Raw genomic sequence first — 72,089 nt, forward strand, 5'->3', positions numbered from 1 at the left:
AGACACTGCTGATGAATGGAAGCTTTCTATTTCTGCTCTTCCACAAGATATTTCTTCTGCAGCTGTTGCAAAAATTGTCATTAAATTTTAGAGCAGCTTCCATGTAGTTGTGGTGATGAGCATACATTTACTCTTCATTATCCAATACATCTTAAATTACTTCCTGCTCTTGGTAGCTCTGATGGGCCATTGTTCACTGCCACATTGTCATGTATAAGCTGTCAGCTTGAATGTGAGGAACTCACAACGGGATACTGAAGTTGCTCTCTTTATAACATAACTGGAAAACAAATAATCTAAAACCAAAACACGCCATGCAATATAAAGTAGGAGTAAGAATCTGAGCTGACTAATCATTTCAGATGCTAAACATCTTGCCAAACATCTGTTTATCTCAGAATGAAAACAAGGGGAGGTTTGCGCAAGGAGTGGCTATATCACCAAGTGCTGAAAGCCAACACAACAATGCAAAGCAAATGCAAACCTGCTTCTGCTTGCCAAACAGAATCAAGTCTATATAATCTTATTTCTCAGCTTCTCTAAAGATAAGTTTGTCAGATGGACTGAAGTTAGTGGTGACATGAAGATAGAGGGACAGTATCTAGTGAGCATAAGGATGTATCCAAAATGGGAGTTCAGCAGAGGTAAAGTTACATCCCAATTTAATACTCTCTGTGAGAAGAATGCCCTTTTCAAGTAATGCCAAATCTAAAAGCATAAAAAGTGGGAAAAATCCCTGCACAGCTAGCTGCTGTCAGCACAGCATTTACTGAATCCAATGTTGGTGTCTTTTATTGAGTAAGTAATGTAAATAAAAAATACAAATCACAGAAGGGGTTTATTTTGATTGCAGGTTCACACACAAAACCCAAAGGTATTTCTGTAACTCAGCATTTACCCAAATCAACTGAACAAGATTAAAAAAAATAATGTTTTTAATTTATTAATTTAGGGTTGGTTTGTTTTTGTTTTTTTGTTTGTTTTTTTTGCTAAGGAGTAAGGAGCTGAATGTAGCTAAAGGGAAAAATAATAACCCCTTAAAATGGCAGCGTTCAAAAAACAGCAAAAAAGAAACAAAAGCACGATGCGATTTCCAAGATACGGGCAGTGGGGATATTCAAGACTATAAAAGAAAATGGAAATTCATGATGAAGAGGCTCACGGAGCTATCTCCAGCTCTATTATCAGTGGTGAATGATCAGGCAGATGCACTCGATGGCATCTGTCATTGCAAATGGATTCCAGTGAGTCTTATAAAATATCCAGCCTGCCTGCATAACCAGACAGTGCCTCAGCTGACCTCAGCAGGGCTGTATTTGGCTATAAAGCCAAATTAAACTCCCAAGGTTTAAGCTGAGGTTAACCAGCACAGCCATTCCTGACCCTAGAGATGGATGAGTTATTTTGCTATTTATGTTTGGGAGATGTTCAAATGCCAAAATAGACTGTTTATAACTGCCACAGCCTCACCTCACTGCCTTTCATATACAGGTTCCAAATATACCTGCGGTGCTCAGGCAATCCTGTTTGCAGTGCATACAGATAGCAGCAGGTCAGAAAATGTGCTGTGTTCCCAGAGAGCATTTGAACCTTTACTTAGGATGCACAAAATCACACATGCAATTACCCTAACCTAAAATTTCTTTGGGTACTGCCTCTGCAGAACTCGCTTTCTGATTATCACAGTAAAACTCCAAATTTTCATGAGAGGCAATCTGCTTCTAGGTGAAATGTCATTTACTGGCTCTAAAAACCTATGAAGTGGGGCACTGTCTCTGGGCAGTGAGGCAAGGTGTGGAGAGGGGAAGGCAGACTGCAGGCTTTACCCTCTGGGGATCAGTCCTGCTTGGGCTGGAGTTCTGGGTCTCCAGCATCCCAAATACTGGTCCCAGTAGTGTCCTGCTGGTCCCAGACCAGGAGTGGAAAACCCCAGTTGAGGATGGAGGAAAAGCTGAGGCCATGCTGCCTTGTTGGATGTTCAAAGCTGGGTGACGGCAGGAGAGGTGGCACTTGGTGCAGCTCTGTTTTTGCAGCAATGTCCAGGGTAGCTGTGGGTCCTGCCAAGTTGCGGCTGCCCTGAGAGCTTCTCTGGGGTGCAGAGTGTAACCCTTCCAGCACCACACAGCCTGAATGAAATTTGCTGGTGTGCAGAATGTGCCTGTGTTCCTGCTTTGCCATGCCACAGGGATCCCTCAGCCAGCATTAGCATTTTTGAAGTGTCCTGGAGACTGCGGGGTTCCCCCACAAGTGAGGAAAAGCTAAGAGATGAAAGGCATAAATTGAAGCAAGAGTTGTTCATACAGAACAGAAAGAAAACCCCCATTTTCAGGAAGGGGAAAATGGAAGACCCGGGGAATTACAGACCAGTCAGTCTCACCTCTGTGCCTGGCAAAACCTGGGAGCAGATTCTCTTGGAAGGCATGCTAGGGCACATGAAAAACAACAAGGTGCTTGGTGACAGCCAGCATGGCTTCACTAGGGTAAAATCCTGCCTGACCAATTTGGTGGCCTTCTATGATGGGGCTACAAAAGCGATGGACAGGGGTGGAGCAGTTGACGTCATCTACCTGGACTTGTGCAAAGTGTTCGACACTGTCCCACATGACATCCTTGTCTCTAAATTGGAGTGTCATCAATTTGAGAGGTGGACCACTCGGTGGATAAAGAACTGGCTGGATGGTCGCACTCAAAGAGTTGTGGTCAACGGTTCAATGTCCGGCTGGAGACCAGTAACGAGTGGTGTTCCTCAGGGATCGGTGTTGGGACCGGTCTTGTTTAATATCTTTGTCGCTGACATGGACACTGGAATTGAGTGCGCCCTCAACAAGTTTGCCGATGACACCAAGCTGTGTGGTTCAGTTGATACTCTGGAGGGAAGGAATGCCATCCAGAGGGACCTTGACACACTTGTGAGGTGGGCTGATGCCAACCTCATGAAGTTTAACCATGCCAAGTGCAAGGTCCTACACCTGGGTCGGAGCAATCCCAGGCACAGCTACAGGTTGGGCAAAAAGGAAATTCATGGTAGTCCTGCGGAGAAGGACTTGGGGGTGTTAGTCAATGAGAAAATGAACATGAGCCAGCTTCAGTGTGCGCTTACAGCCCAGAAAGCCAACCGTATCCTGGGCTGCATCAAAAGGAGCGTGACCAGCAGGTCAAAGGAGGCGATCCTGCCCCTCTACTCTGCTCTTGTGAGACCTCACTTGGAGTATTGTGTTCAGTTCTGGTGTCCTCAACATAAAAAGGACATGGTGCTGTTAGAACAAGTCCAGAGGAGGCCACGAGGATGATCAGGGGACTGGAGCACCTCCCATATGAAGACAGGCTGAGAAAGTTGGGGCTGTTCAGCCTGGAGAAGAGAAGGCTGCGTGGAGACCTCATAGCAGCCTTCCAGTATCTGAAGGGGGCCTACAGGGATGCTGGGGAGGGACTATTCATTAGGGACTGTAGTGATAGGACAAGGGGTAACGGGTTGAAACTTAAACAGCAGAGGTTTAGACTGGATATAAGGAAGAAATTCTTTGCCCAGGGAGGTTGTGAATGCTCCATCCCTGGCAGTGTTCAAGACCAGGTTGGATGAAGCCTTGACTGATATGGTTTAGTGTGAGGTGTCCCTGCCCATGGCAGGGGGGTTGGAACTAGATGATCTTCAGGTCCTTTCCAATCCTAACTATTCTATGATTCTAACTATTCTATGAAAAGCTCCTTCACCTGAGAATGGTCAAGCCATGGACCAGGTTTCCAAGCATATTTGTGTAGCCCTCATCTTTGAGGATATAAAGACCCAGCTGGGTAAAGCCCTGAGCAACCTCATCCATCCCCATGGCTGATTCTGCTTGGAGAAGGAGGTTGGACCAGAGACCTTTCAAGGTCCTTTTCATTTATGAGTTTGTTTGGGATTTTTTGTAGGCTTTTTTTTGTTGTTAGGTTTTTTTTTTGGGTTTTGGTTTGGTTTTTAAAGTTCTTCCTCAGCCCTACTTATGGAGAGATTGTCATGGAAATGCTGTAACAGTGAAGCCACAGCAATGTTAAAAATGCACAGCAGAACCGCAAATATTTTAGATCAGTATTATCTCAATGCAATAACTGAACAAAAAACTGTGCTGACATCTTTGTCATCTCAACAGGCATCAAACACTCAAGAAATTAAGAAAATTTAGATGAAATTTTCTAGTTTTTAAACTTGGGAATTTAAAGGACTTGGAGATGCAGGCAATCATTGGGAAGATCAGGTGGTCACCTGGAAAAAACCCAAACAGGTTCACAAGATCCCACATTTCTTATATGACTTGGTTTTTCAAAAGTATTCTAAATACCTCTCCTATAGTATTAGAGACTGTGTTTTTACCTATACCCTGGGCGACTCTGAAATCCCTGCTCTAATTCTGAGTGTATGCAAGCAGTAAGTCAGCAGGAACATATTTGTTGTCCATCAGGTCTCAAATTGTAATAGAGCAGTATTCAGAATCTTTCAGAAATCTGTTAAGTTAAACCAGCAAAAATTTAAGATCGCCAACTTAAAAAAATCTGACAAATTTGAGATATAAGCTCCTTGAGCATAATTTACCTTAGAAAAGGTAAAAATCCATGTTCCATATTCAGACAAGTTATCAAAACACTCAGAACTGGCAGAGCCAGTCCTGCTTGGCTAATGGTATGCAGTCATATCAGCTCCAGGCTTTTTCTCCAGCTACACTCCTACAATTGATCCTGGCTTTTAAACTCTATTCAAACAATACAAATAATCTTAATTCATAAATCTTAATTCACATTTCTCCAACAGAACTGCTCAGCTAGCAGAATGAAGAAACGGAAAAAAAACTGCACTTAATAAGTGGTGTTCGATTTTCTATGAGGTTTCAATATACAGCAGAGAACGTGACTTTTCATTTCCTGGAAACATTTCTAAATGCCTTAAAGTGACTTTATAACTTTCTCCACAGTTAACTGAGGTGAGGCATGTAGAGTTTACCATAACTTAGAGTTAAGCTAACCTTCAAGTAGGCGTTAATTGTAGACAGGCAGCTCTATTTCTCCATCAACTTTACATAATATGATTTGCATTGTGTTAACACAGGGCAAAGTGCTGGGCAGACAGGATTTTATGTTCTGCCCACATGCAATGTCTTAACAGCTAAAAGAATGGAAAGGACAACTTGCCTGTATTATTATTTATCTCACTGTAAAGCAATGTTGTAGTTTGCCATCCCGTCTTTGCTACTGACTGTGCTCTTACTACAAATGGAACAGTAACCAATGGCTCGTCACACCCTGAGCTTGCCTTTCCCCACCTAGTTGCCCATATAATATTTCCTTTATCCACCAATTCCTGCAACAAAGCCTTAACTGGAAGCACCATAAGCTGTAGGGATGAGCAAAGCCTCAGAGAGGCAGAAAAGAAGAAACGAGATCCAATTTGCTGTGTTCTCCATAAATGCCCAACTCTCAGGAAAAATAACCACCAGCCCCTGACAAATCACTGCTGTGGTAGGACAGCTGGGTGCTGGCAGAGAAGTAATGGTGTAGAAAGGAGCAACCTGGGCAGCACCGGTAGAAATCTCCCAGCACAGTAGAGAAACCAGCATCATTAAACAGCCTAAGCAATACCTGGGTAATGTTGCTCAATTTGTGCAGCATGTGGCTGGACTCCCAGTGCCAAGAAATTAAAAACCAATCAGGTTTATTGGCCTGTCAATGCCAGGATAATTGACATTCATTTCTGACAGCATATGCCCCTGCCAGTATGTGAGCCAGTAGCAGAGGTGGCTGCCATGTCTTGAAGTCACTCTCTAATACCTCAACAGCATCCTCCATCCTTGCAGAGGAAGATTAAAACACCCTGGCCATTAACTCCCATTGGACCTGTAAAACCAACAACACTGAAATGCTTGATTTGTTATGTGGAGAAATAAGCTTCAAAGACAGGGAAGGGTATTTATGGGGATGTGGAAATGCAGAGGGTCCTGCAAGAGCCTTGATGCTTTAATTAAGTTTGACCATTTGGAAGTGCTTAATAGTTAAATTAAAGCCTAGATAATAGTTCTTTAGGAGGAGCTCTATTTTATATTAGAGTTCTGCTTTTATAATTGAGTAGATCACATCAAAACAACGTGCATTTAAATCAGACTGTACTTCTAAATATACCTAACCTCTACACATAAAAACTCCCAGCAGGTGCCTTGTTAAACAATAAGGAACACAGGGGGTAGATTACTGTTATGGAGCCTTTGGTGGAAACTAACTTTAATTGTGTGCACTTGCATTTTATCAGTTGTAATGGTAAATCTCCCTATGGTACAGAAAGAGACTTTGCACATCAAACTCAGAAGCCAAGTAGTGTGATTTCAAGATATTATCTACATTAGAATTTAGGGCCTAAAATCTTAGAGTATTAATATTTGATTCTGTGAGCACCAAAGTATCTTTGAGAACATAAACCTAATCCCAGGAACTTTAAACACCTTTTTTTTTAATCCCATACTCAAATTCAAAAATCCAAATGCAGAAAAACTAGCCATTTTCTGGAAAGAAATCCCCATGCTTCAGAAAAAAAAAGGTTACAATAGATACAGTAGACACAATCTAAACATTACTGAAACATTAAAACCAAAAGAGTTTCCTTATGGAAAAGACAAAAGATACACTGATATTGATACAGGGGTAACCATATTAACTAATATAGCCTTTCTGTTTAGCTTCAGTTTTCTTCCTCCTATCATTAGAGCATTTAAAGTATCTCCTTGGGCTTTTCAAATACAGATGCCAATTATATTTACAAGTAGTCTCTGACAAATACATAAACCTCTGAATCCTTACCAGACCATAATTTGATTAGCAGCCTGAAGCAAGAGAGACACACAGACTGGTTTGTAAATAGCATAATGACTTCTCTTCTTGAAAGACAAGTTTTACTGTTTGACTCCTTCATACCAAAGCATAACTATGAGATTCAGTACAATTTAAGCCCTATACTACTAAAGACAACAGAAAGCTTTAATCAGGCTGACATAAACATCTATTTTAAAATTGCTTTCTTACAAATTCAAACAAAAATATTTTAAAATAAAAGTTTAAACTAACAACTAAAAAAAAAATCCCAAACTATAAATAATATTAAAAATTCCTTGGAAAAAAAAGAAAAAATTAGCTTTTCAGAAACTACTACCTAAATTCACCTAAGCAACAATGGCAACCTACAAAATAGCACCAACCCCCTTCTAAATTATGTAGGACAAGTTTCAGCTGGCCATTGGAATTTGAATTCCTAGGGAGGTAATTATGGGTACTCTGCTGCTTTAAAAAGGAATGAGGGAGCCCTTTTATTGTTTAGTTTAACAGGGATTGCATGGGGTGTTCTCAGAAGAAGGAAATGTTGCTGCTGGTATTTAAGCTAGAAAGGTGAACATGCACTTTTATGAAACAGGAGTTTATAGGTGGAGTTTTGTTAAGGCACTTCTTTGAGTTTTGCTGTTTGTAGAAACAAGGAAGCTTACTGTGAACAGCTTTTAGGTCCAAATAGAGGGGGTAGCATAAAGGGTAGCAAGAATGAAATGTTTAGATGAGCTAGTGAGTTTTGTGAGGTTTATTTATTTATCAAGCTCTTCAGAAATATCCTCTGGCCTCCTGAACAGCAGCAAAGTATTAGACTTACAAATGTTTTTTCTGGAGTTATGCAAGTCTCTTGCAGAAAAGGTAAGTTAGACTGTAGTGGATCTTCATCACATATACTGTTGTCCTGGCTTTGACCTTGATTCTTTTATTGCAAAAGCTCCTTCAATAACGATTACTGCTGAAGCTTGAGGGTCTCCACATTCCTGTCTCACCTTTAAATGTTTTGACTATTTCTGGCATTAATAATGTCTCATTAGTTTCTCAGGGTTATCTGTAGAGGCAGAAGATTATAACCTTTGGAAATGCTGTGTGGGGGTGTTTTCTTGTGAATCTGACTGTATTGACTATGCGGAAGAACAGTTAAGTATGAGAAATCTTGCTTCATCAACTTCTTTTTTAGGAGGTCTAAAGAGGTTTGAACTTTGATTGTATTAAGTGACAGGCAGCTTAATTGCTTCCCCTTTATCTGCTTTTCAATGTAATGATGGGCTGTGTACAACCTTGAGTGGGTGTAATGTAAGAACAATGCTTCTCTTAGGTGCTTCTCTGCTCTGTGACACTGCAGGATTGGGGGTGAAAATCAGTATCCTCAAGGCACGTGTGTGCCTGGGGCAGAGGGGTGCTGGGGACCTCATGCTGCTCACCAGTGTCTCTATAGTTCAGTCCGGTTTCTGAGCAGGAATGTCCCAGAGCTCTAAGCTTTTCAATTATTTCTCCTTAGTCTTTCTCAACTTTTAATTGTTGCTGAATGGGGGGAAAAAAACACAGGTATGGGGTATGTTTTAATAGTCTCAATTTCACCCTCCTCCTCTGCAGCACCTTCTGGGAGGTGAAATTAAGAGCTCCACCTAGTCTTGTCATCTATTAGAAGACACTAATGAGCACATTCCATCTAAAATGAAGACCCTGTTGTGCACAGGTCAGCTTCATTTGAAATCTAAGGAGACCCAGGGACCTGGCTTACTGCAAGATGTTAATTAGTTTCACTGAAAGTAACATTAGCTTAAAAACACAACAAAAAATACCTTTCCTATGAGTGCTTGGTGAGAAGATAAAACTCACAACTAGTGATTGGGAGGGAGGAGAGCAGAAAAGAACCACTTGACTGAAAAGGATAGAAAAGTATTACCAGGGACTTTAACAACTTATAATAGCCAATGATATCATCTTGATTTCACAGTGAAACTCAATTTTATGTGTCAGCAAAGCAATCTTTAACTGCTGAGCAGATGTCAGCTGCATATCTGCCATATCAGTGATCAGGAAAGATGTTTTTCATGAGCAGCAGCGGAGTCATTGCAAGGAGTGTTATTTTTTTTTCCTTCCATACTTTGTAATGAATGTGGAGAGTTGCAAGACTTTAAAAAAAGTAATTCCCAATCGCTGCAAGGCATGGATTCTGTCCATTTATTAAGTTTTTATACAGATTTTTTTCTGCAGCTATTTGGAGACATGTATGAAGCCTGGAGGAAGTTATGGGATAAGGGGTTTTGGAGAACACTTTAGGCAGAGCTGGTGTTTTGGTTCATTATTTGCAGACTGAATTCTACTGCAAATCTTCACAGTCCTTGTAGAGCCTGGGTAAATTCATAAAACCTTTCCCTAAAATACTTGCTCAGCCTTTTAAAAATTAATTTAGTTCTGCACCTGAGCATCCAGCTTTAGCTTCCTCTTGGCTGGAGCTCCTGTGATTTTTGTACCAACACACAGGTGCTGAACTGGACAGTGAGGTCCCAGTAAACATGAACAGACTAGATTTTTCAGTGGAGCTCAGAACTCCACATACACCCTGTGCTCAGAAAATCTGTTCCAGTATCTAAAGTATCAGCAGTTGTTTGTTTTCTTATTGCCATTTTACCCTTTTTCAGTAATGTTTACAATGTTGTTCTTTGGGCACAATTTGTTTGCTTGCTTTGGGGGGTTTATTTATTTGGGTTTTTTTTTTTAACTTCAGGAGCAAGCTCTTAGCCAGGAGCTTGCAAACCACACAGCAGAGCTTGCAGCCTCAAAACACTGAAGCAGACAGCATTTTCAGCTGTGCTTTTGTCTGATGTCTCATCAGGATCAGTAATTTCACTCCCAGCATTGCAAAAGGTTTCTCGGTATTTTTATTACAGATTAAATTAATCCTGTCTTAAGGTTATGACTAGTGATTCTTTCATTTTCCATATTCAAGTCTTCACCCTAGAGAATGCAGACTAAAAGGAGAAATGTTGATCTTCCAGTGCAATAAAAGAGCACTCGCTGGAGCAGCACCAAGTTTGACAGGACAGTATGCACAGTGAGGAGGGAGAAGTCTCTGATATCTCATCATCTATAAATAATACAAATGAATATTTGAATGGGGAGAAATGAAGCTGTATGATTTACTCCTCATTTTCCCAGTGGAATGGATTTATTATGACTGCTGTGAAAGGATTTATAGTGGCTGGCCATGTCAAATGGAGGTCAAGAGGGATAGTGAAGGAGTGCAGTGACCTGTGGTATTATTTTCTGGTCATGAGCAAGTTGAAGTCGAATGTATATTTGAGGCTATTGAAACTTATCTTTATGTCTGATTTGCCATTTTACACTTCACAGAAGTCATGAGCATCCTTATAGTCTCTTCTCTTTGTACAGAAGATACAAGTTTTGCATACAAACTGTATCAGCCCTTTCAACACAGCAGAGTGCACTTTGAGCAGGGCTTGTCAAAAGTGGGAGTAGGCACTTCCCATTCATCTGCCTGATTTTGGTTCACAGAAGCTGTAAGCTCAGGTTTAGTGCTTAAAATTTAGCTTTCTAGAGGTGCTCCCCCAGGCCCAACAGCAGAGGAAATCCAAGGGCACTGACTCTACAGTCTTGTCTTGCAATATCTGGGAAAGCACTCTTCCCATTTTTTAATCTCTTGTTATTTATTAAGTACTGCTGGCTGTAGAGTTCAAAGGGGATAGCACTGATCTTATTCCAATTACCCAAATTTAGTGGATTTTGTGGTGAGCAGGCATGCTGCTCTGAGCTTCTGCATACTGCTTCCCATTACCATTACTGGGAGCCCTACAGCTTTCTCTACTGATTTCCTAATAGAAAGGAGATTTGGAAGGGATGCTAGGAAGATAACACAAGGCCACCTTCCTACCCTAAGGCAGAAACAGCTCCTCCTGAGTAATTGCTGCTGGATGTTGGTCCAATCAGTCCTTATTAATCTCTACAAAATCCCTAGCCATCTTATGCCAACATTTTCCCTTGTAGTCATTAAATAATTAGTACCTTACTGTAATTTGAGTCAGGCTTTATCTTTCATCCAGTGGTTGTTACTGTGCCTTTATGATACATTGAATAGTCATTTACCACTTGATATCTTTTCCCTCTGAATATATTTATGCATTTTAGTCAAGTTGCTTCTGGGTAGCCTAAATAGATTTTGATAAGTTGAAGAAGTCTTTTTGCTGATGCTGATCACCACAGATTGGATTTGAAGTATAATGGTATCACTCTAATCAGCCCACGAGGAAGAAAAAGCAACATTTTTTTTTTTTCACAGACAAATGTAGGATTACACATCCAGTCCTTGCTGTATCATCAGACATTCCAGAGAGACTATGTTTGTCTAGGCTTTTTATAGCTGCCCTGAAAAAAAACAACCAAAAAGCCACAACCAAAAAAGGCACAATAAACTCAAACAAAAACCCAAACCACAATAAAACAAACCCCCAAACAGCCTTGCTTCCTGTGTTTTAACCTGAGACTGGTAAAAAACCTGCTTTTAAGCTACCCTGACAGCATGACCCACGCAACTCAGGTGACAGGTCATTTCATGGCACGTGAATTGTCTTTATTCTCAACAAAAATGTAAAGCAGTGTGTGACTCAAGACACTTTTCCAGTCAGGTTTGTGTGTGTGTGTGTGTGTATATGACATAGGCCTCTGCCTTCTCCATCTGCTATGTAAGTTGTGCAGTCTCTCAAGGTTTTCCACTTAAATGCCTGAAATTTGATTTAGCAAATCTGTTGCATTGCAGCTCTGGCTGCAAATGTAATCTCCTGTAAAGCATGTGTAATCTCTCGTGAAATTTGTGTTTCACTGAAAAATTCCTTGTGCTTTTCCTAGAAGGAAAACATGACTTTTTATTATTTTGTTTTAAATAATTCAGATATTCTTTCCTGCTCACGTTTATTTGAGTGTGGGGAAAAGTAGGGGAGAATAATAGTGATTATTCTAACTTTAAATTGGCCAGTTTTCTATTTTGGATAGCTTTGACTGCATTATGAGGAACAGCTCATCTGTGATGTTTGCGTAAAGACCCACCCTGAATGATTTACAAATAAATGAAGTCCTAAAAGAAAAAAGAAATTACTTCTATGTCATGATGCATTTTAATAGTTTTATATAATGGCAGTTAGTAAGGACGCTGCTGTTGATTGATGCAATGGGTCAACATTCACATTGCAGTAACACTGAGAACCAAAGCTTCAATTATAATTCCAGTGTACAACCCACTTCAAATAATTGAACTATTTCCCTTGACTCGAGTGGACTTTACTGTGCAAACAAGCTCCATTCCACTCACTCAGGGTCTATCACTGCTGAACTCTGCAGAGGGAAGCAAAGCAATCTGATTTCCTTACACCGTTCTTTTGCATTGCTTTGCAGGTCACAGAATGGGGTACAGACCCAAAGTGCAGGTTGCAATAGGGTCTGCTGTCCAGAAGGCTCTGGAGATATGCAAGCATGCTGTAGCCAGAGTGCTCATTGCTTCTAATCATGTAACATCTTGTTCATTCTTCAGCTGGCTATTTGTGTAGTGGCACTTCATTCTAGTGGTAGTGACAACACATTACCGAGAGAGAGAGGAGTTAGAAGAAACAGCTCTAGAGCTCATTAATATTTCCATGCAAGAGAAAAGAATGAAGACTTATATTTGGCAATGTTAGAATTGCTGAACACTTTGTGGGAATTGCATAGGCTGAGTAAAAAGAAATATGCCAGGGTGAATTCTTAAGTAGATTACTGATAAACTCTATGGCTCAAAGCATAAGGTCTGCAATAAACTGCCTTGTTTCTGTTTTTTCCTTGCTCCTTCTTATACTTGGGCTTATCCAAGGCTTAAACATCATGCATCAATCTTTAGACTTCCAGCTGATGGAAAAATCCGTTTCATATTCTTGATGGGATGCAAGTAACTTCAGCTGAAGAGAGGGAAAGTTCAGGAAATCAATAGGGTTCTGTTTTGCATAAAATTAACAGTGTGGAATTTAAGTCACTGCCTTCTGTACACAATTTAATTATTGGAAGTGCAACCCCCTTTGAAACTGAGCCCAGAAAAAGCATTTCTCTGTAAATGAATGAGCATTCTATTACAGTATAATGCACTGGAAAAGACTCCAATAAAATCAACTTGCTTGCCCTAAATTCTTTTTTTGTTAGAGCAGTTCCTGTAAGTGAGGAGCACTGGGAACTATCTTCCAGTAAATTCTGGATTGAATATTGAATACAGTACTGTGAGGATATTCTTCTTCTCCCCACTGTATAAGTCCCTTCCCAGTCAGTCAAAGGAGCTGGCAGTTTTGATTTACTTTAGAGAAAGCTTATGCTCCTTATAGGAACAAAAAAAGAAGAGAATAAGGAAATGTACCTCTATGGTCAAGAGAAAATGTCATTAGCTGTAATGTTTTTTCCTTCCATTATTTCATTAGAGAAATTAATGTTCCATTTCAAGTAAGTTTTCTGATTCAAACAGGGAATCATGATTCAGATAACATAATCTAAAAAAATGGGACTATTCTTTGTCTATATCTTTTATGTACATTTTCACAGACTCCACTAGGTCTTCGAGGGCTTCTTGGGGTTTTCTTGCTTTACCTGCTTTTAGGAGTTACTAACTTTGAATTTTCATTTCCTCTCACTCTCTCTTTTTGTATATTGAACCTGCTATTATATTTTATCTGTATATGCTTGAGTTGTCCATGAAATTGAAATCTCATAAGGAAATTATTCAGGCATTTGAGTAATTAAAGAAAAAGGGAGGGAAATTGCAGCATGGAAGATTGTTAATCTTGATCATCTTTAGCACACTGAAGAAACAAACTTGATGCTTTGCTTTTAAAATTCCATTAATGGTGCTGGGGGCTCTGCCTTCCCCCAGCCTTTAACTTGATTAATACAGTTCCAGATGTTGCTAATGCCCATCTATTATACTTCACTGACATAATGTAGGAAGCAAAATAACATGTGTGGTGATTAACTGATATCCTGACCTGAAACTGTGTTGACTATTCTAGTGTGTTGTGCTCCTCTTGTGTAAGAGCACATGCATGTTTTAGGTGATGATAGTGGTTAGATATATTTCTGCCATGAAGAACCTTTCTGCAAGTGTAGGTGATGTCCTTGTGATCCAGTGAATCACAATGCAGAAAATGTCATCTTTTAGTGATATGATTAAAGCTCAAAACATCCTAGAGATTTGCAAATGAAGAACACCAAAACCAAATGCTATTCATTTTCAGCTGAATTGTTGAATTCCCTTGGGTTTGCAGAAGTGGAATACAAATTTCTGAGATAATCAGCTCCTCTTCCATTAGCTTTTTTGTTTTTTCCATTTCCTCCAAATAGAAGAGGAGGCATGTGACAACTTTTAGAATATATGTTTACTGTACATCTGTTGGAGCATGTTATGGTTTAACCCCAGCTGGCAACTGAGCACCACCCAGCTGCTTGCCCATTGCCTATACCCATTGCTGTGAGATGAGGAGTGGATTGGAAGAATAAAAGTAAGAAAACTCTTGAGATGAGATGAAGACAGTTTAATGGGATAGAAAAGGAAAAAAATAATATAGATAGAATATACAAGTGATGCACAATACCACTTGACAAACAATACCCAGGCAGTTCCCAAGCAGTGGCCCCTGGCCACCTTTCCCTCCAGTTTATATACAGAGCACAATGTCATATGGTATGGAATATCCCTTTGGCCAGTTGGGGTCAGCTGTGCTCCCTCCCAGTTTTTTGCTGGCAGGGAGTGAGGAGCTGAAAAGTCTTTGACTTAATGTAAGCACTATGTAGCTACAACAAAATTGGTACTTTATCAACATTATTCTCATACTAAATCCAAAACACAGCACTGTACCAGCTGCTAGGAAGGAAATTAACTCTATCCCAGCTGAAACCAAGACTGAGCATTTTCTCTGAAGGAGTGAAATTGAATTAAGTGGAAGACTTTAAATCAATATAAGCTGAATGTTCGGTTTGTGCTTTCTTTTACTGTGTTTTGTTTTTCTAATAGGAATCAGAGCACAAAAATGACTGCCTGGCACAGGAGAAAAAATAAGGTTAGGATTCAAATGACTGCCTTCAGTTCCCTGCTGTGATTTTACTCTTTTGAGAAAATCTAACTCTCAGCATAGGTAGGCTTGGGTTCTCATTAGTCAAGTATCGATAGGAATTTCCAGGGTGTGGTGAGGATATGCACATTGTGGATTCTGGCATGTTTAGCTGTTATGAAATCTGGAAATAAGGAAGGTTATTCCATCATTTCAGCAATATGTTTGTTCATGCTCTCTCCTTAGGACATCCTTCATTAACTGGCTTGCACTCTCTAGTGGCATAGTGTTCCTCTATTTTATTTCCTCTCTGTGCAAGAAGCAGATATGCTCATGAAAAAACATGTTTGTTTTTTTGCACGAGGCTATAGCTGCCATGCTAATACAGGGATTAAAAAAGCTTTATCTGCCAAGGAAAGGCAGGAGTGCTTTCCAGTGAGACTTCAAACAGTACCATAAACTGTTTCTCACCACAAGACCTCTTCTACCTTTTGAAAGCCTCACCAAAGCATTTTCTGTGCTCTTATTTCTAGATTTGCTATTTGAGGGAAAAAGAGGGAGGTAAAGGATTGCTGTAGCAAACTGTTCAAACTTAACTTTCCAATTTCCCTCAGCTGTGTCAATTGGCTCCCTCAAAAGAAGGAACAACAAGAAATTTTTATCCTTCATCCTCTTTCCTCCTTCCTCAGTAAAGAGGAGGTAAAGAAAAAAGAAGTATAAAACTCTAATTTTCTTTCTCAGATTTACTGTTCCTGCTGAGATTGTCAGAAGTGTCATTGAATTCCTCAGTTTTGTGATATTCGGAAGTCCTCACCCAAATCTCAAAAACAAGGAAGAACTTAAGAACTTTTGACATGAACAGTGAACAGATACCAATGAAATTATTCGAGATATAATAAAAAAAGGTGTAGGCAGGATTATGAATTACTAGGCTTCAGGCACCCCCACATAACCTTAAGGACTCAGTGAAAACTTCCTGAGGAAGAGCTCAGAAGAGCTTGTGGCTGAGATTTTGCATCTTCCTCTGTTTCATGCTGCTGTCAGAAATGAGACACTGGATTAGAGCCTAGCACTGTGCTGGGATGGTAATTCCTTTAGACTCATGATTGAGAAGTGAAAATGAAACAATCAAAGGTAATATACAGAGAAAATAGGAGCTAAATATTTTATGGTTTAGTGCAATATCATTTAATGCCAGAAAGTAAGTCATCCTTATTAGGAATTATGAACAAACTCTGTCATTAATCTGCATTTCATGGTATACCAGTAATGACATTTAATTTGGATAGAACAAATAAAATCAGGAGGTCTCAAACCAAGCCTTAGGAAATGAAGACTTTTTTCAGTTTCAAAGCATCTTTATTTCCAGCTGCTTTAAGTAGTTATTTTAACAGAAAGGTCCCACTCCTGCAGTCCAGATTGGATCTACTGTGGCAACTCCACCAAGTCTGCTGCCAGCTCCTTGTGCTCCTTTCAGTCTGAGAGAAGTCTGGTAGCCTGCTGCGTGTTCCCCTTATTTTGCTCTTATTTTGAGGGTGGGAGGGCGGTGGTGAGCTGAAGTGTCCTGAGAGATGGGAGAAAACCAGGAATGTGTTCAATGCGTTTCAGTTGCATCACAACCATGTTTCCTTGCTGGGAGGGTAGTGGTATTTGGTAGCCATCTCTACAGTCTGCTTATAACAGAATTCTAGGCAACTTTGGCTTGACACTTTTCAGTTGCACTATGTATGAATTTTGGAGATTTACTTTGTATGTGAAGATATGATTAAGGAGGACATTTTAAAACATCAGATGCATCAGAGAAATATTGTAGTTCTGGAGGCGCAAGAGAAGTGCTCAATTTCCAAACCTGGTGTGATATAGGATGACAGTATAATAAGAGCCCTTCTTTGTGCGATTTCATTGTGAGCTTTCAGAAAACACATTTCATTTCCCAAACCTCTCAACAGCTCTGCAAACACCTGCCACTGGAGAATAGATCAGTTTAGTCCTGCTGCTGTTATCCCAGCCTCAGAGGGTGCTTAGCAGATGAGCAGAATGCATCACTATCTCCTCTCCACTGGATAGAAGCTTTGCTCAGTTAATTAATTATATTTGGTACTGCTGCCCTAGCGAATGCTTTAACTACAAGCCTTGTATCCAGCTGCAACAGGATAACAAACAAAGAGATAAATAAAAATCAAAACCAGTGAATCTGAAGGAGCTGACTTGTGAAAGAGCTCTTCTAACTTTGTGATCATGGTTAATGGTGTAATACTTCACAACGTTTTCTCAGTTTTATGGTTACACGTCTGGTGACTGAAGAAAGGTGTGATTTGTGTTTTCCCAAAAGTCCCTTACAATGGCTGCAATTACCTCATCATCCCTTGGATGATCCCTTAGAGAGCACCTTCCAAAGGAAGCTGCGTTGTTTGGGTTCTTTTCCTGTTTCTAGAAATGGCTCATGCAGCAAAGATTTGCCAAAAAAATCCACTGGAAAGAGCCACTTGCTCTATGCAACTAAAGCCGGTGGATTAGGGACTATATTCGTCTTTAGCAGATAAATTCTTGTGTGTGAAATTAGGTTAAATTCAGTTTGCTCTCCAAGATGTATTTGCGGGTGACATATCCCATGAGGATGGCACCTAATGGATAAATTAGCTGCTATGAGAACAGTAGTTTCTAATATTCGTGATTGTTTGACAGTGTTGGGTAAATAGATTTTAGATATCTGAGCCTGGAAATGGGTCTGACTGCAAATTAAGAGGTCTGCAGATTCTAGGTGTTATTTTGCAAAATAACTGAAAGCTGTGTTGATAGGAAGTAGACCTTGCTAAACTCTTTAGGCTCAAATAACTGTAAAAGAGGAGAGATGGAAAATGCACTGTTCTGAGGCTAAAACTGCAAGTTTGTACTTGCCTGCTTTCTATTCCCTGATAAAACATCAAAATAAAAAGAGAGAAAACAATGCTCAACCATGAATTTCCACAGGGCTGACACCGACTCCTGTTTTTCTTGAAAATGCAGATTGCACATTGATTGCCTGTTCATTACAGGTAATAGGTGGTATATTTAACAACCTGTGATTAATCTGTAATCACTATCCCTGTGGCTAACAAAAAGAGGTAAGAGGCATGTTTTCTGCATCAAAACCTTGCTGCTTTAGGTACTGTCCAGCATAGATGACTCCAGTCAGGCACAAAGGATCCTATAAGGATGCTGCTTTAGCACTGTACATCAAAAAGGAGAAACCAGAAGGAAATAACTTTATTCTTGTACAAATTTAGTAGCCCTTAGGGCATAGAACACAAAAGTACTTAACTCTTCCTCAATATGGAGGAAAATATTGCAGAATCAGAAAGTAAAATTATTTTCTTGTTCGTCTGGTACTTGATACTGTTTTGGGATCTGGCCTCAAAAGAAGTTTAGCTACTAACCTGTGTGATGGAAGTATTTGATCTGATAGATACTGAGGATAGATGACAAATCTAAGCCTCCAAAGTAGAAAGATTCTGTTTCCCACGGAATTGAAAAGGGTTTGAGTCGCTGACTACACTCTGCATCACCCTGGCCTATGATACAGGATTTCTAAAACTGCTTCAGGATATTGGTTATTTCACAGCAGGAAAGAGCCACTTGCCTACTGAGAACCTAGCAGATAAATGGAGAAGGTAGGAGTAAATGGAGAAGGTAGGTGTAAGGCCACATGGTTAATTTGCTTTAGCTAATTGATTTCTTAAGATACATTTCATCTTGTGAAATTATTTATGCAAGAGAAACGCTACAAAAGGTGAATTAATATATGGCCTTAAAGCAGATGGAGACATGGAGAGACTGAAGAGTGGAGTGAAAAGGAGGATGTGGCATACTACATTAACTTTAGTTCAGACTCTGTCTCTCCAGGAGGGAGGATGTGATCATGTAATCCATGTGTCTTGGTTTTACATCTCCATGAATAGTGCACTAAAAATAGGAATCTGCTATAGCCTTCAATATGAGAATTTACTTCTTAATTCCTACATAGAGGGCCATGCATTTGGTTCTGGGTCCTGATTGTTCAGTCACATTTGCCAAATAAAATGCCAACTGCTTCATGCTACCTGCATCTAAGAGATGCCCCATTTTCCTTCAAGAGTTGCTTGTTTTTTTTAAATATGAATGAAAACATGTATTAAAATGGTTAATGCTGATTTAGGCTTGGATCTCAAGCCAGACTTAACCCTTTGCTTTATTTGAGTGTGTGTGTGCCAAAAGATGCTTATGTGCTGTTTTTATAACTGTCATTGAAGTGAAATTCTGGTGACAAACTCCTTGCTGCATGTCTCTGAAGTCTAACAGGTGTGAGTTTCCTTCTTTCCCTGGGAGATTCCTTTCCATGCTGGAGACTGGCAATAGCTGTTGTAAGCATGATACCACATTTGCCTTTTCACTTCAAAGTAATGGCCTCTCCAGCATCTCTCAGTTCTCCTGCACTTGGAGCTTATAGGAGGAAAAAGAGTTTGTTTTTTTCTTTTTCCTTGAAAGGGTCACAGACCATCAAACTCCTACTGATGAGAGCAGCACTTTCAGTTTTTATCCCAGATGTGTGATAATTTCCTGTGGCCTTAACCCCAATTCCAAATTGCTGTGTAGAGAATAACAGCCTTTTCTCAGCCATACTCTTAATCTATGCCCCCAATCATTATTGATTCGAGAACATGATATTTCACTGTCATCTCAAATAGAGATGATTAAGTCTCACAATCTTTTGTCTAAAGGAACTAATATGAACTCTCCTGACAGGACAATATCTTACCTCTTCATTTCTTCTGCATTTCAAAAGATACTTGAAATGAGCTGATAAATGGGATTTTAGATGATGGGAAAAGCCAGTCAGCAAAGCCTGTCATGCCAGACTCCCTCAGTCTTAAAGGTTGCAAAGATGCTGACTCCTGGTAAAGTTTTACAGACCTTGGATGACTAAGCAAGCTTCGTTAACTCAGATTTAACTAATTGCTCATTTTAGGAAAATATAAACAGAAAAACTCAGCCAACAAACCAAATGTTGTGAATAAGACATAGTAAAAAATGCTTGAAAGCCAGCTTTGTGGCTTTTTATTTCCTGCTTTTTGCATATTTCTTGTTACTGCATTTTTGTGGATGTTGAGGGCTGATGTATTTTCCATAATTTTCACATCTATTCCTTTGTTATCCACTAATTGCATATTTTTCACCTTTCTTCATTCTTTTAGCCATTACAAATGATGAGGGGTGGAAAAAAGGAGACTATAGTCATCTGGTGATTTATTCACAATAAATAATTTGCCATTGTCTCACACCAGTCTGACTGTCAGGAGTGCTCAGCTGGTTTTATAATGAACTTGCTTGAAAGGTGCTTTATTTAAAGGCAGACAATTCTGCATGGACAAGTGTCACTTTGCAGTGGGAAAATAAACATGGTATTTAACATCATTAGTATCTTATTATTCATGATCCTCTGGGCAGCAGAATGCATCCTGGTTTGCCCTTGTGTCCTGCAGGACCAATTGCTTGGTTTCATTTTTTTTTTTCATATGTGGGGGAAAGATTTCAGTTGGAAAACTGCTGATTGCTTGCTTTAGAGTATCTCATTAAGCTTAGAGAAATGCTATGGTTTTATATACACCTGAACAGGCTGAAAAGAACATTTTTGTTCAAATGTGGCCAGTCCAATTAGTGGTACAAGTGGCTTAGTGCCCTAGTGGAGTTAGTGGAGACACTTAAAACTCTCACAAGTTGCAGACATCCTAAATACTATAATGTCCTTTCTTGCTTATCTACTGAAGTGCAATACTGTTAAACTCCCTGATGAATTTCATTTATAAAAACAAGCTTAATTCCAGGTAACAGCAAGCATTTTTTTCCTAAGCATTTTGTGTTTTAAGTCTCTGTCCATACATTTCCAAAGGTTGGGGTTTTTGTTTTTTTTTTGCACTTCCAAACTGTAAGTTAAGGAGACACTTTGAGATGAACATTGGTAATTTGATTTCAGTGGAAATTAAGCCTCTGAATACATATTAAGCATCAGGAAATTGGTCTTTAAGCATTTGCTATCCATAGCCAAATTCTTAATTTTTAAGTTTGGAAATTGACTTGTTACTTTGCCAGTTCAAGACACAATTTCCTCTTAAACATCCCCACAGGCTTGCATGAGATGACAGACACAAATCGCATATATTTTGGCAATTTCCTTATTTTCGGATGCAGCACTCATACTGTGAATTGCTAGTATTTTCCTTATATTTATTGTTATTATTACTTTTAATCAATGCTCACCCCACATCATTTCCATGGCTCTGGATTGTCTTTTTCTGTCTCTGTTCTGTTAACAGCAAAACTAAGCTGTTGCTGTGCCTTGTTACAGAGTCCTTAATGCTGCTGTGCACCTGTCTGCATGCTTTTATGTTTTGCTCCTCATAATGAAGTCCAACAGCTGCCAAGCTGGTAGAGGAGGGAGAATGCTTCCTTTTGACACCAACATGTTGAACCATTTGTTCAGAACTGCAACTCTTAATTGTGCATGCTGCATCTTAATAAAGCCTTGTTGAAATTAATTGTTTCTGTTGGCATACCCCAGCACTCAAGATGTTCCAGAATGAATCATGATGGTACCTCTCCTAGACATGATATAATTTATTAAAAGTTGCAGTCAATTGAAGGTGAAATGTTGGCAACAACCTTAGACTTAAATCCAGTGATTTTATTTTTTTGTCAGTTTCACAAAACTGTGTAGTGGTAAAAGCATTACTTGTGGGGAAGGATAAATGAAAGAACTTGTAATTGTCTTAGAGAGCACATCCGTAGGAATAGAGAGATATAGTCATTCTGAGCTGGAATGAAAATTCATGCTGGTTTTTGTGGCTATATCAGCTGCCTTAAAAAGCTGGACAATTCAAAATCACCTGAACTCATCCCAAATTCATCCTAGAAACCTCTAGGACCTAATTAATGCTAGAAAATTCTAGCAAAACCAGATTTCTGAGCAGAACATTAGCAAGTGAAAATAAAGCTAGATGAATGCAGGGCAATTCATATTGGAAAGGACAATTTATTAAACACCTGTGGAAGCAGCATGCTGTTGTATAAAGCAGTGGTGTATTGAAGATATTTTTATTGTATCTTGTTATTCAGAGGGCTGCAAAATGGTCCTCAGGAGCAAAGAAAAGTAAAAAGTCAATTAAATGATTCCAAAGTTTATTTTACCTGGATTTAATTCTGAAGGTTGTGAACAGCCTGAGCTGAAACCTGATGTAAAAGCTGATCTGTAGCAGAGAATTTCTGTCCCAATTCTGGTTTGACAATTGAAAATGAAATTTTATCAGGAAAAATGTCAGTCAACATTCTCTTTATGGGGCTTTGCTAAATTTCCCTGTGCTCCTCTGCTGAAGACAGTTGTAGTCGGGTCTAATTGCCAAATACAAGTGCAGAGGGTCTCATGAGCAAATAAGTATGCCTCACATATAAGAAAAAGTCAAGGAAATACTGATTTATACAGTTCAAAATGAAAATATTTGCCACATCCCAGTTAGCCATGTCCCAGCTGGCTTGAAGCAAGTGACATTCCTCCTGACGAAATGGTGCAACATGACAGCGTACTGGGGATGTCATAATCTTCCCCTCCTCCATATGAAGACAGTTATCAAAAAGAATGAAAAAAATATATTAAAAGAAATGGTGAAAGGGCAAAGTGCCAGAAAGAGAAAAGATTTTGTTTCATTTTGCTTTTTTTCTTTTCCCATAAGACACATTGAATGACATTCACACTATAACATACACTCATAATAATGGCAATAATAGCAGCAATGTATCTTATTGCATGCAATACATGTAAGTAGGTGGGATGCTTGGAGCTTCTCAGGGAAATACAGTGGTTTAAAAGGCTATAGCTCCTGCAAGATTAAAACAAGGGGCAATTAAACCAAATTCAATGCACAAAATCAGTGTGCCATTAAGGAAATGTTTTAGAAATGAAAAACACATGTATAATAATAGTTATATAATATATATCATGTAATATGTATCATATATACATATATATATGATCCTATCTGATTCTGTAGATCTTTGCAGATTTGCTGCCCAAATCGGAGGTAATCATGTGATAAGGTATACATCAGCTTTGTTTTCCACTTAAACACATGGAAAGGAGGTCCTGCTGCAGTGTTGCATATGTCAGGGAGGTGAATGTTAATTTAAGAAGTGTGATGCAAGTTGAAATTCTCTTAATTTCCCCTGGTTCTGCAACCAGTGCTGCAGGGCAGGGAAGGATGGGTGCAGATTTCCACCTGACCTTCTCCTTACTCTTGAAAAGGAGTTACAGCCATCTGCTGCCAGGCTGGGAGTGCAGACTGCCCAAGCCATTGGCACCCAAGGCCACAGAGAGGCAAAGCAGCACCAAAACATAGGTGAGTCTCCACATGACTGGAAGGTTCTGCAGAGTCTGGATAAGAACAGTTGTGGTTTCTTTCAGAGATGCCACTGTCCTGGGCCCTTGCTGACTTTAGAGGGTTTGTTGAGATACACTGTTGTGGAGGTGAGAAGTCTGCAGAATTCTTTTTAAACCCAAAGTGAAGTAGAGTAATCACTGTTACAGCATTGTAAGACACAACAATTAGTCTTGTGGCATTAATAAGAAACAAAGCTTTTGGCTTTTTAGCTTTCAGGCAAATAATTATCTCCTTTGTGCTGGAAGCTGATGATAACTGCAGGCATGGTTTAGAATTATTTTTATTTTTTATTTTAAAGAAAAGATTACTTTTCAAAAGGATTTTATTCACATAGGTCATAGAAATGAGCTTTCTCTTGAACAGATTAGCTATTTTAAGAGGACTTGTTTGTAATGAATGCAAATACTTGTCCATGTTTAATTGTATTTTAAAAGCTTCACATTAATAATTGACTATGACATCTTTTCTGGATTGTCCTACTAATTCTCAGGCTTTCATTAAAAAAATTACACTTGGCTTTTAACTCCAAACTCAGAAAATGCTCTTACATTTGTGCTGCAAGAATATCAGCTTGAGAAAACAGTATCTACAGAGTGTTTATTTGTAGAAATCACTGTTCTTTAAAAAGTAAACCATAGGTGGAAAGGGGAGAAAGCTCAGAGGAAACTCCTCTGGGCACTGGCCCTGGCCCCTGTGAGTGGGAAACCTGTGTGTTTACCTTGGTTTTATCTGCTTATTTCAGTGTGGGATCCTGCTGTGAGGAACAGAGGACATGCTTGGGGTGCACACTGTGTGCTGCAGCAATGTTCCTAGGTTGGGTTTTGACTGATCCGTGGGTTGGAAGAAGTGGCAGCACTCTCAGTTTGGGACACAGTGGAGTTCTACTCCAACCCATTTGATAAGCTTTAGGATCAAATCCCACAATTTGCACTCAGGGAAACCTCCCATGCAGCTTGGAAAGTTTCTCTCCTTCAAGAGAGAGGAGTAAACACCCAGCTGCCTGAGAGCACCAAAAGGGAAACTTGCTTGCATTCTGTTTCTTTCCCTGACAGACAGTTGCTTAGAATTTTTCTGGACTCCACTCATGAAAACCTAATCCAGCAGAGAGCAGTGATACTAAGCACAATTCCAGAGAAAAGAAGCGTTAGCAAAGAAGCTTGAAAAGGCCATTAAAGCAGCTGATATGCTTTCTCATATTCTTTTATCCTCTTCTCATTAATTACTAGGAACAACTGCAATTGCCACCACTTTCTGTCTCCAAAATTCCCTCAACCACTTATGCTAGTCCTGATCAAAAGCTAGTAAATCTAGTAGGCATAAGTTTTTTCTTCTCTGTCATGTAATGTCACCAAATCTTCCTGTCCTTATCATACTGTCAAACTATGTCACCAGATAAGGAAAGCAAATTCAAATTTGGGAAGCATCAGTGCTTCCTCCCTCATTTTCTTCCTGCATGAAAAATACCTGTGTTAATCCAGACTTTGGGAACAATTTTGAAGCCTGCCCTAATATCTGGTTGCTCTGGGTACTTTGCTGGGTATTTCACTCTGTTATAGCTATAAGAGCTTCAGGTGCTCTCCGCATAAAGCAGTAGACATGCTTTTACACTCTGTATGCCATGCTTTATTTTAAATGCCTTATCTATTGCATTTTAATGTAATGAGATGGGTACCGTGCATCTATCTGATGTCAGTTGATTGTAGAAAGAGCATTCAGTTGAACTTTAATTAGCATGTAACTGATAAGTCCAATTACTCTGTAATGATTTGGAAATTACATGAACTACATATTTTGTGATTGCGGCCTTATATAAAACACAAAACTTGTGAGGAAATTTTAGCTCTTTAATGAACCCTTAAAAAAAACTATTCTTCATTTAATCAGATATCAATTAGTTGGGAAAGGAAATTTTAAATTAACATGTATTAACAGTGTTAATTGGTAGCAGCCTTCCCAATGAGTCAACTGCAGCATGGAAACCCATTTCCACCACAGTGTGTAATGTAGCACAGAATGTGCAGTCCATACAATGCCTCTTATTGTGCTGAAACTTTGTAAGAATTTCAATTATTCTCTTATACTGGGGGTGGATCTGATACATAATTAATTCTGGTTTGTTTTAAAGGATGCCTACATAATTAGCAATGCATGGAATACATTATCTCCAGCATATTTTTAAAACCTTAGCAGTTCCCCTTTGAAACTAGCCCTTGCTCTTTAATTAACAGATAACATATTGCAATATTAAATTTGAGATGTTGCCATTTTGGCAGCATTTGAAGTGGTGTTGTTCATTATGGTTGCCATGGAGCATACTTCATTTAATTTATGATCATGTGTCCTTCTTGATGGAAGAACATCTTGGGGACAGCACCCACAATGTTACTTCAGAAGCGCTGGTTTATATTTAAATACGTGCTCTGGAAATCGGAGTGATGTGGGTATTTTTACTGCATGCCTCTGGTGTTGCTCTGTTATTTCCCAATGAATTGTGCAAAACATTTTTTGATCATTCTGGTATCAGAGGGGGAACTTTTGGGAAGGCCTTTGGAGCCTGGCCTTTAAAACCAGTTAATAAGGAAAAAAAGTTGTCTGAGAGAATTAAGGACACAAAGGTTAGGTGCTTTCAGGGAATTGTGAGCTGAACAAGTATGACCCATTAAACTATGCAGGGGTCCTAGCTAGACTTTTCATTCAAGTTAGATGCTAAATTGTCTGAAGTTAGAGATTGTTAATGATCACCAGCATGCTCAGAATTGTTCAAATATAAGTATAACCTGGGAGTAAGACAGCCTAATATGCCTCTCCTTAGATAAATTGATATGAAACATAAAAAAATGAAAAAAAAAAAAAAGATTGTTGAATTTTCTCATTAAAATAAAAAATAGTTAAAAAGCTTTAATTTCCTTCTGCTAGATTTCTCTTAGCCTTTTAATGTGACATATGACTCCAACTGTTTCTGGTTCATCAAAACACTATTAAAATACAACAATAACAAAAGTTCCTACATTTATGTATGGCAGAAGGAGGGAAGGAAAAGGTTACAGACCTATTGTTTCTCTCTTTATTCACAGCCAAAGGGTTTTTTATTCTCTGGATATATTTGGGTACCAGATGGCAGATTGATTTCGAAGTTGTCAAGCAGATTAACTGAAGTTAAGATCCTAAATCCGTTTGGGGGCCTGATGATCCTGCTTAGCAAAGATGCCAATGATCTCACGCAAAGTTGGGCATTTGGCATTTGAGAAAATAAAACAGGCTTATATGTCCAAATGTTAACTCAGTTTAAAAACTTCATTCTGGAAAAAAAAATGAATGTTAGATTCTTCTGAAATAAAGGAGGCAAAATATTGTGTGCTTAGCTGAAATGTTTTCCCTGGTTTTCTGTAGCACAGACTTGATCTGAATTCCAGGAATACCAAGTTTCTCCCTCTTTGCTTTTTTCTCTGAGCTTCATAGAGAAGGTTGCTCTTGTTAAGTGAACAGAGGGTGCAAAGCACAAGGTCCCAATCTAAATCAATTCATTCCCCTAGGCATAGCATGGGAATAAATAATCATTGAAGTATGGGAAGAGTGAAACAATTTGTACACTCAAAGTGCAAAAGACAAACTGCTTCCACCCATTGCCTTTACTGCAATTAGCACTGTTGATCTTGCCCCAGATTCATTTGTGACTGAGTGATCACAGCTGTTGAATAGTCTTGAATGCCTCAAGTAGCATAAGGCATTGGGCAATATTAATATGGTTGCTAGAAATGCCTAGAAAGCAAGGTAATTCCTGTTAGCTTTTTGGCTGCCTTTAATACAGCAGAATCATATCATGAAATCAGCTGGTGATGTTAAGAGTGTTCAGATGCTTTGCTGTTCTGCTGTCTAACCCTGGCCTGAATGGAGCAAAACTGATCAGAAAATGCTGCCTAATGGTTGTGTTAAGGCTCACTTTTGCTGGTAATAATTTACAGAGCTGGCATACAAGAGGCCGTGTTGAACATTAGGTCTACACAGACGGGATCCTGTAATAGTTTTATGTGATGATCTGATATTTGAGAGATACAAAACTGTTCTGTGTGGTTGCTTATTTTCAGTTATTTTCTGTTTCTTCAGTTAAATTTCCCAAGATGTTGAAACAAGGCAAAAAAAAAAAAAAAAAAAAGGAAAATGATCAGGTTGAATTAATTTTTTTCAAAGTTTATTTCCCATGAAACATAGGCATAGATATGTTGTAAACATTCCTTATTTCAGCACAGACTCTTTGACCAAAACCAACCAAACAAAACCTTTTGAAATGAACTTGTGCTGTGGGAACATTTTGTGGAGTGGCATAGATTTGTGTATGTATGAGTGTTTGTGTTCTACTCCAAAATGCTTGAGTCTGGTTGGCCTACAAAGGAACAAGACAGGGACTGAAGAGCCTAATGATGCTTTAAGATGTTTATGCCCTTCTCCAAGCCTTATATCAGTGTGACAATCTGAGAGGCTGAGTAAGAGACCTTGCTTCAGTTGCAGGTGGTGGGATTTGAGCATGGTTGTTAACTCAACCCACAGGGGTTTATTCTGACAAAGTCATGCCACCTCAAGGCAAAACTTGAAGTCTGGAGAAAGCATATTTTTTCCCTCCTTTTTGCTGCAAAACTCAAGGCAAAGTGGTGAGAGATATGTGAGTGTTCGTTTAATGAGCTGCAAACATGGCACAATGATTCAATATGAGCCAGAAATTAGTCAGGCTGAGTAGCAAACTGACACTTTCTTTTAAAAACACCACAAAAGCACACTGTAATTTTGTATAATTACTGATCAATTGGCATTGATTTATGCCTCTCATTTGCCATCAAAGGACCAACTAGAATTTAGTCTGACCACCAAACACCAACTGGATGCTTTCTAATAGGATGTACTAAATAATTATGTAAGATGCACCTGGACTTCAGGATCATGGAGACTTCTATCTTAAAAAATTGTAATGTAAGAGCATGAGTTTTAAAACAAACTCATACCTCCTGAAAATGCAGACGTTTTCTTCAATGGAGTAAATCTTGTCCTTCACTAACACACTGATTCATATTCACCCTGTTGCAAAGACAAAGGTCCAGATTAGTCCCACCTGGTTTTGACATTTGATTGGAGGGTCTCAGCTAAGACCCCTTTCATTTGCTAAATATAGAGGAGATGTCTTCACTGCTGGTCTAATGTGTTATGAATGTAAATCTATTCATCCTACACTGTCATCACAGACACTGAATTTCTTACTGCTTTATTGACTGGTAGCTGAATTAACACTACCTGGACTATATTTTATGTAAGAGGAGCATGAGACTCCTGCCCAGACAATGGTCAGTGTTGGCTCTTCCATCCGCATAGCTGGTACCTGGGTCTGTGGGCTCCATTGCTCAGCTGCTGCTGCAGGCTCCAGCTGCAGGTTCATATAGGGAGAGACTAACTGTCCTGGCCAAAACAAAAGCTCTGTCTGGCACTGTTGTGGCCAAAGAGGATATGAGTAATAAGTTCAGAGGCTGACCTTTCCGTAGTTTTGTGGAATAATTTAAATCAATGTTGCTGTGTGAGAAATCATAATTTCTGTCATCTGACACAATGTTCTGGGGAAAAAAAAATGCTTCTCTGAGGAGAATAAAATGTGAAATGGAAACAGCAAAAGCTTAGTTTTCCTTTCTGGTTGATAGTAAAAGGAGACCAAAACCTAACAGAGGTGACAGTATGATTTTAGGCACACCACCTGTATTTTCAAGTGTCGCTAGGCTCTGTGTGTGTGTGTGTGTGTGTGTGTGAGGATCTATACAGGCACAGGAGGTCTCTGTGTGCCACTGTACGCAAAACGGTATGTGAAGAAAATGCTTGCATGCACTTTTTCTCCCTTCCAGCTGAGATAGTGGAGTTTTTAATTGATTATTATGAGGGCAGGATTTAAATAAAAAAGCCAGCAACTCCACAGTTTGTGTTATTGATTTATGGTTTTATCATCTTCTCCAGGGCTTGGAAAATTAAATTTCTAAGGACAATCAAAGAAACAAAATGAGTAGCCAGGATCACTGCACAGTAAACGCATATCTAGTTACGGTGTAGGTCAAATAGGCTAATTAATAAAATGTCCTGAAAGACAAAAGCAACAGCTTATGATGCATATTTAGACCTGGAGACCAGGGTTTCTTGTTTGCAAAAACAGCACTTGTGGGATATTTTTGCTAAATGATGACGGAGGGGTAGGGTTAAGCCCAATGAACTTTCTTTCAAGGCGTATCGGAAGTTAGGCGAGGAGTGATTCATCATTCAGAAATCTTGGAATAGATTTACTAAATTTACAAATTCTGTGTTAATTCTGATTCTCTACTCCAGTCTTGACTGGCAACAGGTGTTTACTTTGTTCCCCTTTACTCCTTGGCTTCATAATTTTCCCATGAAACATACCTGGTTTTGTGCTGTGAGATCTTGAGTTGGTTTGGAAGATGATATTTGGAAGGGGATAGGTCAGTGCAGTAGTGAAGGAAAGAAAGAGCATATTTTTTGCTTTGTTTCATTTTCCACTGCTCATTTTCTGTAGTTACTCTAGCAAAGACTATTTACAGGCATATTTCCAGACAGAACAAAGTTTTGACGATTGCAGGTTATTTGGGCAAAGTAAACTTACATTTCTTTGGGAAGCTGGTTCTTTGCCCTCTTTCAAACACAAAGCCACAGAGAACTGTGACCTCGTTGGTCAATCAAGCAAAACAAATTGAATATGAAGTAATTATTGCTTGCCACAATGTGCTTGGGAATATGCTAACAACCGAGAACTATTTGCAAAGAATTAGTTCATTTAATTAAAGAGACAAAGATGAAATCAGATAAATTATTCCTTTTGCCCATGTCTAATAATAAATATCAATGGTTGGTTTCTTTTGGCTGTTGCACTGCTGATGCTTTCATTGATAAGTCTTGCCTCTTTGAGTAAGCAAACAAAGGCATGAAAAATAGTATTCTCACAGGATTTTTATTCTGCTTTTTTTCTATTTGGAAGTTGGGCTACCATCTCCTGTCTTGAACTTTAATGTTTTAAAAGAAATGAGAATTAACTAGTCTCAAGTGATTGGAGATCTAGCAGTGATGAGAACTGGGACTGCCCAATGTCCAGAGAAAGGGGATACACCAAGACTACAAAAAAATATGATGGAGGAGGATGAGTTGTTTTGCATATCTCCTTGGCCTAGGACAAAGTACCATGGAATAAAATAACATTGAGACATTCTAAAGAAGTAATCTGACTGGAAAGTTAATAAAATCTGGAGGGGATCATGATCATCTATAGTCCCCACCCTTGGAGGTTTTAAGAACAACCTAGGCATGACCTTCAGCCTGGGACATGTGGGATAGATAACATGACTTTTATCTGTGTTACTGCCATGCCTGTGATTCAGATACAAGTTGTGTGGGAAATTGAAAATTTAAATAGTGAAAATGTTAATTTTCACCCTTAATATCTAAGGACTGAAAGTCAACTGAGCATCATCTACTTAAAATTGGTATAAATGAAACAGAGTTGTTTGGGGGGAAGGAGGAGGTAGCTGCGCTGCTTTGTACATGCATTTTGAATAGAGCTTTCTCTGTTTTAGCAGTGTTACACATTTTCTATCCATAAGCCAAAGTATCTGCCTCAAAATCCCCTTGTTTAATGTATCTCATATGTAATGAGGGAAAGAGGCAAGTTGAGACAAAGATAAACGATGTTCATTCCTATACCAGGAACCACAGTCATCCATGTCCTGGAAATCAAAGCCATGAGTTTTTGTGTGGTGGGATCTGCCATTCTTTCCTCACTATAGACAAGCTACTTCATCAGTGGTTTTGAAAGGCTGTTTTCAGTCATGCCATGGCTTAACTCCATATATTGGGTGCTTCTGATGTACCACTAGTCTTAAGTGAATTTGCCCTTCTGCATAGTCCTTCTCATTTGGCAGTGCCCACCTTGACTTTTGGTTATTTTGAGGAGCCTCTCTCTTACTTCAGAGCCTCTTCTGTTACAGATGTACGTATGATTTCTCATGTACTTGAGGATGTCTCAGGAGCCGTTCTTGCTTATGCTGCAAGATAGCGACAAAAAGCTATAAAGTACCATAATATACCCGAGATAAGATTTTGAGACACCATGTTATCACACCCAGAACTAACTCCAGAGACCATTATATGCATTTATTATACAGTACTAAAGTATGAAAGACTCAATTAAAGTTTATTTGCTATAAAATTAACACTCTTTTCTTCTTCACTGTGCTGATTATGTTAAAACAGAACAATGAGGCAGCTGCAGTGGAACAGTATCAGAGAAATTTCTGTCAGCATTTACTATAGGCGAAATTATAAGGGTAAGTTTTCTCAGCCAGCTCAGCGAGCCAACTGGCTGCACGTGTTGCAAATGCTTTTTTATACTACCATGAACTGCAGAAAGAATACATGAAAATTTTCCTTCTTTTTGAAAAGTAATAGAATGGTGCAAACAGGAAAAATTGCCATATTCAGCTCTTGCATTGTGTTTCTCTTCCACAGCTTTCCAGGGCTCTGATCCAGTGAAGCTGCTCAGTGCTCGTACAACTTTAAGCACCTATGCAGTCCCTTTGAAGTTGCTGTGACACTCTTAAAAAGTGCAGACACTTCTTGCTTGAACTTGAATTTGATCTGAATGTTGGAATTTTCCTAAAAATTTACATTTTTTTTTTTACAATTAATTCAATTCATGACACTCTAGTACATAGGGAAAACTGAATGGGAATGATCACCTTTGAAAACCAGTCAATGAAAATCAATCATGGGGACTATGTTTCTCTTACAATTTTTTATAGTAGAAGAAAACTTCTTTAGACTGAGTTACTTTTTCAGGGTCCTTTATTGTAATTTCTCTAGAAGCTTTTTCGACCTACTCCTATTAGATTTTATATTTCATGAGAGTGAAAAACAGTATTTCAAATTACAAGTCTGTTGAAACCCTCATTTTTTTATCATAAGGCTTTAAAAAAAATAAAAATCCTTCAATCTATTTTTTTCCTCTATGATGGAGTTGGAATAAGAATAGTAATTTGGCAATGTAAATTTGCATAGAAATATGCTGCATAAGAACCCATCTATTACACAAGTTATTACTCAAGCGGATATGAAATGCCCCAGAGGTAAAGCAGAGTGATGGCAGAACAAAAAAGTGTGGGCTTAAGTTTGTTGACTTCATGTTTATTTTTATTTAATACGTCTCCAGGTGAATATTAACATTTTTTGCTGGATGTTCACTTCTGGCTCACTCGTACTGAAATAGGAAAAGTGGGTGCTCTGATTAATATTTGGCCTCGTTTAAATGCAGCTTTTCTATTCCTTGATGAAATGCGACTTCATGGGTTTCTTTAGGGGTGATTTGTTTTTCCTATTTTCCAATGACTCAGAAGGGATATTCCTACACCAAAAGCAATCACACATTGTAGGTAGCTACTGTAATTTTTCTTCCTTTATGACTGTGGACATGTACTACTTGCCTTACATGCAGATTCATTGAACATGATGTCAAAAGAGCAGAGTTCTATTCCCAGTTCTGGTTTTGGTTTATTGTTTTTTTTTTCTGGTTTTCATCCATATTTCTTCCTGACTAATGGCTGATAAATCTAGTTCACTATGAACTGTATTCAAGGTATGGAAAAAGCAAAGTGAGTTAAGGATTAATGAGAGAGAGCAGCAAAAGGTTCTTCTTCCAAAGCTTCCAAAGCCTGCTTCCACCATACTAAAATATGTTGAAAAGGATGTGTGCTCTCTGCTGGCTTGCTCAGCTTGTGCTTTCTAGCTAAAGATGACTTTTCCTTGAGTGGAGACAGGAGGGTTCTTTAAAACAAATAAGCAAACAAAAAAGATTAGCTTTCTGAGATTTGTTTTCCTCTTATGATGTAATATTTTGTTTGCTACAATGTAGTCAAACATTGAGGTATGGTTCTAAATGCTGTGCATCTTGCAGCTTTCAATTAAGTCAGATAATACACTTCTTGTTATCCTTACTCTTCTGAAGATGCACCAAGCTATAGAACTTTATTTTGAAGCTGAAAATGAAACTGAAATGTCTCATGATATCACAAGGGTTAACAAGGGCAATAATTACTATTCTGGTATCTTACTCTCAGTTAATGACAAATGAAAAACAAAAAAGAAGTCAAAATAGCTTATGTTTCTATACTGCAGACAATAATGACCATCACATGGGTTGTTATAATCATAATAGACTTGTAGTATTTTTCAGCTGAAATAGTTTAATTTTATTTTTTATTACTGACTAGTGTTGTTTTCTGCTTTAGAAATTAGCTCTGTAATTCTAAATATCTTTTTCTCTCATGTGTTATGGCCATATAAATAGGGTAATATTTTTCTCCCATTGCTTTTGTTTGGTTTTCTGACTCTTTCCATATTGATTTGTCCCAGTGCTCTGTGAAATTGATTGCATTTGTTTCTTTAGAAATGAGGCTTCTGGAATTCTGCATTATATTTACCTCTCAAGAAACAAATGACAACAAAGAAATGAGTTTCTTTTAAAATGAAACAAAAGCCTCATTTGATGAGAGTTAATTTAATGAAAGTATTTAATCTTCCCCTCCTCTCTATCCTGAAGCAAGAAGTTATGGCATTTCTTTATTTTAAGATCTCCTTGCCATGTTTATTCTGAGTCATTCTCAGTTTACTGACAGAAATGAATTTTTATTCTGTTAGGTCTGCTGAGATTATCCTGCTCTGTGACAAGGAGCTTTAGTCCTTTTTCCTGTTTGAGTATCATCAGCAGACTCAATGAAAGGTCTTGTTGTAATACATTCACTTAAATTTAGTACTGCTTGTCACCTGAATTCCTGTTCCTTTTTGCATGACCAGAAGAAATGGAGGGGAAGATGGCAATTGCTTGCATGTCAAGCCCACATTCTGCCAAATTTAATCCAAAGGATTTTGCTAATCCCCTGATCTGGCCTACCGAGGAATGCTGAGCCCATCGTCTCTATGTAGCCTGCAGAAGGTCTTAATGCAACATTGGTGTTAGGAAGCAAACCTTTCCTACCGCTCAGTAATGCTCCACAGGTCATACCTAGCAAAACTACAGCTGAGTAGCTCTGTCTGTGTTTATGGCAGTCTGCTCGAAAGCTTAACACCAGTGAGGGTTGGAGCCATTGGACTGGCACCCTGCCTATGGCTGGGGTTAAGCTCTGTGTGCTCAGATCAAGACAGGGAAGTGTAAACCAGCATGGCTTAGTGCTAGCATTGCTGGTGGGAGACTCTTTGAAGTGGAACAACCTCTACTTTTGCAGAGGAGATAGATAAAGTGTGGTATTGTCAGTTGTCTAATGTCAGCCTGGTGCCTTTTTGATGACAAACAGACCCATTCTCAATTCACTTGTGAGCTGTAGTCTATTGCAGCCAAGCAGACGCCTAATCCTAATGAGAAAAGGCAAGACAGCTGCAGCCCAGCTGTGTAAACCTTTCATCAGCATAGGGACTGAGATGTGGATATTTTTTTGTCCTACAGTCTAGTACCTGTGTTGGAAAGGTCTCCTTATGGCTCTTCTGCTTATATTCTGTGTCTGGAGCAGCTGCAATAGCTGAGGTCACTATATAAAGGCTATGCTTTGTTCACATCACTCTTAAATCCAGAAAAACTAGTTACCATCCAGATGGAAAATGCACAGAGCAGCCCTGAATTTCAACCACTTGTTCTCTTGTTCTAAACCTTCATCTTTACACAAGTGTGGCTGTGAGTATTAAGGTTGACCTCAGGTTCTGGAAATCCATGAGACCCTGTTCGCCTGACAGCAGGTTTTGTTTCTCATCTGATACTGCACACCCTATACCAGTGCAGGGTGCTGACAAATATTGAGCATGATGAGGAACAGTTTTGTAGCTATGCATTACAGTTCAATTTAGCTTCCAAATGACTGACACAGAAAAAGTTTGGATAAAATACATTTCATGGAAAGGTTTGCAGCTTTATATCGTGTGACATGAATTTTTTTCCCCCAGTATAACTGTATTAGGCCCTTTAAATACTGAGAGAGGGGGTGGGAAGAGGTAGGAGTGAGAGAGGAGAAACTCTAATTCCCTGTGTCAACTATTTGTTTAGAGACCTGAAGGTTGAACTGGAAACTAAATCACCTTTCAGTATAAAACATATCTTATAGAGGATGTAAGAAATTCCATGGAAGAAAAATGGCCACAGATCAGGCGATTCTTTCTCTTTCTCCCACTTCCTGTCATGTTTTTATAGCTATTATTGAACAAAATCTGTGTCACAACAGATTAATCTCTTGAATGGTGCTTCCTAGAGTAGGAAAAATCCTTGGGGCCCTACATGAGTGTGATCAACAAGGTGTTACAACATGCTCATGGATGGCTGCTAGGAATGGAGCAGAAGCAGGGGCTGCTTTGAAAGCACTTTGTGCGAGAAGGCACTTTCCAGGAAATCACTGAACAGAGCAGGAAGAGGCTCAAGGTGAGAGACAGCTTCCACGTGGTGTGGTCAGTCCCAGAGGGCTCAGCTGGGGATGGCATCCAGAAGCAGTTTTAAACACCCTGAAATATCTTAGCCCTTTCTGGTCTGCTCCATTGCTTAGACTCAGACTCCAGTTACAGACTCAAAATACTGGGGGAAATATCAAAGACTTTGTCAACTTTTGCTGTTTGTTATTAGTGATTGGCATGCTCGCTTTGCAGTGCTTGTGACTCCCACCATGGCCTGTTTCAGATAATAAAGAAGAGCCCCAAAACACCTGGTTAAAGAAAATATTAATCTGTGTGTAGGAAGAGTTTTGTAGTTCTCTGTCCTGATGAGCAAATCATGGCATTTGGAGTATAAAAAAATGGGCTCAACCTCTTGATGTCAAGCAATGAAATTATGGCTAGTGCTTCAGAATCTATCAAAAATCTGTATTAATGAATAAAAACAAGTCACCAAGAAATTTTTTCAGTGCAATGTTATTGACATGAGAGTTCAGAAGCATGCCCTCTTGGGCCATTGCTATCTCAATATGTAAATCCTTCATGATTCCATATCTATCAAGCCTGTGTGTTATTTGGACAGTTGTAATAGCTCTATTGTTCCAATGAAAACATGCTCCAAACATTTCTTTATGCAGAGGAGTCTCCGGATGTTTCTCCCAGGAGTTGGTCTTACATGTGTGTGTGAATTCATCTATGGATTCAGTTAATTCTTCCCTTTCTCTTTCTCTATATTTACAAAATGCAAGTTAGATTATTTGTGCATGCACTTCAACATGTCATTACTGTGTTTTTCCCTTTCAAACTCTTCCAGTGTTCTTGCAGAATTCCTGAAAAAAAGAAATATATATTTCTATGCTGTCCTGTCTGCATCAGAGTGTCTTAAAAAACCCTGTGATTTACAAATTCTAAAGCCCAATAACTTATCTTTACTGGTTTTATCTCTGTTGGTGTCTGCTTATCTCAGCTGCCATTCTGTTTCTTCAGGAAGAAAAGTATTTTGTCTTCTAAATCAATAATTGAACATTTGATGGAATTTTTTGCATTCTATATTCCTCTGCTGTCACTACATTCTCCCTTTTCTTGTTTTCTCCCTTACTCGTGTAATCTCAGTGTCACTATTCTTCTCACAGCCCCATCCCAAAGGTAGACATGACTTCAGAAGACTTCTGGATGACTTCAGAAGAGATGTTGATAAATAATACCACTGTGTAAACAGAGCTGAACTTTGGTCTGTTCTTTCCTCTTTGCAGCCTTCCAACTAGACAAGCAGAGAAGACTGCATGTTCATCCACCCCAGGCTATCCTTTCCTTACTGAAAGCTTTTCTCCAAAGGTTACTCAGAAGGGGAGAGAAGCAAAAGTATATTTGTAAATGAAGAGCAGGCAAATTAAAAGGATAAACATCAGAGGATGTTCATCATGGGTGAACTGCAGACCAGTGAGCAAGAGAGAGATAACTTCTTATGCACTAAGAAAATCCCTGTAATGCCCATAAATATTTTGTCTGGCAAGAAAATATCATGAACAAGTGCTGGGGATTTAAATGCAAAACGACTCAGTGCTCAGTCCCCTTCTTTCAACCCATGGTTGTTCCATTTTCACTACAGAGCTGACAGCAATGTTTTACAGGATTTAATGTGGCCAGATATTTAGCGCCTGAGCTTTCCACCTAGTTTGAGAGTCTCAGAAATTGGAAACAATGCATTTACCATCCCAAGTCACCCAAGTGTTGAGGCTGAAGAAATAAATTGGGTTGGAATATTTCCTTTTGGTGTTAAGGAATATATGTGTAATTCTTGACTGTCAGGGCCAGATACTCACACAATGGGTCAAGAGGTGCAGTTAGTGGCCTGCAGTTGAATGAGGCAGATTCATGATCAAAGGACATTCAAGAACTGATGGTGCTGATGGTACTTTATTGAGCTGTGGTTGTACTGGATTCTTTACAGCACAAAGTTGTACCAATACAGCTGGAAAATGCAACCTCAGGGATGTTTTCAGCCTGGTTCCCTCCTCCTAATTGCTATCCAAAAACAAACAAGCAAAAACCCTAAATCAATTTCCTATTTATTTATCTTCTCCTGCTCCTGACTTTGAGCTAGGCTAAAAGTTTTCCAAGCACTTCAAAGTGCAGAGATCTGTAATATTTACTGAAATCAGCATTTCTGAAAAAGAATTTTGCATTTCCTCTTTGCTCAATGATGTCATACCGTGTGATAACTGCCTTGTCTGGGTCAGCTTTGATTTATTTTCTATAAAGCAACTGAGATTTATTGTTCCTGACTCTCCTTTTTATGTGTTTATTCTATGGTGTGACTGATCTTTCTACAAACAAAGCTTTTGCTCATATTTCCAGGGTATTTTTCTCCATTCTATATTCAAGAAGAATGCAGGAAATGGGCCAATTTGGAAGCCGCATCTTTCTAAAAGCTGATAATCTTTTTTAAAGCCCTAAAGTATAGAATTCCCCCAGATGATCTTGTAGAAACCAATTCTTCATTATGTTATGACGCATGTATGTGCAGACACTCATTCAGCTATTATTAGTGCCTGTGCTGAAGTAATGTCCTTTCTCAAAAGAATAGAAATCATGGGGGGAAAAAACCCTGCAGACAAACACCAGCAAAATTTGCTCTCTGAACTATTTAAGCCACTTCTGCAGGAAGAAGTACAACCCAAGAAACGATGTTCACAAACTAGTTTCTCCCTAGCAATGGCAAACACACACTGCTTTTGAAAGGTGGTAAGAATACCAGGTTAGGACTTCGACTGCAAACATACTCTATGATCCCAGCCTGGTCTGCTAAGGGTAATGGTAGGGGCTTGGTACTTCAAGGCTTGGAAAGTTTCAATTTAGTATTCAAGACTCTTTATTGAAACATCACAAAACAGTAAAGTTTTGCTCCACTTTCCAAAAGAGAGGATGGTTACTGTTTTCTTCACTTAAGCCACATTTTCTGCCAAGGGTAGCTATTAGTTTCTGTTTCGGTGCTGCAGAAGACATGAAAGGAAGGAATCTTTGCTCTGTAGAGCTAATAAAAAAATGGATATGAAAAAGGAAGTCAGAAGGGCAAGCAGTGTTAGCTCTACTTTATAGACAGGAAATGGAGACCAGAGAATGAATGTTAAGTTTTTCCAGAGAAAAATGATGATGCCAACTGCGAGTCAATGTACCAGAGTTTCTGTCGCTAGATACAGGGAGAGAAAGACGAGGATATTAAATTCAGCAGCGGTATAACCAGAATGACTTTGAAATAAACAGGAGCCTTTGGATCAACTTGGAAGAATCTAGATTTCTTTCTAGTGATTTAGTTAGTGACTGGGGCTAAGGATGTTACTTTCTCATGTGGCTTTTACAACTCTGACTTCAAACCCTGCCCAGATGGCTCCACCATGTCAAAATCCATCAGGCATTTCTGTTTTCGTCACTTGCGAACAGGGGATCTGAGCACATGGTACTGTCAGAATAAAAGTGAAAGCAAACGTTATGCACAGAAATCTCTTCCTTCATTTATGTTTTCTTTTTTTCCTTCTCTCTTATTTTCTTTTTTAATGACTTCAGGTATCAGTCTCACAGGGTGTCATGTGGGTGGCTCAGAAGTGACCATACATTTAAAACTTTTCTTTAAAACAGCTGGAATCCATTGAAAGCCCCCATTTGTATCCAGGGCATTTCAGCATTGAGCAGCGTGAAAGTAAGAGATCAATAATCACATTCAAGACCCAACTTCTTGCTTGCCAGGCTAACATACACCAGCTCAGCTCTAACATTGAATTCAGTTCTCCCTGATTTGTCCTTCTAGTATCCACCTTCTTCCCTTTCACCTAGCTATCCTCTAAGGCTATTTGCCAATTCAGTTATGATAACCTTCTTTTACGTCTTTGCAGTTTTTTCACACATCTACCTTTCTCCACCTTGATCTCTCATTTAGGAATTACTATTGAAAGGCCCCATGTTCACAGTTATCTTTGTATAGCCTTTATTTTACTGCCACACTCAATCAACAATGGCTTTACAAACTTGCTCCACTCCTTCAGTAACAGATTTATATCAGCAGGAAGGAAAGTACTGTTTAACCAGCAAATGTGTACCATGAGGAAGAAAGATAGTAGATCTGTGGTGAAATGTGTCATAAGCTGACAGTATGGCAAAAGTAGTTATTGTTTCCTAAAAGAAAATTGTGAAAATGGTAACTAGGAGGAGCTTCTTATTTCTGTGGTCTTCTTCAATGTTTTCACAGCTCAGGTAATGCCTTGCATAAGCATTATCATCATTAACTCAACTCCCACTCCTGCTCTGTTCTGCCTTTTATCTATCCCCAGCCTTTAACATTACTATCAAGTCTCCACGGCTGTCTAAAAATATTTGAAGTGCATTTCAGGTTCTTTTGTTCTTGTTTTAAAACCAATTAAATATTTCCCAAAAATTAGCTCTTGGAGTTACTGATGCCTCTTCCAAAAACAAAGCAGTAGCCAACATTACCTCCTATTCATTAATGCTCCAAGATGGGAGAAATAGAGGAGGCATGTAGCCAAAACTCAGAGCTGCACAAAGGGGATAGGTTGTGGGAGGATGGAAGGAGAAAGAAGAACTGAATATGGAATGGTTGCCAAGAAACAATGAATGCAGCAATGGCACTAAGGGTCCAAGGCGAGATACCCTTCTGTGTGACCCTGTGCCAAGTCAGGGAGAAATAATGTGAGGATGTGTTGATGTTTGATTTGCTGCTGGTTTTGTGTCATGCTGAATCTGGCAGTCACAGTTTCTGCTGTGTATCACAAAACTCCTGTGGTGAGAAACCACATAAAAAACAATACGGAGGAGAAAAACATTGGCACAAGAATTTCAGGGCTGTCAGTCCCTGAAATGAAATCTTGCTTTAGGTATAGTATCAAATCCCTCTAGTCTACCCCTACTTTCACCTTATTATGACTGAATCTCATTTTCTAGAGATTCCAATTGCACAGACATAAAAAAAGCTTTTTAATACTGCCATATGAATAGGAAAGTTCTGGTTTTGCAGCATATCATGCTTAAAATGGCTCTTCCTTTATGCATGTGTGAATTTATAAATCAAGCTTAGGCCAAAAGATACTATGGAGCATTTGTTAAAAATTGGAACAAGGTCTTTGTGGATCCAGGCTTATGCCAGGGTTGGAGTTTCAAGGGTTTGAGGTACTGAAATCATTGGATCATGTTTTATGCCTGAACTTGTAGAATCTGAAGAATTATTTGGAGGTTTGAACCGCCTTACTCCTATGTGCAGACTGAGACCCAGGGTGCAAAACTGGTGGCATTTGTAGCTGTTTCACAGGGTTCTCAAAAATAACATTGAATTGTGCAGCTTTTCAATCTTCTTCCAAAAGCAGGCTAGCTAGGGGATGCAGGGAATAATTCTGACATGACTTGAAAATCTGTAAGGCACCCAGAGAGAAACTGTCACCCCTTTATGGGGAACAAAGGTGCTCTATGACTTTCAGAATAGACCAAATCCTGGAGAAGTTAGCAAAGAACTGAATGATTTTTCCTATGCTGTTTGTTTCCCCCTTTCCTTTGTAAGTTTTGAGTTGGTACAAAGTGCTGGTATAGGAGAAAAGGACAGGAGTTGTAATGCAGTTTGAAGGTTAAACATCAAGTACCTTTGAAGGAACAGAAACAGGGTTTTGGGTTTTTTTTTGGGGGGGGGAGAGGTGGTGGTGGTCTCCTGAGATTTGTGAACAAGGTTTTACCTTCCAACACAAAAGTAAATGGAATCCTCATCCAGACTTCCCTTGGCCTGTTCTCCTGATGAGCACTGATCCCTTCAAGCTTTATTCTTATTTTCCAGCAATCTTCAAATTTGATGTTGAATCTTAACCCACAAAAGGCAGAAAACTTCAGATATTTTCAAGACAGACAGTACTATTAGGGGGTAGCCAGAATTTCATGCTGTTCTTCTCACACCCTCCTGAGCGTCCAATAACTGAATTTTGCAAGTAATTACCAGAGTGTTCTAGAGTGAAATTTCCATCAGTCAAAATAAGGCTTTTGTTTTCTTGCAGTGAAATGGGAAATTCACTTGCTCTGAGCAAACTGAACATATGTTTATCCCATGTGAAAATCTGCCATTAGCGCCCACAAGCTTCTAGTTTACACAACATCTATTTTCTTCTGCAGTGGGTAATGAAAGAAGTGTCAGAGCCACCCAGGCTCCTCTACAGTCTCACACACCATTATTTCAAGGACCTTGGAGCAAAGGCCACGGTACCCATGTATGATGACAGATTTCTGATGTTGTGCACAAAAAAATAAGTTAATCTTGTATGTATATTTAAAAATAGGCTTTAAATCCTTCCAAAAAGCCACAAATAACACAGAAGGGGTGAGGTTCTTTTTTTTTTTTTTTTTTGTTCTGGTCTGTTTATCGTTAAGGAAAGGAAAATTTGTTGGATTTCGTAGCTGATTTTTTTATAGTAGTTTTTAATGAAAAAACCTGCCATAAGCCATGCAAGTGAAGATAAACTTCTTGTCCTTCTTCTTTTGTGAAGCCATCAGAAAAGTGTCTCTTTCCTAATTAAAATGTTGTACTCATCCCTGCTCAGCATCCTCAACATTTCAGAGCTGGAGATACACAGCTGATTCCCAACTTCATTTGCCTGTACCAATCCAAGGGGGAAGAGCATTCCCACTGTATTTGAAGCAAGATTGCTCTCAGGGCACACACACCAAGTAGAAAATCCTTTGGCATTTCAAAACAGTATAGAGCAGCCAAGTATTTGATGAATTGGTATTAGGAACTAGTAGCAGTGCAACAGGCTGATGCCACTGTGTACAGCCTCTGAAGTCTTCTTACATGCCAGCATCAGGTTTTTAAAGCTTCTTCTTACACAATAGAACAAAGTCCTTCAGGCTTTTCACTCAGCAGTCCATTGTAAGCTAATAGAAAATAAAGTAATGGGAAGCTCTGCAGTGGAAGTGCTTAGTCTCATAGACAGGGCTGGATTCAGGCAGCTGTCGGGTTAAAGACAGTATTTCCTACAAGGAAACTTTCATAAAGGTGTCAGATGGGGATCACTGAACAACCTTTCACATCCAAGAGACTGCTGCTAAAATGCCACTATTCTTGTTATGCTCAATACTCAGGAGGTGAAGACCCAAAGTTGCTATTACACCAATTGTTTTACTTATGCTCTTAGATGCTCCAAGATCATGTTTGCAGTGATGGGTCCCTGATTTTATCACAATTAATGCATCTTAATGCATCACTGTGTAAAACAGGAATATTATTTTAGATCAGTAGCTTTAACGTAAAGCAAGGGGAAAGCACTTCTAACCCATGTGAATTTGAAAGACTTAAAATCTAGGAACACAATCTAAGTATCCAAATGTTCTAAGGTGGTGGGTTCTGAGGGCAAGCGAAGAATGGTTTTCCTAGAACAAGCTAAAACTGAATGGAACTAAGGTCTGGGGAAAAATCAAAGACAATTAACTAAATTCCTTTGGAAGTCAGGTAGAACAGCTGGGTTTGAAATTTGGCTGCAATTTCTAGTATGTAGCACATGTTATTCCATGTGATTCAGCAGCATTTGTAGCATAAAGATTTTAAAATTGACAGAACTGGAAGGAGGGGATGTGAAAAAAGATTGGATTTGGTTTTTTTCTTTTTTTTTTATCAAGTTATTTATTTTGATCTCGAAATCTCAGCTATTCTTTTTAGAGAGGCGTTTTCAGAAGGGAAGAGCAACCCCTTTCCAGCTAGTATTGCATTGTTCCTAACTGCTAATTATTAGAAGGGAGCCTGATAGACACATCTATAATACCTACTTGATAGCATTTCAGCAGAACTTTATTCCTCTTCTCATCACATACACTCACACACATACACAATGCCACATTGACAGCCATGTGTCAGAAATGCCTGTGAGGAAAGAGATGGCAAAGAAAGATATTCCAGGCTTCCATGTTGCCACCCTCCCGATGAGTAATTCAGGCAGTTTGGAACCTCCTCGTGGTCCTCTCAATCACCCCACCCCTCCATTCTCAGCAGAAAGCACATTTTATCTCCTTCAGGAGTCACACCAGCCTCTCATACCTAAATGGTACATGAAGTTAGCTTAATTGGCTGAGAAAACATACACAGAATGAGGGGAGGTGAGGGAAAAGAAAGGCTTGCTTGTCAGAAGTGTCTTCTTGTCACACTAAAAATGATAGAAATGGAGAAAAGAAGGATCCATGTTCTAAATGAAAACAAAATGTTTGCCTCAAGTGACTAGCAGTAACTTGGTGGGATGGGGGAAGAAAAGAGTGTCAGGGGAAGGGGGGGGGAGGAAGACACAAAGTCCCAGTTGGTGTGTGATGGCTGTCACCACTGCAAGCAGGAATCTGGCAGACATCCTCAGCCTTACACCACTGGAACAAGTAACCCTCCTCTACCACTCAGAGCAGGGACCAAATGAAGCCCTGGGGGTGCAGGGTCCTGCACAGGGGAGTGCTCTGAAAAGGAGGGATGAAGATGTACGACAGCCTAAGAACTGATCCTGATCTCCAGCACCAGCCACCCATCTTTTGGTGAACTGGCCCCTGGATAAACTATCCATCTGTATAGCCTGATCACTGCATCTCTTGTGGCAGCAGCTGTATCCTGGCAGTGTTTCTTGCTACTTGTCATGGTTGGCTGTAGTAGAACCCTTACAGAAGTCTCTCCCTGCTTTTTCTCTTCTTTTACGAATACTGTGAATACTGCCAGAAGAGCTCTGCTCTCCTTGAAGCTGATTTGAAGATGTCTAATTCCTGCTTCAAAACATCTGTTCGCAGTCATTGGAATTATTTGATGGGCTTCTTGCTCTCAGTCCAAACTCTTCAGTACCATTAGAATTCAGTTGCTGCTTCTCAGTAGGAATTCAGCAGCCTGACACATTCCTAAAGTTTTGGAGTACTTTTTTTCTTACTTTTCTTTTTTCTTCCCCTCCCTCCACCCATAAACCTTTCCTATCACTGTATTCTTCATGTGCTGGGGCCTCCCTTGTGTTGCCAACTTGCTTATTCCTTGTTCCTCTGCTTTTTGCCCATGCTATTTTCCTTTTAGTGTCCACAAGGAACCCATAGCATTACTGTTTTAATTTCTTCTTCTTATGTTCTAATTTCTTATATGCTTTACATATACAGATTGATTTTGGTATAACCCACTGCAAGGACTATTTTGGTCACTGGTTTTCAAGAGGGAATTAAACACCCATGGTAAATCTAAGATTTCCCACAGGGGAATTCTGAGCTCTTTTTGCTAGTTGCAGTGCTGAAACTCTATAGAAAGATATTGTCTCATTGTTTTGACTGAAGATCCTATGCAATAATCAAGAGTATTTTTATATATGTAAGCTAATTTTTCTCGTAGCCTGCATACCATACACTTGGTGTGAAAAGATAAATAAAAAAAAATAGAATCTTCACTTCATGCCAAATATTTCCTGCTGAAATGCAACAGAAGAAGCAAAATTACTTCTTTCACTCAGCTTTGCTGCCAATTTTGCTTCCTACATAAGGACCAGGTGCTGACTTCCTAGGCAATAACATCCAATAATGTCAAGTAACAGGAGCTAGGTATTGGAGAGGAAAAATAAAACAAAAGGCCTTCCACAGAGATTGACAAAGATAGGCTGAGAGTAGTAAGTGAAAAAGATGCACCTTTGGCAATTCTCAAAAACAGGTTAAATGTTTCATATTAGTTTCATCAGAGTTTGTTGGGAAAGAAGGAGAAATTACTGGTCTCACACTCCCCTTTTTTACACCTGAAAGATAAATGAGTCACAATGGCAGGAGGATGAGAAACTACTTTCTCCCAGGATGTAAGATCAAGGTGAAGAGCTGTAGTCATGGGGGTATTCTTTAGCCATCCATAGGATACTTCCTTGCTCTCATATCCAACCTCAGTAGCCTGGCACAGACATACACAGAGTATTCACACCTCCCATTGTACCACTTGCTGGGGTGCGTTGCAGAATCACCTCTTTCATTGAGCTTTGCCAGTGATACCGCTTGCCAAGTTTCAGGATGCCTCTTTGTTCTTTCCCATTGCTGTAACATCTCACAAGGAGATTTGTTGCTTCAAAAGAAGAGGCAAATAAGCAAGCAGTGTTTGCAGACTGAGATGGCATGTTAAACCATCTTTGGAACAGATTTCTCCCTGTGCTTTTTGCTGACCATTTGTTTCAGTTGGAGCATGAAAGGACCAAGCATGTCCAATACGACTTTCCTATGCTAAATACCACCTGCCACACAAACAAAGATAATCATCAGTCACTTTTCTTCTGAGATAGTAAATTTTCACAAAGAAATGCTGGCACACACCCACACTACTCCCCCCCACTGCATTCCCTGCCCATCCAGACTGCAGTGTGATGAGGAGCAGGAGCAACTCAGAAAATCCATCTATCTCAATCGTATTTCAAATCTAAATCTTAGCCTACAAATAAGTGACTTACCCCTGGCACCTGCAGAGTAATTGGTCTCAATTTCAGATCACTTTCAGTAGTAATACATGTACTAAAGGGCAGTAGGTATAAATAAATCAGGATGGAAGATATTATTAAAGATGTTATTAGAAAGACAAAGGTAGATTAAGTGGACGGGAGGAAATAAATACCAGCCCAGCCACTCCAGCATAAACAAAATAGAGTAAAATTAGAGCTGGCTGTAGGCAGAGCTTTGAATGACTGAAGAGTGCATTTGCAGCCTGCTGAGCAAAGGCAATTCTGCCCCCACAATGACGCATAGAAGATTTGGATGAATTTTGGTCCAAACAGGTAGTACAGCTGCAGCTTGTGGCTGATAGCTTGGTAGGAAGGCAAACTGGAGGACTGATGCAGACCTGAGTATACTACACCTGCTGGGTAACAGAGATATAAATGCTAGAAATGGAGCAGACAAAATGCATTTCTTAAGCAGCACACAGCTTCTGAACAGTTTTAGCACAGCTTCCACAACAGAGGGTGTGATATGAAGCTGTTGTGAGGACCAAGACAATAATCAATTTTCTGTGTCTTTCAGGTTCAAATGGAAGTGGTAGGATTGTTAGAGGAGGCTCCAGAAACATCTCTCAGGGTGAAGTAGCTTGGGTCTGTCCTTCTTTAGTCATGGTCAGGGTGACATTTTCAAGGTGCCTCCTGGCTTAATGTTTCTGTGATGGGACAGAGCTACCAGATACACTGAAACCTTCCCTGCTGAAGGAAGGTAGGCACCATGGCCTATGGAGGTTGCCATTAAGTTATGGGACCCTGGAACACACGTGCCTGATCATCACTCTGCCATCAAACCCTGGAAGATTGTTGTCATCTCCTGCATACAGACTGCTCTGGGGCTTCCTGTCACTTTGGTTCTCCCAGGCTTGCAGGACAGTTCACTCAGCTGGAGCCCCGGCAGTACCAGTAAGTGAGTAATGCATTTTCTTCAGCTTTTATTAGCATTGCTTTTTATGATTAAGGTAAAACCACAAATCTGTTCAGAGCCTCATTGTCTTTGCAGTTGTAAAGATACATAAGTCCGTTATTCAATAGTTTTATTCCATTTTAAGATTTGTGGAAATAGACACCCTTATGGTCAATGCCACTTGACTGAAGATTTCTCTTCCCTTAAACAACCAGATTTCTTTAAAATATATTTGTTTGACATGCCAGAAGATTTCCTTTATGAAGAACAGAGAAATGGGAATAAATGTTACAATGCGAGTAAATATATATAGTGATATGACAGAAGGAAAAGGCATTTAACTGACATAAAGGTTTCCTCTGTTCAGGAAGAATGGTGCTGCCCAGTACCTGGAAAATGTTGCCTATAATTTAAAGTGATTTTTGGGGGGGGGTTTATTGTTTTTTTTTTTTTTTTTTTAACAAAAAAAAATCTATCTTTTCTTTAAAGCCACTTGCCACAGAAATACGTTTTGGACAGCAGTTTGTACCATATGGGTCAGTTGCTAAAAATATGTATTTTAAAGGTGAACTTTCCTTTTGGTTTTATACAGTTGCTCAACCAATCACAGCAAATGTTAACCGTAAAGTACTCAGCCCCACGTAACCCAGACAGCTCAGTGCTTTGTGAAGCAAAAGGAAGAAAAATCCTCAGGTTCATGGCAACAAAACTTTTCTAACCTACTCTACATATTCTTCTTAGGACATGGGCATTGTTCCATGTCTTACTGACCTTTAAAATCTGTAGGGAGTACAAAAGGAAGTAGAGAGATGACTGACATTGTGACCAGTGTTTCCTGCTCCATCACCTCTTTCCTTTGCTTTTATGTCCCTGTCAGAAATAGTGTGGCAAAGCACTTACTAAATGTTATTTTATTAAGATTTATAAGTATTTTCTAAAAGCTGAATTAATCAGAGCTTCAAGGATGTATCTACCTTCAGGGGAAATGAACACATGGGAGGGTAATGGAAGCCACCTTTGGTTATCTCAGTAGTTTCTTCTATGTCAGCATTACTCAGACAGGTATTTTACATCACAACAAATGAGGTGTCAACTTGGGATTTTTTTAAAGTATAAAATGGATTTTTATACTTTGCATTTCTAATTGTAAATATGCTTTTATTTGCATCTTACCTCTATTGTTTTTTGACAAACTTCATAGATTTCATGGACTATTCTCAGTAATGGTCTTGATCTGTTAATTTCCAATATGATCTATGGTTTCCTAGGTGGAAGTCAGGAAATAGCACAAATAGAGTCAAATCCAGATCAAGGAAATATGGTTGATGGGTGTGGTGTTGCCTTCAGGCATTCAGAAGGTTATTTCTAGTGCTTTTGCTCCATGAGTCCCTAGGAAGGGACTTGTATACAGCAATAGCTGTGCATGAAACTGCAGGACTGGTTTTAGGCGTGTGATTTCAGGCTCCTTGTGGGCACAGCATTTGCAGAAGGTTGTTACTGAGCCAGCTTTTGTTTAATCTGGCACAAATCAGGCCAGGCATAAACCAGGTTTACAGGCATAAACCAAAAGAAAAGTAGGCAGGGTAGGGCTCCAAATGAGCCTGGGTCACAGGCTAATAGCGCATAAGGAAATTGTTATAGTGCTGCTAAAAATCCATTATACACAGTCATGCACAGAAGCAGTTGGATTTACATGCAGGTGCAGTCTCTGTCAGGAATATCTAAGTGCTCTCTGTGCATGGGCTAAGAAACCCTTACAGAACTACTGGATGTGAGAGAAAATAGCTCTTGTTCATTCAATCTCTTTTTTAACCACTTCTATTAATCTTGTATTTATTCTCAAAGCTCCAACCTTCCCTCATATATAGTGAAGACCAGCAGAAGGGTAAATAGGTTCATACAACATTCATATCCAGTGAAATATTCATATTAACCTATCTATGAACTTATTTATCTAAGTTAAGTAAATAGATAGATTTTTCAGGGAGGAGAAAAAAAAAGAGCATAAAAACATCTAGACAGCTGAGTTCAGGAATGAGTCACCTACGGTCCTTTTTAAACTACTAGGAAGAAAAGAGCTGCAAATAGAAGATTCCTATCTTCTGATTGTAAAGGCTCCCTAGCAAAGGGGGGAGGTAACTGAAGATGATAAACTCAGTCATGCTTAGCAAATAGTTTGAAATTTGTGTGGAGCTATGTAATTATGACATTTAGAGCTAAAATCAGCATATGGACTTTGAAAGCATAGACTTACAGACTTGGGCATCAGACATTTATCCTGAGAGAATTAGCCTTATTCTATTAGTGTTATTGTTATTATTTGGAGTAGTGAGTTGAAATGTTCACAAACTGCCATGCAAGTGGAACATTTGAGATGCCTGCAGTGTTTCTGAGGATAAATGAGGAGGGGGAGATATAACAACTGTGGTGTGTATATGTAGATGGTCAGTGAAGAATCGATCTGCCTGTCTGCTTTTAGCAACTGCCAGTAGATCCAGCTGATTACTCAATTTCTCCAACTTCGAATCCTTATTGCCACATGGCATAACATGGTTTTCGTACTGTAACAGTGCAAGGATGGATCAGACTTTAAGAGTAGAACTCATTTCTTTGATTTCAGCCTTTCAAGAATTTGAGCTCCTCTCTGTAGCCTAAAAGCTACCTGAAGTTTATCAAGTGACATAAAAAGCTCATGTGATTTTGCTGCCTCAACACTGAGATAATGGTGTTCTCCATAAAATCTTTATGTATGTCATTGATACAGAATATATATGTGATTCCCTTTACCCATGCTGTGGTAGTTCCATTAATTGATGGACATTTCTGCAAATATGATATAACTTTACTGGATGATTGGGTTTCTTTCACTCTGTGTGTTTCGAGCTGTTTAATTTGAGCACTGCACAATAAAACCTGAAACATTTCTGGGCCATCTCATCTGAGAGATAGATCAGCCAAGAGAAGTTTTTTGACCTCTTTGGTAGATGTCAGTATTCGGTGACTTTGGTTCATGGGAGAAGATAAAAGTATTGGAAAGGCTGTGGATTATTTTATTTTTCTGGAAGGTTGAGACATCATAACCATGTTGTGCTCCGCTCAGACTTTGGCTTGTTTCAAAGAAGAGTTGAGGTATCTTTTTGTTCCATCCCATTCCAGCTGTGTAGTGAAAGCCACTCTGGCTGTTCTTGGAAATGGCTCTGAAGAGAGCACTGGAAAGTGTTCAGAAGAGCCAGAGGGAAAAGCACAGCCTGTCTGATTAAAAATCTTTTGAATTTTGGCAAGGTTTACTGATGTCTTTGAACTCCACACACAGAGACACACACTCCCCTTATCCCATTTGAACTGCACCTTACTCCTCTATGATGTACAAGCTCATTGTGTAGTCTGTGCATTTCCTAGCAGACAATACCATCATAACTTCCCATGATACCATGACAGCAATTTTCTGTTCTCATTTAAATTGCAGAATCACTTCCTGTTTTGAAAGAAAACTGGAAAGGAGATTGCTCTGGAGGTGGATTGGTCTGGTTCAGCTTGTTAAAACCACAGCTTTGAGAGTGGGCTGTTCAAACCTGCTTCCAGGCAGCTCTACTTTTGATTACGGAGCACTGTTGGCTCAAGGTCTGGCCTCACAGGAAGCTCTTTTTCCCTGTCCTATTTAGGCTGGAATTGAAAATACTAATGACCTCAGCACCTCTCCCAGGCCTAAGTTTTGCTTAGTGTAGTAACAGGTGTACTTACACTGTACAGTAAAGAGGCATGAATTAAGAATTGGACAATAGATGGAAAATTCAGCCAAGCTCTCATAGTTAGTCACAGGATGAGTACATAAGATGCTAGATTCAATTCAGGAGAAAACAGGATATTGAATGACTAGACAAAAATGTTACACCTACTCCCTGTCAAGACAGTAAATCAAGTCCTAAAAATTGGAATGAAAATCCACCAGTCCAGGCTCAAAATCCACTCAAACATTATTCCAGTAGAGTGATGAGTATCTTTTCTTTTACATAATGAGTTAATAAATATAGCATGTGCTGGTAAGTGTAATATTGAAGGTTGGAATAAAAATTTAGAATCTGTATAAGCCTTCCTAGAGGATTTGGGCTGATGGAAAGGTTGCTTTGTGTTTATCCAAGGATAAGAACACACAAAAGTTATTTCCACATTGTAGCTAGCTTGTGCCAAATTATTCACTCTATTTCTAGTGCTGTTTCCATTATTGCCAGACTGCAGTGAAATATCAGTTCCTTAATGGAGACAGAAGTAGCGCAGAATTCATTGGTTTCAGTTTGTCCCTACCAGACTCATACTCTGTGGTCCAAATCTTCAACAGCATTTGAGGGACACTGATCATCATGTCAAGCGGATGGTTCTTTTCATGAAGTCTTTGTTCCTGTCACACCAGTCTTTTGTAAATAGGTTCTTCAGCCCCAAAGAGAATAAACCTGTGGATGCAAACTATATAACTCTATATTAAGAGAAAACATCTTGATGAAAAAAGGATTCTCCAACCAGGAAAGCAAGGCTTCCTTGACTGACATAAAAAAGGGAGACTTAGTTGAATAATTCTGTTTCAGTGTTGTTTTATCTTTTCTCTAACTGAGATGGATTCAGCTCCATCTCCTGAAAAACTTTCAGTCCTGGGTCTTTCATCCCTGGTTATCTAAGGGAACATGGTACCCCATGTTCACTCCAAAGCAAACGTAATAATTTTTTTGTCCTGTCTTTAAAATCAGTTTCAGAGTCCTGACATGACTATGCAACAGAGAGGGAAGCAGTGTCTTCCTAACTAGGGCTAGTAGATAGCTCCAGGTGACATCACATCATTCACATATGAGACATGAAGCCAGAAAGGAGCTCAACAAGTGATGCTATAGATATGTGTGTTGTCACAATGCCACAGGCAGGATTTGGTCACTGATGTAAAAATGACGTAAGGCTGCGTATGCATATGTATTGTTGTCTTGGGAAATAACAGGACAAAATAACATAACATGACAAAAGAGGAGGAGGCATGTTCCCCACAACCATTTTACAACCAGCTAGGTGGAAACAATGCAGACGTGAGGACTGAAGGGAGAGGAGAGCTAAAGTGTTACAGATTATCCTATAGAGAACAAATGTGTTTGAATATATTACTGACACTGCCTAATATGAAAGTTTAATGTCTTGGAGGTGCCAGCTCTGTACAACTCTGCTACTCACTGTAATCAAGCCAAAAGCAATGGCTATGTGAAAGATCTTGGAAAAGTTTCTTGGCATCTTCAATGGATGTGTTGCAAAGCAAAGACCCATTTTTCAGTTGATGGTTTCTATCTGAGGACCATGATGCCCTACAGAGTAGAGAGGGAAAAGAAATTAATTTGCCTTATCTGAAAAAATGGCTGTGTGAACCAAACCATTGTGAGGTTTTGTCTTGATTGCTTCTCTCTGGACAACTCAGCCAAGTCTAAAACGATATCCATGATAGTGTGCATTGCTGATATAAAACAAATAGAAAATGCAACATTTCTTTTCAACTTGAACCTACAAGACATCAGATTTCTTTCAGGATATAACTAGAACCTGTTCATCAGTGAAAAAAGTGCCCATCTGGGGTTCTTCCTATCAACACCCAAGGCAGAAATAAGTTTTCTAATGAACCATTCAATACAAGCACTTTGAAACTATGCATTAGCTGCCAGATTTCACCTGCAACAGACCTCAGTAAACTCGACTAGGTTGTTTCTTTCTTTATTTGTTTTTGCTGGTTTTAAATGGATTTTAGTTGCATCTCTTGACTCTTGTTGGCAGGAATGGAGATATTTACCATCTGTTCAAATGCACATTGGCTATGGTAAACAATTCAGACAATTCTCCAAGCAGTGGGCATGGGGAGGCAACCAATTATAGATTCTGTTTCTTCACGCATCTTGGGTGCAGGCAGAGGACAACACATTCAGGTGGGTTGTTGGCACTGATGTGAGCTCATGAACAGAACAAGTCTCTGGGGTGCTTCCAGAAATGATGAAAGTATTAATGTTCAGATAAGAAGATATTGGTCTTTAGTTTAAGCAATAGCATTTTATTTGTTTTAATATGTATGATTTGCCGGCACATCTTTCTACAGAGGTAGAGCACAGAGGAAAAAGGAAAGGAGATAGCTCTATGGAAATTAACTTCTTTTCAAAAGCTGTAATACCATGTTAGAGAAGCTTTTAGTACTGTGTTTGATATGCTTTGCTCAGACAGCTGCAAGGACACATATCAACTCTTACACGTATTTAGCTAAACCTGCTCCTTTCTGTAATGTTCAAGCCATAGGCTTTGTCTAGGAAGGGAGGCTGTGTTTTGGTTACACTCCCAGCAACCTATCTCTAGACAAACCTGTCACAGTTGGTGGACCTGAATCAGGATTTGCTTGTAAAGATGCCCATGCTGTTAAGAATTGTATCTGCAAGTAAGTGCAGGTGGAGAATTTAGAAGGACTGTGTCTCTCTGTGGTGTCTGTCCTTCAGAAATAATGACTGCAGCTTGTATAGTTTGTATAGCAGCATCTCAGATTAAGTCTCTGCCACTTATTGCATATTTGTTTTCTGCTTTGCAGAAATTTCCAGCAGGAGTCACAGGGTGTGTTTGTTCCCCATAGCATGAAAACATGACATCTCACTGCTTTCCCGTGGAGCAGAGTAACACATTCATTTTTAAATGTTGACCACTATATCAGAAATCCTATTTCCCAGAGTCTAATTGTTTTGTGTGATGTTTAATTCATGGCTTCCCTACAGAAATCAGCTGTTAACCTTAAAAAAAAAATAATGTATTATTTAGTATTTATTTATTATTTAGCAATAACTTTTTTTTAATTGTACAGGATGACATAATTTATTTATATTTTCACTACAAAATTCCATGCCCCGTTGCTCCCTCACCCTCACCCCACTTTCTGTTCTTTACAATAAGAGCTGTAGAAACGCTACCTTATAGATTTCAAGAAAATACTTTGAAATAAGAAGTACTTACACAGCACAACTTTGAAGACACATTTTAATCCTCCTGAAAACTCTAAGCCAATGTTTATGAGATTTTTTATATTAAGGCCTAGGTGAATATGCTTTCCTTTCTTTCTGAATTTACTCTTTTCCATACTCTTGCAAACAATCTGCCCTGCAGCAAAGTTTGGTAGAATGATAAATCTCCAGCCAAAGTTGCAGAGGATTTGTTAGAAAGAGGAATTCAGAGCTCAGAATCTCTGCCAGAGACCTGATGCAATGAGTGATATTCATCCAGCCAGGAGGCTGTGCCATCCAAAATGTGTCTAGCTGAATTTCACACATAGCAAAGTGCTCTTGGAAACATTCCAGGATAATAATTATTGGATACCATGGAGCTGCAAATAAGTGCTAAGGAACAAGGAAGCACAGATAACATCCCTGCTTCTGGCTGCTCAGATGCCCTCTCCGCTTTGGCTGCCATGGGAAAATCTCCATCTTCTCATTCCAGATACTAACTGATACAGAGCAAGATGAAAGGATTGAATGCTAGGATACTTTTTGTAGTATGCACCAAGTCTTAAAGCTTCTTCCAAACCCAGACACTAGGCAGAGGCTTCAGGTGTTCCCAGCAGCCACTCACCAGAGCAAAGCTTTCCCATGATGTCCAAGACTGGAACCTAGATTCAGCTGCCCTCATGGCAATGCTGTTATGAGAGGCAGGATCCAGCACAGTGGGTATATTTGCAACTTCCCTATTCGCAACATATTCCTTACCACGTGTGGACTAGTAGACATTTATGTATATGGAAATAGTCAGTATTCATGTATTTTATTTACTGGGGAGTGTGGGAAGGAAGTGTGATGGAGTAAATAGCAAAATAGCACAGAAGGATGAAAAATAAAACAACACATGAGTTGCAGAGATTTACATTGGTTTTCAGGTGTGGAGGAAAACCCAACAAAGTCAGAACTGGAAAACATTGTTACATGTGGGCCTACTTTACAGCTTCAGTTCAGCTGATGAAAAACTGGCCCCTAATCAAATCTCCCTTTTCTCTTTTTCCAAGACAAGTGTTAGACCCAAAAAAGCAATCCAGGATGGGAATTACCTTGTTATCACTGAAATTCTCCTATGGCTGATCCTTTGCCCTTTAGGTTTTTTCACTTAAAAACGATCACCTCTGCTGTCATCATCCACACTGGAACACATCATTGTTTCACTGCTTCAATAGAGTGCTCAGTGCATCATCAGAGGAGGAAGTATTACATATGGGTAAAAATCAGTTTACAGTGGAAGAATCATAAAGCTTTTAATGATGGAACTAGAAAATAATTTGAAGCTTTTTTTTTTTTTTGCTGAGTGTGTTTGGGTTAAAAACAAGTTTTCCATCAAATTCTGAGGGAGAAGAGCAGCACTTCTCCAAATTTTAATATAAACCTAGGCAGAGTTGAAGACTGGATGGCTAAAAGCAATTACAGGAAAATTCCTGTTCAGTAGGAAACAGGAAAAAAAAACAAATACAGCCAAAAAAGCTTGGTCATATCTGAGAGACAGGATATCTGATACAGCTGCTGTTCTTTCAAGAATTACTTAAAAGGATTTTTGACTACCTTTTGCTGGAAAATATTTCAATCAGCATATATCAAAAAAAAACCTTTCTTCTTTCTTTTGCTTTCTTCCTTCTTTTTTCCTTTTACTACAATGTAAGTTCTACTGCAAAAGAAAGGGGGGGAAAATCTGTGTAGCACAAATAAGTCTCACTTCAACCAAATATTGCCATAAGTAATTATGCTTCTCTCTGTTCTTGTTTCAGACATACTGATGTTATGAATGAATTATCCAAGGAACATAATGCTTCACTGCCAACCGAGAGCTAATCCTTGAAGTTTAGTGTTATTACACTTAACATATTTCAGTTGGATCTCAAACCAAGATGTGCAGAAGAATTGATACCACTGAAGGAGATGGATTTCTTGTCAAGAGTCTCACAATTCCTTTGCTCCAAGGAAATCTGAATGAAGAAACATTCAGTTTGGAGATGTGCCTATTCTACTTGGAAAAAGCTAAAAGATGTGTTGAGGAAAGCAGGCAGAGCTAGAAAACACTGGAAAGAAAAATTACAATTTTTTATTCAAAATTTAATTTTATAATTTTTTTCCATAAGGCTTTTTTTGACAGTTGTCCATCCATCCTCTTTGAGAGACTTCTGGACTTTACATCTGGAGCTCTTGCAAATCTGCCCCTTAGCCAGTGCAGAACAGGGCATTTGTCTTGCTTGGATGGTCTGGGTCTACTTGCAATTTCTAGTGGACTCCATTGGTGGCTATTGACTTGTGGCTTCTGAATGCGTGACAGTAATCCCCTTTAAACTGGAGCTCAGTAAGGTGCTGAGCACTGACATGGGTTTTGTGTGTGCCATCCCCCCCAAATCCCTAAGTCTATATCATATCATTCTAAGAAGTTACTGAGACAGCAAAAGAGGGAGCCTAATTGCCATAGGCTACCTGTTATAGTCAATGAGGTGAGTAGGGTATTACCAAAGCATGACTTTAACTGCCCTGTTGTACCCTTAGCTAACTTGCTTCCTGATTTAAAAGCCTCCATTAGATATAAAGAGGTGTTTGGGAGGGATGTAAATGCAAAGGCAGCAGGCAGAGATGGCATTGTAGTGGAGAGCTTCAAGCCAAGCTATTTGCATCTGCAGAGGGAACATGGAAGGAGAAAGGGACTTGGCATCACAGTCTGAGTTCAGCAGGCCAGATCAGGGACTCTTGGGATTGCATGTATGGTCACTAGAGTTATGTTGATAAGGATTGTTTTGCTTTAAAAATGGGGATGGGAACAGTTTCATGTAGCAAAGATCTGCAGAACAGATCAGTATCTATCTGACAGCAATTCATGGTCAATGACTGGTGTTTGTTGCTATCTGTGGTTGCCACTCTCACATTCTTCTACCTATTGCAGGAAGCTACATATCAGGATGTACCTTTAACACCCACGGTGTGCATGACTTGTCCTTATAGTTTTACATTTATTAAATGATTGTGAGCATTTGTACTCAGACTATTATAAATCCATTACTTTCCTCAGGCCACAGGAAATGGTTTTGAAATGTGAGGTTTTTCTACAGGGAATTGAAAGACAAAAATACTAAAGCACTGTACTTGGCTTGCACAGATCAATGTAGTGCAATAACTGGGAAGATGAAACAAGCTTAAAACATTACAAATATGATTGGATGAAAGCTTAACATGACATTAATTATCGCCAAAAAAATCTCCTAAACCACTTAAGGAAAACAAAAACCAAAATAACAAAAAAAAAACCCAACAAATGAAACACCCAAACAAAGAGCCTGGCAGTAAATCATGAAAGAGGAATGATGGTGTTTGCACTGGGAGCCAAAGTCTGGATAACCTAAATGCACAAAAGTGAGTAAAACTTCAAATTTGGCCTTCTATTTTTCAATATGATGGAGAGGTGCAGGTAAAAAGTCTTGGGATGGGAGATATCATGAGGTTTTGAAAGTTATTTTTCCATTTAAACTTTCATGAAGATTTTTTCTTCATCAATAACTCTGTTTCCCTGTCAGGAAAAGAAGTGTTCCAAAAGTGATGATTCCTATTTGGGAACAGAACAATGAAGAAAAGAGAACCAAAGCAATCTTTCGAAGAAGATTCAAAAATAGTCATTAGAATTCCTACCAGGTTCAGAAGTTGTGCTAGGTCAAACTAAAGCACCAGTGTTACCCCATGAGCAATGAGGTTTACCTGCATTTTCAGGACAATGAGTTAATATTTCATTACACATGCAGGCACAATGTGAAGGTTAGCGAGTCTTCCTATTTTTTTCATGTTTTTGTATTAAGCTGAAAATAAATGCTAGTGAAGAAAAATGTTTCTTTTCCTGAAGCACTGAGCCACTGATAGGAATAATTTTGGGGGGGAGGAGAAATAGGAAGAGAGTTTATATCTTAGATTTCTGTCTTTAAGTTACTTGAATGGATGGAAGCTTAGCCACTTGTGTTTAAATGAATGGACATTACTGAAACTGTGGTCAGTCATTTGTTCAATTCCAAGTGAAATAAACCAGCAATGGTTAGTGATGGATGTGGATTTCCTGAAAAGGAACAAAACAGCCTTTCCCAACAACTCCAGTCATTAGAGGTTGTATTCCCACATCCCACGCGTTCATGGCCTGGGAGCTATGATTCTCCATTTCCAATTGGGATGCATTCAGGGGATATCCAGTATCCAGAAATAGTTAAACCCCCTTGGTATCTAAATTGCCACCACAGGTTATACACATAGAAAGGCTTTCTTCAAACACTACAGCTCCTAAACCCGAGCTTTACAGTGTAAGGGATCTCAAACAGAGACTTCTCTAAATGCTTCTCATGTATGGGACATGGAGCACTGGGACTCTGAACACTTTTGTATACTTAGGGTAGAAAGCATGATCCTGGTTTTGGAACACATCAGTAGTTGCATATATCCACTTGGGATCTACAAGTACTTGGTTTAGTAAGTGGCCTACACCTCCACTGTCCCTGTCTGTTGAACAATTCAGCTACTTTGCAAATGCACAAAAATGTATTTAGAAAAAAAAAATCAGTCAAATCGATAAAATATTATTCACTCATCAGATCTTCAATCAGATTCTCAGTGTTCCATTCCTAATTAATTGCCATCTGGTGAAGCCCTTTCTCTCCCAGAGCAGCAGGGAATATTCTTCTGGAGCAGACACACACAGCAGTGCTACTCGTATGCTAACCGCTTCTGACTGGTGATCCTAGGGAGCCTGACTGTTTGAGGCAAATCACCTTCCCAGGGACTGCATGATTTATTCCCAGCATTTGGGTCGCAAGAGTTTTTGTAGGGAACAAAAAAATGCTTCTACATCATCTACAATGGATCTCATTCTAATAGATAACCATTTTTTAACATAATATGACTATGGTTTATCAAATAATAAGCACTCTAAAGTGCTGGGAATGGGACCAATGCAGCCAGTGTTGATTCCTATGTCCACTTTGCCATGCCATGAAATTTTCAGTGGATTGTGTGTGTGTGGAAATCGTTGCTGTCAGTGAGGAAGAGCCTTAGTGTGCCACAGGGAAGCTGCAGACAAGTGGGTGTGACTTCTCATATTCTGATCCTTAATATGCTACCCAATTTTAAGAGCTGCCTAATGCTCATTAGGGATGATCAGAAAGCCATATGGCCTAACAAATGTAATACGTAGTTCAGCATATTGGCAGAAGGACTCCTTGTTAATTTTGTCTCCTATTCCACCCGCTGCCTGATAAAGAGGATAGTGAGGAGGCTGGTTTTACCATGCTGAAGAGATGACAGACTTGATAACTTTAGTATGGAGCATTTCCAGTGCTTAACAATGAATGGCACAAGCTTTCTAAGGGGAGAAAAAATAGGCACAGATTTTCAAATGCATCAGCAGGTTGCAAAATTGTGCTGATTAGCCACTTGCATATTTGACTCAGGACATTTGGGACTTGGGAGACCTCAATTTAATTCCTGTCTCTGAAACATTTTCCCTGTTTGACCGTGGCATGCTTTTTAACCTCTCTGTGCTTGGATTCTCCCACTTTCTCCCTGGGATAAGAAGAGTGTCTTGGTACACGTGTTTATACAGAGAAAACTTGATTCTGAACAAAGCCTCTTAGAATATTCCACAATAGTGTGACATTCTGGGCCTGTTATAGTTACCGGTATTTCTTCTTTGGAGACCTTGTTACTCTTTCTATATCTTTTCCTTGGTTTTGACAACTACTGAATAAAATCTGTTATGAATTGTAGAAACTTCAAATAATTTTTCAAGATGAATGCTTTCTCAGCTATCTAGAGTTAATGAGAGCAGATTATCCCCTCTAATGATTTGGAGGAAGCTGGGACCATCCAGTGCTGCTGAGCATATCTAGCCTGAGGGCTAGCTTCCTCCCATGACAAGATTTGCCCAGCAGCCCTCCTGGCATCACACCCTGCTATCCATCACAAGGTATAGCCTTGAATCTCCACTGCAGTGTTTCTTTGTGTGATGAAGTGTCCATAAATCACTCCAAGGTGATGGAGTGCCCATAAATCTTTTCCTACGATATTTTGAAAATTCAGCTTTCAGATGCATTAGTAAATTTGAGGAATTTGAATGTTAAATTCTTCAACATCTAATTTTTTTCTGCTGCTATTCTTGGCATAGCAAATGAAAGGCTGCTCTAATTTGAAGTGATTCTTGCTCTCCTGCAACCACTGTGCTCATCTCTGTTGTCAAGCCCAGGACTTGAATATGCACTCTTCACAGCCACCAAGTGCCAACAGGAGCGCACCTCTTACACTGCTGCATTTACTCAGCAGTAGCACAGATGAGTAAATTTGAGCAAACGTTTATTTGAAATGGTGCCCTCAGAAAGGAATAAAAATTACATCAACGGCAGTAAACTACTGTTGCAAGTAACAGCAGCGAAGTCTTAAAGCAAAGGTTGGCTGTGTCTGTACAGAGGCAATACTTAGTGTCTGTGTGATATACAAGGCAGCTTATCTCTTTGAGAGCAGGAGACTATAAAAATACAATTGCCAGAACGAAAGAAAATTGAAGCTGATTGCCATAGCAACAAAAGAATTACATTGATGAAACCAAAGCACATAAAATCCTTGTATGCTACATTAAGGACAAAGCAATCAAAAGTAAACAAGAATGGACTGGAATTTGCTTGTCTAAAGCTGGTTATGACAAATGTTTCCAGCTGATGGAGGCAGAAACAAGTCCACAAGAAATGAAGGGGGAGCCCTGCAGAGACCCATTTTCTTTGCGAGTGGGGCACGAGGAACCTGAGACTACAAGTATGGGCACTTTCCAGGCATTGAAGACAATTGGTGGAAGCAGTTCCCCAATCAAATAGTCAGTACCATCAAACCCCATGACCTCCTGCCTGGTTTCTCTCTCCTGGTGAGATTCTCCCTTGCAGCTGGGCAGAACAAGATGCTGCTGTAAAAAGGGGTTTTGTTTTTCCAGCTGCCTCCCTTGAAGCATCTTACTCAGGTGGAACATACTTGGCCATGAGAGTGTATATATATATGTATATATATCCCCACCAGTAATGCACTTTTGCCCTTTCAGTTCTGCATGGCACTATGAGACTACAGACACTGCAGCAGAGCCAGCAGCTTTCCAGAATACCCTGGTGAAACCACAGTTTCAAAACTATACATAAATCCAACAGTTTTCTGATGTGAGGGTCATGGAAGACCTCAGCAAATCCCACAGCATCAAAACTGTAGTGGCAGATGCAGGTCAGCGTTACACTTCCTCGCGAGGCTGCACTCCCCCGTGTTTGGGGATGGATTATTGCATACCTGCAGCTGCTCTCACCTGCTAAATCATTCCCACAGAAGGTTAGTCGGATCAGTTTGCCTATGGCATAAGCAGCATAAATCTCAGTGCTGTTACACCAGAAAAGGAGGATGCTCCTATGGCTGCCCCTCTCCACATGAGCTCAAGCATAGCTATCATGGTTCTTTGCAGAAGGAGCTTATGTTATTGAAGTTGAAACCATCTAAGTAAGTGATTATACTCTATGGCTTGTTCTGGAAGACTAAAAAAAGTAGCATGTGTTAAATTAAAGATCTTTCCTGAATGCAGCTATAATTAAAATCTTAGTATTTCTTATCATAACAAAGGCTTGAAGTCAGTCCAAATGTTGTCATTAAGCACAATGAAAATATTCCAATTGGTGGACTGACATGTCCTTAAGATACAGGAACATTTAATCTACTAGATCTTAGACTGCAATAATGACCAAACCTTTCAAAGTTACCACAAAGATTTCTTAAGACTAAAACAAAGTTGACAGTTCCTTTAATTAAACTCATCTTCCTTTCAAAGGAAGTGACAAAAAGAGTAAAGGAAGATTAATTAAGACTTAAATGCACAGAAATTACTCAAGGCATATTTTTAAGTAAGAATTAAATTAGTCTTTCATTTGGACATAGGCGATTCCATTAACAATACTGAAATGGAGATAGCCAGGTCTTAAAGCCTTTTCCCAAAGCTCTGCTTGGAGGCTGTTTCCAGAGTCTTTCCCATTTCCCTGATCTCAGGCCAATCGTGATTGCTGTTTCTTTAATATTTCTGTCATCCCTTCCTTAGCTATCTTTTCTGATTCCTGCTGTACTTAAACAGAACTCTCAGCCTTAGCCCTGTTTGGCTTACATGACAACCTATTCTCCTTTGCAGAACCCTGACTACAAATGTGTTTTTATTCTCTGGGTTTGACACCATTTGGGCTTTTAAGGAGCATTAGTTCAAACTGAAATCGTGCTCTCTATCTGGTAAATAAAAGATATCCATGCACACTCTGGCTCTCTGGTGCTCCCTAAAAACCTGGTGTTTAATAGATAACTGCATTGTGCAGCAGCACCAGCTCCTGCTTAGAGGTGGCATTAAGATATGAGAAAATGCCAGACAACAATTCTTCTGGTTTTCACTGAAGTATAGGTTCACAGCATCTTGCCATGTGCAGATGGGCATGAAAATCATCCTGGTCACCATGGTAATAAGATAATCAAAACCAACCCCTGAATTTTTAACTCTGAATGATGAATGGCAGAGACAGAGTATCAGGGCACAAGCAGAGAAAGAAAGAGTTGCATGGGAAGGCATCTGTGAAGGAAAGCAAAGCTGCATGTAGAGAGCACTAACAGCCTCCCAGGTGCTTCCTTCCCCTAAGGAGACAAAACCTAAATCATATCAATAAGAGATTCCTACCAAAGCAGGAGGATGATGTTAGGAGCTTCCCCCACCACAACATGAGATCGCTCTTATGCCTGGCAACTGTGTGAATTTGTGTCCAGGGTGGCTGCAGGAGGCCTCGTTGCCTTCTTTGGGGTGATTCCCAGGTTTCTGTCATTGCTATCTTCACTTCTGCAGTCCCTTATTTCTGTCTTACATTCACCTTGCTATAGTGTAAGCCCATCATTTCCAGCTGTGTCTTCTGTGGGTATTGTGAGGGAGCTGCTGCTATGGTATGCCTCTCTATCTTTTCTTCTTCAGGCTAAAATGCCCAGCTCATCCAGTCTTTCCTTAGGGTCATGTTGCGTAAGCCTTTCATTGCTCTTCTCATTCTTATTTGCTTTACTTTACTCACAAGAAATGTATCCTCCTTTCCAGGTTTGCTCTTCCAATAAAACGGCTCCTCTGGCATTTGTCTTCACTACATTGTACCTTCTGGCTGTTACTGATTTTTTAATTATTTTTTTTATCTCCACCAAACCAGACAGTAAAAGCAAGGGGGCAGAGGGGGAATTAACTTCTGTTCAGTTTTGTTGGGGGTGCAAATTGGATCCATCCATTTCTTTAAGCAGGAAAACAAACAAAATGGCAATATTCTGGGGAACACACATAGCAAAACTATGCAGTGAGAAAATTTGTAAACCCAGTTTCCCTCTGTGGGTGGCTAAATGACTGTTTAAAGCCATTTAACATCACACACACGTATGAAAAAAACAGAATAATAAAAGAAAGCTACATCTTCCTATGACAGAAGCCCCTTACTCCAAATTTACTGGATTGCTGATCTAGGATTGCAGGGCTGAAGCTCTTAATGAAGGGAAAAAGAGCTTCATTTGGGCTTGTAATTGCATTAATGTGCACTCGTGAATACACACTCAGAGCAGTGCTGCATGTCCATTGAATTACTACTCCTGTTGGCCAGAGTCCAAATACACTTTGGGCACTATGGAAAAGGAGACAAATGGGTGCTATTTTCATGGTTAATGATCACTGGCAGTAGCAGGCATGGCAGCAGGGTTGGGGAAGGAGAGATGATGGACAACTTGCTCAGGAAACAAAGTCCATTGCCCTCCTTTGTGCACAGCAAGCTGGAAGGATGCTGCATTTGTCTGTATTGATTCTGTTTGGGAACCAGAGTTCTTTTTATTGTAGGCATTCCTAAATTTAAGCAACAGATGTACTGCAGGTGTCTGCAAGGGCCTGGAGGAGTCCTAGGGGTTGCTGGGTTTTTAATACCTTGGGTAGGGGTAACATCAGGTCACAGCAGTAGAGAGGAATGATTTACTCTGCCAAACTCCATCCTGCCTTAATTGCTCTCTCCTACTAAATCCCAGACCAGTTAGTTGAAAACTAAGTTAGATGTTGCTGCAGTAAGCTGTTATGATTACAGCAGGAATAGACCTGAATGCTCCTTATCTTGCAACACTTAGAGACAGGAAACCTTCCCTCATGGTTTGGCAGGAATTCCTGGTCCCAAGAGAAGACACAGACAGAGGCAGAGCTGGGATTTGTGTTTCAGGCAGCTCACAGATGATTCTGCCATGAAACAGAAGTTGCAGTCTGCCTTGCAGCTGAATAAACTAAGAAGAAATTGTTTCTTTTTGCACCATTGAAGTCCTACCCCATCATGATGGGACAGACTAGCAGGTCCTGCTTTCCTTTTTAGTTGCCTGTGTCAAAGTCTGGGAGAGTTAGTGCAGGGCAGGGCACAAGAGACAAGGAACTGTTTTCCATGTGCTGTGATACATGCTTCTTTGAGGATTTAAACTGATTTCAACTCAGACAGGAATAAAAAGTGAAATGAATGAAAACCTCCAAATAGCACAGCCCTCATGTGTAATCTAGTAAAAACTGAAGTACTTCTTGGTATGTCCAGTATCCAGGACACACAGGCACAGCCACGCTCTGCTTTTAAGCCTAGCACAATTTAGTGTCCCACTGCAGCTATGGGACAGTTTTGATATTTACCTTAGAGCTAAACAAAACCTCCAAATTTGTCATGAGATGGAATCATCCTGCAGCCAACTCAGTATAAGCCATCCTACACCTGTAGAAGCCATCCTACACCTGTAGGATTTTTATTCATCATCCTCTCCAGCATCTCAGGAATTCCCTTTTGCAGTCTGAAATAGAAATCAAGTCCCCACACAGTACTGGCAGCCTGCCATTTGAAAAAGAAAAGAGTATTTAAGGGTTAAGAGGAGGAAATCAGGAAGGATGCTGTGTTTGGACTGGAAATTAAAGTAACATGCCTATTTGTTGACAGTCCTTTGTACTTACCCGCACCATTGCAGAAACTGGCAATACAGACTGTTTAAATTTAAACACTGTAGATAAGTTTTACACCTGCACACAAGTTGTAAAAGCAACGAGCCGACCAACTTAAAATTAATCTGTGTGGGAATGTGAGATATTGTAGGTGTGCTGGATAGCAGATTCCAGCTTCCTAGTACAGCAGACTGGAAAAGGCAGGGGATTCCTCAGTTCATTTCTAACCTCTTGCATCTTAGCTCTCTTAACATGCTGCAGAAAAGCAACAATTCTGTTTTACATAAATTAAGGGGACAAACACACCTTCTGTGATGCTCCTAGCTTGCTGGAGATCTTGGGATTATGGAGGGGATTTGAAAAACAGAGGAAGCTAAACTGACAGAGGAGATAAACTTATGGAGTCTTGCTTTTCTGCATGCTTGGCAGTGTTGTATTTGACTATCTGCCACCAAATTAGTGGGTCATCCTTGGAGAACTGGAGGAGGTAGCTCCCTCAGCCTGTGAGCAGACCAGGAAGAGTGTACAAATGCCTGAACTCACAGGGAAGAAGGAGGAAGGACAGCTTGCAGATGGCTCTTGTTCTCAGAGCAAATTCTACAGCCATCCCTCTCCAGGGAAGAGAATTTACGCTCTGCAGGAAGTAAATTGATGTCGTGTGGATGATGACACAAACTTGATTTACAGTCAAGCACAGCTCAAAGGAGAAAAGCAGGACTGATACAACGTCTGGCTCTCAATGAAGTCCTCTCTGCTTTGTGGCATTATTCAGAATAGATTGATACACTCAGACAGGCCAAAGGCTTCACCTCTGATCACAGACAGGTGAGCCATGAATGGCTTGGACATAATGAATACAGAATCATACACATCTCTTCCTGCCCAGAACCAGCACAGCATTATTTGATTTTCTTGTTCCAATGCAGGAAAGTGAGACTCATCTTTATGTGCCATGACAGAGAGGCATAGGCTCTTCATGAAGGCTCTATCATGGCCCATGCGGAAGGCACATAGCAAGTTTAGTCCTCACTCCCTCCTATCTGCCTTTCATTTCCACAAGTGATTTGACAAGCAATCTATTAACGCCACAAGCCTTCACACAGTCAAGACTAAATTTAGAATTATTATTCATGGAGATGAAAGCTAACAGAGTGCCTCCATTACCTCTTGAAATAAGGGTTCCATTAAGGACCAGTAAGGTAACTGCTTCCACGGGTGCTGTCTGCTCATAGGCACACATAATCTTTCAGTTCCAAATATCCTCAGAGATCTCATTTGTTTCTCAAGACCACAGGTTGGTTCAGATATGAAAACCGGAGACCACTCATTCGTTCAGACTCCAGTAGCTTTCTGGATCATATTGTTCTGGAAAATGTGGTTTCTTTATTCAGTGGATCTGTCTTTTGTGGCTTCAAATTCTTCCTGAGAGACCTCAGGTTTGGATGTTGGCTGGTGGAAAACTAGGCTAAATCTAGCCCTTAATATCTAAATAACATGAGTTATTGCTAAACTGGATAATAGCCACAGTATTTATTTATGGAGTTGCTATGCCACTGTTACCTTTTCCTAAGTTATTACTTTGTAAAGCTCTTTGGGATACCTAGAATTTGAAAGGTGGTATATTAAACTGAATTATATTATATTTTCTATTGCTGTCAGCAACTTCTCTTTTTAGCCTGGTTTAAGGCACCTATGTGTGTTTCACGAAATGCATTTTTACTCCCGTGCTGCAGGCTCCCAGCTGTCCCTTTTAGGTAGTAAAGACTGAATATTAGTAGGTGCTACAATAAACATCCTTGCAGAGCACCAGTCTTTATTCCTTCCAAAAGTACTAAGTAAGAAGTTTGAAATGAAAGGGATTGGAGCAACGCATTCCTCATTCATCACTCCACTGCCTGGATAAAATAATACCAAATTCAGTAAAAAACTCAGTCTCCTTATCCTGGAGAAAGATTTTACTTTTCCCATTTCTCAGAGGACAATTTTTTTGCCATCAGCTACAAATTCTGATACTGTTTTCTCTCAAGAAATTCACAAAAATGGTTTTCCATTTTGAACATCAGCATAATAATTTGAAATTACAACTGTCACAGTGCCCATCAGAAGTGGCAACAACTATTGAGAAGATAATATGATAAATAAACAGTGTAAGTATACTATCCTCCATGAAACAAGGAGGAAGAGGACAAGCTAGGACGGCATCTAGACATCTGTGGGGAGAGTAAACACCATTGAAGTAGACAATTTCAATATGCAGAATATGAGCTGCTCAGAAATAGGTGGATGTTTGGCTGCAAGGAAACAAGAGTCTACTAGTGCTGATGGAATTGAAATGTCAGAACCTAAGTGATGAATCTCTGTAATAAGCTTAGGGTAGAACCCAAATTTACCGAGACATGGGTTAGCCACTTAACCAAGCTTTCTGAACATAAAATATTGTGGTGTAAAGAGAAGCTCCTAGAACAACTAGGATTACCTTAGAAGTAAGAATGCCCTTGCTAGTAGCTGGGGGATAAGACTTCCCCTCCCTTTGGCATATTTGGAAAACAAGTATTCCATTTCATAAAGATTTCTTTCATGCCTTTTGTTCTGGGAGATCGTCTTAACATGCGAGGCACTCTGATCAAATGCCTCATTTCAGAAGGATATGATGGTTGTTGTTGCTGTTTTGTGCTTGTTTTTCAAATTATTATTGAAGTAACTTGCAGGAAAAAAAAGAAACTCTCTATGGGTGGGTAAACTGAACCTAAGCTTCCAAATGCACATGGAAGTTGTTGCAATCAGGCACATCCCATCAGTTCCAACACAGTGATGAATCCAGCTGAGTTACTTGTAATAGCATCTAAGAAAACAGATGAGCGGTTCAATCCAAATTCTCAAAATAATAAGTTTCCACAGGGAGGCCGCATAATTCTTTTTACAGATGGACATCCCTAGAGGCTTGAGCGCTTTTGACTATTATTAGGAGGAAGAAAATGGGAAGAGAATATTTTATCGTTTGAGGTTTTCCATTTCCCTGACTATGCTGGTTCTAGAATTATAGCTCTGGGAGTTAATTTTCCTTCTTTTTTTTTTTCTTTCACAGAGATTTTAAATGTCTATGAAACATTTTTTTTCTTAATTAAAAATACACATTCTCCATCCCCTCTTCTTTGCAGCTACCATTCTCCTTAAGTTTCTGGGATTCAAGAGGGACACTGGGGCTAGAGCAGAACAAGGAAGTGGGTGGATAGGGGTGCTGCTGTTAAGTCAGAGATATTAAAAATCAAAGGCTGCTGAGACATAGATTTATCCTACTCAATCCTGGACTCTAAAGCCCATGCTCTGACAGAAGTATTTAGGCTGCCACTTTTGAAAAGCTATTAAGATCAAAGATGAATGAAATGTTTCCAATTAGACATGGTTAGTACTAGGGATTGCTGAATCTGGTGAATTCTGTATGTTCTGACGTCTATTCACATACAGACGTACATATGCTTCCACACAGTTTGAACTCCAGAGGTTTTTTGTAACCATCAATAGGTTTGTCTAAAATTTTGGCCCTGGAGACAGTCAGGTTATTTAAAAGTAAATAAGGCAGACAGAAAGAACTGCAAAGCATCCATTATGTTCATCCTTAATTCATCCCTGCTTCCTGCAGTCAGGATATTCCCAGGTACACTGCTGAGGATCAGCATTCAGATTGAGACGTTGCCATGGCTATCTGGAATGGACATTGCACTAATGTTTAAAAGCTTTAAAATTCTGACCGGGTTACAAGGAAAGTGCTATTGTTCATTCTTTTCCAAGTTCTAGTCAAAATGCATGTATAACACCCCAACATTTATACTCATCAAACCAGTACTGAGTAAACGAAGACCCCAAATTATTTGCAAAATTAATTTGAACTTTAAAATAAGGTAATTCTGGCTTCATTTGCTTTTATTCCTGTGCTTTTGTCAAATGTAAAATAAGGAATTTCACTGACTGGCATGCTCTGCTTTGCCACAACATGAAGATTTATTTAATAATAAATACAGGAGCAAATACTCAAGCTGTGATTTTTGTCTAGTGCAGTAGTACATTCAGAGCAGTGACTCCCACCCTGTAGAGCAAAACCATACCATTGATTTAACAACCCCATGGCATATGCTAAGTACTTCCTTCTTGGTATAAGTTCTTCATTTTAAACAGAAATCCATGCAATAAAGAAGATGTGTCTGGTCCAAGGAAGTTGAGTTTGAAACTGAACATGCTGCAGAGACTGATTGCTGTGAAAGAGCACATTCTGCAGAGACCCATGGGCTGGTCCTGTCTGGTAATGTATCAGTGGAGAAATCTTAACAACAAAAGGATGGGAAAAGAAGTCTCATGGATCCCAGTGACTCCACAGTTGCTTCCTCTGAATAAGGATATTCATAACTAAACCTTAGCAGATCTGAAATCAAATTTTGGTATCCTTCTAGGAATCACTAAAACATTTCCAGCTTTTCAAAGCTCAAGGGCTGGGGCAGAAGCTGGTGCTGTTGTCCTTTGACATGGATGCTTTGTGCTTAGAGCAGACTTCATGTTATCCTGGCTTGTTTTGCACCTGGTCTGTATCATGTGGATGAAATAAGTTGGGAATCTCTGAAGAGCATTACACAATCTCAGCAGATATTTGGCATGAAAAAGACTGCTACCTCAGAATTGTTTTGTGGGGGGGAAATGCGCTGAAGGTTTATAAAAATGAAGAAAATTAATATAAATAATATATGATATCAAAACCTCTGGAAATTATTGAAGCCTCTAGCTAGGAAGGAAAACATAACATTGTGCATAATGAGCAAAGGGCCACATGCTGGGTGAATTTTCAGGGAAAAGAGAACTTCAGAAATTCTCTCAAAATTGGGAAAAATATTGCTATGAGGCTATCAAAATATTCTATTGCAATAAAAAATCAAACTGTCATTTGGATTTTTATATAATTTTAGTGTTATAATTATCTCCTGATTTATAATATACAATATTTGCAAAATGAAATGTCATTTCAAACCTCCCAAAGTTAAAATGCTCTCATAAAATCAAAATTAAATATTTTGACACTGTCAAAATGCTTAAGTTCTATATTTTTCCTCAGGAAAATCTAATAAAAATTCACACAAGTGCATACAAATGTAGAATTTCATTAAAACTGAATTTTCTAACAGAAATATATTCTGCCAAAAAGAGAAGAAATATTTAAGCGTCTTTGACATTGACTGTCTGGGTAAAAAGATTACCTTAATTATTGATTTGTTGGCTAAACAAGTCATTCAATTGAATACTGCTATTCTTTTAGCGCCATGGCAGTATTTAAATAATGGATTTACAAGCAGGGGACCAGAGAGGAGATACCTTCAGCTGTGTCATCAGTTTCCTACAAGACAACTAGTAAATGCTGACAAAAAGAAATTAAGAAAAGGGGAAAGACAGTCACTTCACTTTGAACTTCTCCCCCTTTCTGGCAATTACAAGACAACAAATTTCCTAATTCTGTTGTGTTTAGCAGATTATTCCATAGTATTTTTTCATGAATCCTTTTCATCCCTATTCCCATCCCTATATCCATTTCATATTGAAATATTACTATATTCTCTCATTTTTTTTCTTGTCCTGCTGTACAGTATAGAATATCCTTTTTCCTTGTATTTCTGTCCTGCTTTCACTTGAGTTCCTTGATCATTTCACAAAAGTAAGCCAATCAAACTACACAGTTTTATCCTTTTTGGTCTCACGGCCCAGGCTTGACACAGCCTTCTGAGTGGAAAGGGAGTTTGGCCATTGACTTTCATACCTCTCCTTCATCAGAATGATGGATGCTTCATGCTCATGAAATGTGGAGGTTTACAGGCAGTTCTGCTTCTCAGTGCAACAACATTAACATCATCAGAGATTTTGTCTAATTTCCATGTTCAATCTCTCGTACAAATTAATACTGACAATCTATTTCATTCTATTCAGTAGTCATTTCTCCTCTTCCTTCACCCTTTTTACATCTGTTAAAATTATTCATTTTTAAGAAGTGTTAGAGGAATTATTCACAAGCAACAATTTACCCTGTGTTCAGGCCTCACTGCTTATAGAACAACTGAAAACAGACCCAAATGTCCCCAGTGCTCCTGACATTTGACTCGAATGAACAGCCAGCCTCCAATCACTGAGTGATTCTTCCTTGCAATCTCCAGTTCAAGAGTACATTTAACATGCTTAGAACAAATCATATTCATCCTTATTCATCACAGTCTTCTATATGATATTAAAATACTTTCTTCTCATTGAGCCTCAGGTTAATTGTTTTTGGCTGGACAAAGTCACATAGTATATCTCCATGTCTTTATTTGGATGAATTTGCAAATATTTCCATGACAGATACAAGCATGAGCAAACCTAAAAATGGGTATTTGCAAATATGCATGCCACTTTTAAGTTAGGTCTCTACAAACATTCCTGCCTGTAAAACTCAATTGTTAGAGTGTTTACAGAGAGCTAACAGATGAGAGGATGGATACAGCTGGACTGAAGTCATTTAAATGTTCAAGCAAATCATTGCTGAAGTTTTCATTATTTGTCCAGTTCTATTTTAAAACCATTAGGGAAGATATAGATATGCACTTTCTTGAGCTGCTGAGGGCAAACAAGATGGTAATAAGGTCATTCTCTCTCATCCTTAATGCAAATGTTTGCTTGACATGTTCTAGAAGATGATGCTGTCAGATGACTGTCTAAAATGTTATTAAAACTCCGTTCACACCCATTAGGTTTTCTCTTCCACTGATAATTCATAGAATGGTAGGGGCCA

The 72,089-nt window shown here is 39.3% G+C and overlaps 1 long non-coding RNA gene across 2 annotated transcripts; it reads left to right on the forward strand.

Annotated features, from left to right (window-relative positions):
- The first annotated feature begins 7,342 nt into the window (after positions 1 to 7,342).
- Positions 7,343 to 60,006, forward strand: LOC115946237 (uncharacterized). 2 transcript variants are annotated; one of them, XR_004080329.2, is made up of 3 exons: positions 7,343 to 7,692; positions 46,865 to 47,245; positions 56,034 to 60,006. It is a non-coding gene; the product is annotated as an uncharacterized lncRNA (long non-coding RNA). The 2 variants fall into 2 exon arrangements; XR_004550112.1 differs by having other exon boundaries at positions 46,865 to 47,241.
- Positions 60,007 to 72,089: the final 12,083 nt, after the last annotated feature.

Source organism: Melopsittacus undulatus, chromosome 10 (assembly GCF_012275295.1).
Source record: "Melopsittacus undulatus isolate bMelUnd1 chromosome 10, bMelUnd1.mat.Z, whole genome shotgun sequence".
NCBI classification, from domain to species: domain Eukaryota; kingdom Metazoa; phylum Chordata; class Aves; order Psittaciformes; family Psittaculidae; genus Melopsittacus; species Melopsittacus undulatus.